Source organism: Oncorhynchus nerka, linkage group LG25 (assembly GCF_034236695.1).
Source record: "Oncorhynchus nerka isolate Pitt River linkage group LG25, Oner_Uvic_2.0, whole genome shotgun sequence".
In the NCBI taxonomy this organism is placed as follows: domain Eukaryota; kingdom Metazoa; phylum Chordata; class Actinopteri; order Salmoniformes; family Salmonidae; genus Oncorhynchus; species Oncorhynchus nerka.
In genome coordinates this window covers 18,971,977-19,044,065 of record NC_088420.1, presented here as the reverse complement: position 1 = coordinate 19,044,065, position 72,089 = coordinate 18,971,977, and the positions used below count along the sequence as shown (strand labels likewise).

Sequence of the window (72,089 nt, the reverse complement as noted above, 5' to 3'; positions counted from 1 at the left end):
AAGTATACCATTTACAGGGCCAGTTCCAGGATCAGTGCCAAAACCATGTTTACAATGTGCAGGATACTGGAGTGGTAGGGGTAGATATGTATAGAGGTAACGTGACTAAGCATCAGGATATATGATAACTTTGACAGCATTTGACAGCATTGGCTTGGCAGCTCCTCTCTTTGTGTTTGGGCCAGCCTCTGTTCCTCTCATTATCTCCTGTCTTTCGCCTGGCCAAAAATAGAGACTGATACACTCCATCGTTATTTTGTTTAGTCAAACCGTTTCAGGGACATGACAGGCTATCCTCCTGATACCTGCTCACAAGCAAAAACTCAAACAGAAAGTACCAGTGACGTGCTTAATACGGAAATGGTTTTTTAGCTAGTGCAGACTGGAATGTTATGGGATTCATCCAATGGCATTGAGGAGTTTACCACATCAGTCACCGGCTTAATTAATAAGTGCATCAATGACGTCGTCCCCACAGCAACCGTACATACATATCCCAACCAGAAGCCATGGATTACAGACAACGTCAGCACTGAGATAAAGGCAAGAACTGCTGCTTTCAATGAGTGGGACACTAATTTGAATGTTTATAAGAAATCCCGCTATGCCCTTCTCCGAACAATCAAACAGGCAAAGTGTCAATACAGGATTACGATCTAATACTACTACGCCGTCTCTGATGCTCGTCTGATGTGGTAGGGCTTGCAAGCATTCACGGAAACCCAGCCACGAGCTGCCCAGTGATACGAGCTTACCAGACGAGCCAAATGCCTTCTATGCTCGCTTCAAGGCAAGCAACATTGAACCATGCATGAGAGCACCAGATGTTCACTGTGTGATCACACTCTCCGAAGCCGATGTGAGTAAGAGATCTAAACGGTTTAAGGTGAACATTCACAAGGCCGCAGGGTAAAACAGATTACCAGGACGCGTACTCTGAGCATGTGCTAACCAGTTGGCAAGTGTCTTCACTGACATTTTCAACCTCTCCCTGACCCAGTCTGTAATACCTACATGTTTCAAGCAGACAAGCATAGTCCCTGTGCCCAAGAACGCTAATGTTACCTGTCTAAATGACTATCGCTCCATAGCACTCACATCTGTAGCCATGAAAGGCTTTGAAAGGCTGATCTTGGCTCATATCAACACCAAAATCCCAGACAACCTCGACCGACTCTAACAAACCGCCCCAACCGATGCACAGATTACGCAATATCTATTGCACAATATCTATTGCACTACACACTGCCCTTTCCCACCTGGACAAGATGAACCCCTACTGTATGTGAGAATGCTGTTAATTTCAACACCACAGTGCCCTCCAAGCTCATCACTAAGCTAAGGACTCTGGGACTGAACAACTCCCTCTGCAACTGGATCCTGAACTTCTTGATCGGTCACCCCCAGGTGGTGAGGTTAGGCAACAACACATCCGTCACACTGAGGGGTGCTTGCTTAGTCCCCTCATGTACTCCCTTTTCGCGGAAGCACACATCTCCAACACCGTCATTAAGTTTGCAGATGACACAACATGGTAGGCCTGATCATCAATAATGATGAGTCAGCATATAGGGAGGAGGTCAGAGACCTGGCAGTGTGATACCAGAACAACAAACTAACCCTCAACGTCAGCAGGACAAAGGAGCTGATCGTGGACTATAGGAAATGGAGAGCTGAGCACGACCCAATTCACATCGACGGGGCCATAGGGGAGTGGATCGAGAGCTTCAAGTTCTTCAGTATCCACATCGCTAAGGATCTATCATGGTCCACAGACACCAACACAGTCGTGAAAAGTGCATGACAACATCTCTTACCCCTCAGGAGTAGACCCGGCTCCAGGATAAATTGACTAAGGGGGCAGTTGAAATCGGAAAGGCGTCAAATTTTGTTATGGTACTTGCATTGGACTTATATTGAATTTGGCTAATATAATCATGCAATAAACAAAGTTCAAACGCTGAGACTCTGAGATCAGTGAGTGCTTTTGAAATCTGAAGCCTAAATTTGCTGCGCTGTATTAGCACAATGGACAGCGCCCTACAGCAAGGCCGTTTTGGTAATGAATATAGGCTACAAGATACTGTATTGCAAACAGCCTACAGTACGTGAATGCAGCCGTACACACAGCTATCTTGCCAAAATAATGCCAACTAAATGCTGAAAGTGGTAGGCTAGTTATTCATGCTTGCATATAAAAATACTGAATAGCAGTTTGGCTTAGAATACCGACACAACTGTGAATGTGAACCGAACAAAACAGTGGTACCGAGTACTAATCAAATTTCAAATAAAATAAAATAAAATGTATTTATATAGCCCTTCGTACATCAGCTGATATCTCAAAGTGCAATACAGAAACCCAGCCTAAAACCCCAAACAGCAAGCAATGCAGGTGTAGAAGCACGGTGGCTAGAAAAAACTCCCTAGAAAGGCCAAAACCTAGGAAGAAACCTAGAGAGGAACAAGGCTATGAGGGGTGGCCAGTCCTCTTCTGGCTGTGCCGGGTGGGGTTTATAAGAGAACATGGCCAAGATGTTCAAATGTTCATAAATGACCAGCATGGTCAAATAATAATAATCACAGTAGTTGTCGAGAGTGCAGCAAGTCAGCACCTCAGGAGTAAATGTCAGTTGGCTTTTCATAGCCGATCATTAAGAGTATCTCTACCACTCCTGCTGTCTCTAGAGAGTTGAAAAAAGCATGTCTGGGACAGGTAGCACGTCCAGTGAACAGGTCAGGGTTCCATAGCCGCAGGCAGAACAGTTGAAACTGGAGCAGCAGCACGGCCAGGTGGACTGGGTACAGCAAGGAGTCGTCATGCCAGGTGGTCCTGAGGCATGGTCCTAGGGCTCAGGTCCTCCGAGAGAGAGAAAGAAAGAGAGAATTAGAGAGAGCATACTTTAATTCACACAGGACACCGGATAAGACAGGAGAAGTACTCCATATATAACAAACTGACCCTAGCCACCCGACACGTAAACTACTGCAGCATAAATACTGGAGGCTGAGACAGGAGGGGTCAGGAGACACTGTGGCCCCATCTGTAAAGAATTGCTATTATGCAGGAGACCAATCTACTGCTAAATACGTGGCTATTGCATTGTTATAACTGAGACAACACATAGCAACGTATTTTCACAGTAAAGCCTGTGGGGTCCCCTACAGGATAGCTCCCACATTACACACATAATCTCCCTTTTAAACGAACACTGTGTGCCCGAAGAAGATTCTACGATGACGGACAGACAACTGAGCCAATGGCGGAAGACTACAGACTACAACCAGCTGAACCAATCCGGAGATCCGATCTTCCTAGAGTCAACCTACTTTCTGTGACGTATATAAGGGCTGTGCTGACTGTTTACTCGCTCTCTGCCTGCTGTTCCAACACGAATTAACGGAAGAGCCGTAATTACGCTGTACTACATATTTTCACTCTGAATAAACTGTTTACTTGTCATAAAATTTACCACTTAGTCTGAATCGATCCTTGACTGGCTCACCCATCTACATATCCAATTGCTAACAGAAATGGTACGCAGAGGATGGTTAACTAACGGTCCAGTCGAAGCGAGCAGATTGGGTGTGAGAGAGGGGGTGAGCGCGTGGAGAGGAAGATTCGAGAAGGACGGGTGATTTGATTTTCGGGGGGTGGACAACAATTCTGCTCAACTCGGGAAACTGATCTAAAGGTGCACCATAAATAAGGTAAGCAAAACCTGTTAAATCAAACTTTGCATATTGTTGTATAGTCTGCCTAAATTTTGATCAGTATTTCCGAGTAAGTATGAATTCTTGTGTAAATTTATAAATTTGCTGACGAGTTGAAAAGAACAGTGTAGTGAAGATATGTAGAAACAAGCCAGCGACGGCTGGTGTGATATAAATCATTGATGAGATATCAGTAGGGGATAGTTAATTACTATTCATTAAACCTGGAACTGAGGGGAGAAATTGTAATTTTGTCCCGTGACCCGGTCAGCACAGTCTGGTAGCTTTCAATTGATGAGAGATCACTTAAAGGCCTACTTAGTTCCAATAGGGGTCGGACATATATAAATTCAGTTCCGATAGGGGTTGGACATGTGTATGAATTCTGATAGGGGTTAGTGTGATATAAATCAGGAATAGAGATCGGTAAGGGGATAGTTAATTACTATTCATTAAATCTGGCACCGAGGGGGGAAATGGTAATTTTCTCCCGCGACCCGGCACGGCTCAGTCCGATAGAAATTCACTGATAGGGATCGGCTTTCAGAGGTCAGAGAGATAACGTGTATTAATTCTGATATTGTTAATTCGATAGGGGTCAGTAGGGGATAGAGTTGAATTCTAGAGTTGAATTCTATCCAGTAATTCCGCTTAGTTCGGTCTGATAGGGGTCGATTAATAAGAGGTCAGAGATATAACCTGTAATTGTGTGTTTTGTCTTGTTTTGTCTATTTGTAACTGTTTATATGAAAATGCAAGGTGGTTGTAATGGTTTCCATTAAGATTGTTGGTGGTTACATAGAGAGAAAGAGGCAGAAAAGAAAAAAAATCACGTATTTAGGAGGGAGGGGTCAGATACGAAGGGAGCGAGATTGTTGTTCAGATGCCGGAGTAACAAATGCAGATAACTGAAAATTGGGTCTATTTGCGGAGAATCTCAGTTCCATAAGCATTGGTGGTTCAGTGGTAGAATTCTCGCCTGCCACGTGGGAGGCCCGGGTTCGGTTCCCAGCTGAGGTGTAAAGAATAGTTATATATGTCTGAGTTTTTGGTTGTAATTGAACTGGTTGTTTTGCAGAGAAAGTTATAGTCACTAGTATTGGTATAAGATATAAACTGAACGTTTTAAATAGTTTGTTTGGTTCAAATTGAAAGACTAATTCATTCAACTTAATATAAGAACGGAGATTTTGATGCAAGGCGATGTCTGTTCACTAAATGATTTGTTGGGAATAATACATTGGGAAAAGAGTCGTAATTAAAATGCTAATTCAAAGACGAGACAGTAACTTAAATCAAATTAATTCTGAATAATAACGGGGGAACAATTACGATAGATTTGTGTCCATCGAAATGTTTTTATAAGATTAGCGAATTGAGAGATGTTGATTGATGTTGTAAACTCTAATTCAGGATTCAACAGATGTGATAAATTAGGTTTGGTTTATCGAACCCGAAATACTGTTGTTGCAGACAGCCAACCATTATTTACAATGAGTTGAAAATCGTTGTCTTGACTGGGGGTGACAGAGAAAATGGTTAGTGTCCTTTAGAGGAGGTGCGGGCGTTAATGTTGAGTCATTTTTCAGAAGATGATAAACATTTCGAAATACATTTTTAAAAAAGGAGTATGTAAATCGTCAGGAAAGATGCTAAAAACTAGCAGCTGATTCGCTGGGTGGGTATCATTGATTTGTGGCGTTTATTTGGACTGTAATTGGGCCGTGAGAGAGAGGGATTGGATGTCTGAGTCATAAAACATCGCGATGGTGGATTCTGATGGTTGTTGATTCTTGGTTTGATCGTTTGAATAGCACCAGTGAATTTGAGCACTGTTTCCATTATGTGGAACGGTGTCAGGGTATTAATGGTGAAAAGCAACCTCTATGGTAAAACATAATTGTACATGTTTCGGTAAACTAGCGAGGTTGAATTTGGTTATTTGAACATTTCCCTTGATACGTAGACATACGTGACAGGGGCAAGTTGTGTTTCCTTGAGGAACACGCAGATGGTGTTTTGTTTTATTGAGATGTAAATGTGAGTTGAAGGAGCCAAGGAAAATACGTTATTTTTATTAAATATCAGGGATTATAATCTTGGAGAATGAGGCCATAAACGACCAAATTGGAAAGGCCTGGAAGTTTTGATTAATCATTAAGGTTTGCAAATATATACACATAAAACATTTGATAGGACTATTTGTTTTGGTGCAAAGGTATTTTAAAGAGACACGCTTAAATATGGAACTTTATGAGTTTTTATTTTATGAGTTTTAAATTACACAAGTGAATTTGGATTTTAAGGATAAAGGGTTCTTTAATATGTCTAATGTGGTGTAGAACTTGACTGTAAAAGGGCGGGTTGACTCATGGACCTTATCATGACTGTCTTCTAGGGTCTGATCAGCCTTCGGGGAGAGTCATTAGTATAATGAATGTGGTCATATTGAGATACTAGTTTTAAGGTAAATTCATTATAAAGGAGTTTAGAATAGGAGGTTAGGATAGGATATATATTAAGCCAATAGGGCAGGGAATTAAATAGAAAAATAAGTTTCAGTTCTTAGGGGTGATAAATTACTGTAGATAAGGTATTCTGCACTCTGCAACATATATTAAATTCATGTTATTGTCAGATAGAATACTGAGGGTCCTTGAAGGAAGGATTTTGATATGATAAGCATTTGTTTTGATTTTCTTTTGACCATTAGGGGTTTAAAAAAAAAAAAAAAAAAAAATAGTATTAAATTTAACAGGTATATAGGACATCTGTGATGATTTACGATTATTGTTAGGTTGATTAAGGAAATGTAAGGACTTTAGAGATTGACACTCATAGACATGATTTTAGATAAAGTCAAACAGTTAGAAGCTTAGTGGTATTTGAGAAATATGAGAGAAAAGGTTTAAATTGGTAAATATATATTTAAGAAAATATATAAGTAGCGCAGATAGTTCTTAAGTAGATAAGAAACTTGACAGGGAATTGGTACTGGATTGACGCCCAAGGGAGAATTGGACATGTGGAAAACTAAAAGGGGCTCCTTCATGATGATGTCAGACATAAAGATAATATACTAATCTTACCTAAGTCATTATTTAGAGTAGGTAAGGTTGATACCTGGGCAGAGTCAGGTATCAAAAGGGGGATGGGTAAATTGTGGTCTAGGATAGGATGGGGCTTATTGGATAGGAAACTAAAAAAAATGTAAGCTAACAATTGGGAATAGAAGTTAAAGATATAATCAGATAAAACATATGAGAAATTGTTTGTTAACCAAGCCTGTATGTCCAGGATTTTATGCATTACAGGTGAACTACAGGTGAAGTCACTCAATCCAGTCCCAGAGGCTTGGGGACCATAGAAGACCCCTGGTGACAGCTAGCTGAAAGAGCTACCCAGATTCATATCGCACGGCGGAAGGGTAAGACATTTTTTCACTGTCGGACAATAAACAGAGTTCGGGAGAAGAACTGGAATTAACAGAATTCCGGGGGCCAACTCTCGAATGAAGTAACCCTACCTGTCCTATCACCCCTGTTTTTGTTCATAGAAGTGAAGATGTGTCTGGCTCTGGCTAAGTGATGTGTATTTTGTTCCAAAATAAGCATAAGAGATCTCTAGATCTGGGTAGACAAGAAGTTAGAGTAGAGATTACATGATAACCGACTTCGGACAGTTTTAGGATTGGAGAAGAGGGTATCCTTATAGCATGGGGGATCCCACAAGGGTGGATAGGTTTTCCATGATATGGGGAAACCTGGGAGCAATGTTGAACTTTGTAAAGGTGATGAAATCCTACTAACCATCAAAACTATTAAGCTCTCTGATGCAGGCACTCACACCCTCGGAGTACAAAGGACGAGGACAGACATGATGGGTGTGTTTTCTATTAAGGTACTGCCAAGACCAGAGGTAACCGGACACACTCCTCTACCACCACTGTGTTAAAAATACCATTCAGGTAATTAATGTTAGAGACTATTCGGCTATGGATCAATTAGAAACTGAGACTGGTTTTGATAGTAGGGACAATTTGTGGCTGTCTTATATGAGGTACACAGCTAAAACCCTGAGAAGAAAGGACTGTATTATTTGTAGTCATGATAGACCTGTTCTGGCTACACACCCATTTGCTGTAGGAGAAGGAGAGGGGTGGTTGTGTATTCTGAGAAGTTTTTACCAGGTTAAGCCCAATTCAACCCTCTGTTCCTCTTTGAGCCTTGTGTTTCCTGCAGTACCTCCTCATCGGGCCTCTTGGGGTGTGGAGGCATATGGGGGCAATTACGAGTGCATCACGGGTACAGGTAATGGCATTGATTATGGGAGATTGCCTGAAGCTGATTGCAGGAGTAACATAACCATTAATTCCACTTGGCCAGTTACAGGCCTAAACCAAACTAGTGGTCTGGCTGATGTATGTTGGATGAGTGGAGCCAAAAGAGTGCTGAGACCCATTCTTAAAGGAGAATGGCAAGGTACGTGTGGTCTGACCAGTTTGATAATTCCACTGACCATTGTTGATGTTGTTGCTGAACAGCTGCTGAGTTCTGTAACCAGGGGACCTGAAAACATTCCATCCCATGGGAGACATAGATGTAGTAGTGCTCCGTGGACAGAGGATGTAGTTGACATACACACTAACCTGTTGGGAGTGCCAGTGGGGATTCCTCATGAGTTTCAGGCCTTGGGTAGGAATGATGGACTCTGGCACTTACTACCTACTATGGGTCCAGCCATGGTGGATGCTAGACAGACTGCATGGATTAATTATATCTACTATAATCAACAGCGTTTTGTGAATTACTCCCGTGATGCACTCACTAGTATGTCTGAACAGCTTGAGGCCACATTTGGGGTTTCCAGACAGAATAGACTTGCCTTGGATATGCTTCTTGCCAGTCAGGGGGACGTCTGCAAGATGGTCGGTAAACAATGTTGCACATATATTCCTAATAATACCAGTCCAGATGATAGTTTTTAAACTTCACAATCTAAGGCGGGCTTGATGCACTGTCTGCTAAGATGAGGTCCACGGGGGGGGGGGGGAGTCTGTTCTCCCCCCCCCTGGTATGATGGTTACTGGATTTCTGACCCTAATTCTTGTATTATTTGTTATTGATGTGATGTGCTGCTTGCATCATACCGTGTTTTGAGAAGTCTGTTACAGATGTGGTGAGGGCTTCAGGCATATGCCTTTGCTTGATGCTCCAGTTGGCGATGCTTATACGGACGCATGCTTTCAGGGCTTTCAGGGGAGGATTTCAGGGGAGGAAACTATGCAGTTTTTTGTTTTTTTACGTGTTATTTCTTACATTAGTACCCCAGGTCATCTTAGGTTTCATTACATACAGTCGAGAAGAACTACTGAATATAAGATCAGCGTCAACTCACCATCAGTACGACCAAGAATATGTTTTCCGCGACGCGGATCCTGTGTTCTGCCTTACAAACAGGACAACGGAATGGATCGCATGCAGCGACCCAAGAAAACGACTCCAAAAAAGAGGGAAACGTAGCGGTCTTCTGGTCAGACTCCGGACAAGGGCACATCGCGCACCACTCCCCAGCATTCTTCTTGCCAATGTCCAGTCTCTTGACAACAAGGTTGATGAAATCCGAGCAAGGGTAGCATTCCAGAGGGACATCAGAGACTGCAATGTTCTCTGCTTCACGGAAACATGGCTTACTGGGAAGGCGCTATCCGATGCGGTGCAGCCAACGGGTTTCTCCACGCATCGCGCCGACAGAAACAAACATCTTTCTGGTAAGAAGAGCGGCGGGGGCGTATGCCTCATGACTAACGAGACATGGTGTGATGAAGGAAACATACAGGAACTCAAATCCTTCTGTTCACCTGATTTAGAATTCCTCACAATCAAATGTAGACCGCATTATCTTCCAAGAGAATTCTCTTCGATTATAATCACAGCCGTATATATCCCCCAAGCAGACACATCGATGGCTCTGAACGAACTTTATCTAACTCTTTGCAAACTGGAAACCATTTATCCGGAGGCTGCATTCATTGTAGCTGGGGATTTTAACAAAGCTAATCTGAAAACAAGACTCCCTAAATTTTATCAGCATATCGATTGCGCAACCAGGGGTGGTAAAACCTTGGATCATTGTTACTCTAACTTCCGCGACGCATATAAGGCCCTGCCCCGCCCCCCTTTCGGAAAAGCTGACCACGACTCCATTTTGTTGATCCCTGCCTACAGGCAGAAACTTAAACAAGAGGCTCCCACGCTGAGGTCTGTCCAACGCTGGTCAGACCAAGCTGACTCCACACTCCAAGACTGCTTCCATCACGTGGACTGGGACATGTTTCGTATTGCGTCAGATGGAAATATTGACGAATACGCTGATTCGGTGTGCGAGTTCATTAGAACGTGCGTTGAAGATGTCGTTCCCATAGCAACGATAAAAACATTCCCAAACCAGAAACCGTGGATTGATGGCATCATTCGCGTGAAACTGAAAGCGCGAACCACTGCTTTTAATCAGGGCAAGGTGTCTGGTAACATGTCCGAATATAAACAATGCAGCTATTCCTCCGCAAGGCTATTAAACAAGCTAAGCGTCAGTACAGAGACAAAGTGGAATCTCAATTCAATGGCTCAGACACAAGAGGCATGTGGCAGGGTCTACAGTCAATCACGGACTACAAGAAGAAACCCAGCCCAGTCACGGACCAGGATGTCTTGCTCCCAGGCAGACTAAATAACTTTTTTGCCCGCTTTGAGGACAATACAGTGCCACTGACACGGCCTGCAACGAAAACATGCGGTCTCTCCTTCACTGCAGCCGAGGTGAGTAAGACATTTAAACGTGTTAACCCTCGCAAGGCTGCAGGCCCAGACGGCATCCCCAGCCGCGCCTCAGAGCATGCGCAGACCAGCTGGCCGGTGTGTTTACGGACATATTCAATCAATCCCTATACCAGTCTGCTGTTCCCACATGCTTCAAGAGGGCCACCATTGTTCCTGTTCCCAAGAAAGCTAAGGTAACTGAGCTAAACGACTACCGCCCCGTAGCACTCACTTCCGTCATCATGAAGTGCTTTGAGAGACTAGTCAAGGACCACATCACCTCCACCCTACCTGACACCCTAGACCCACTCCAATTTGCTTACCGCCCAAATAGGTCCACAGACGATGCAATCTCAACCACACTGCACACTGCCCTAACCCACCTGGACAAGAGGAATACCTATGTGAGAATGCTGTTCATCGACTACAGCTCGGCATTCAACACCATAGTACCCTCCAAGCTCGCCATCAAGCTCGAGACCCTGGGTCTCGACCCCGCCCCTGTGCAACTGGGTACTGGACTTCCTGACGGGCCGCCCCCAGGTGGTGAGGGTAGGCAACAACATCTCCTCCCCGCTGATCCTCAACACGGGGCCCCACAAGGGTGCGTTCTGAGCCCTCTCCTGTACTCCCTGTTCACCCACGACTGCGTGGCCACGCACGCTCCAACTCAATCATCAAGTTTGCGGACGACACAACAGTGGTAGGCTTGATTACCAACAACGACGAGACGGCCTACAGGGAGGAGGTGAGGGCCCTCGGAGTGTGGTGTCAGGAAAATAACCTCACACTCAACGTCAACAAAACTAAGGAGATGATTGTGGACTTCAGGAAACAGCAGAGGGAACACCCCCTATCCACATCGATGGAACAGTAGTGGAGAGGGTAGCAAGTTTTAAGTTCCTCGGCATACACATCACAGACAAACTGAATTGGTCCACTCACACTGACAGCGTCGTGAAGAAGGCGCAGCAGCGCCTCTTCAACCTCAGGAGGCTGAAGAAATTCGGCTTGTCACCAAAAGCACTCACAAACTTCTACAGATGCACAATCGAGAGCATCCTGGCGGGCTGTATCACCGCCTGGTACGGCAACTGCTCCGCCCTCAACCGTAAGGCTCTCCAGAGGGTAGTGAGGTCTGCACAACGCATCACCGGGGCAAACTACCTGCCCTCCAGGACACCTACACCACCCGATGTTACAGGAAGGCCATAAAGATCATCAAGGACATCAACCACCCGAACCACTGCCTGTTCACCCCGCTATCATCCAGAAGGCGAGGTCAGTACAGGTGCATCAAAGCTGGGACTGAGAGACTGAAAAACAGCTTCTATCTCAAGGCTATCAGACTGTTAAACAGCCACCATTGAGTGGCTGCTGCCAACACACTGTCATTGACACTGACCCAACTCCAGCCACTTTAATAATGGGAATTGATGGGAAATGATGTAAATATATCACTAGCCACTTTAAACAATGCTACCTTATATAATGTTACTTACCCTACATTATTCATCTCATATGCATACGTATATACTGTACTCTACATCATCGACTGCATCCTTATGTAATACATGTATCACTAGCCACTTTAACTATGCCACTTTGTTTACTTTGTCTACATACTCATCTCATATGTATATACTGTACTCGATACCATCTACTGTTTGCTGCTCTGTACCATCACTCACTCATATATCCTTATGTACATATTCTTTATCTTCTTACACTGTGTATAAGACAGTAGTTTTAGAATTGTTAGTTAGATTACTTGTTGGTTATCACTGCATTGTCGGAACTAGAAGCACAAGCATTTCGCTACACTCGCATTAACATCTGCTAACCATGTGTATGTGACAAATAAAATTTGATTTGATTTGATTTGAGGATGGGACTGACTGATGATGACACATGGTTTGGAGTCCCTGGGTGGCAAGGAGCCCACCTGGTACAGGATAGGAGTAGCTGAGAGGACCAGATGGTTTCTAATAATTCTTTACTCTGTTTTCCATGACCAAAGTTTTATCCTACATCTTACATGTCAATAACAATAAAGTTTTATCCTGTTTTTGATGAGTGACACCCTTGGGGGGAACAAAGGCATACAACAAAGGCATATATAACTTGTTATTAGTAATAAACTTTTTATTATTTTCATGAAATGCTATGACTGCTGAAATAAAGGATAATTGAGTGACACCCTAGCAGGAGTCAAAAGGGGGACCTAAATTTCACACTATTTTCTTTTGTTCTGTTTTTGAATGAGCTGTTCTCTTTTGACATGAAGGTAGTTTAAACTTTGTAACTGTTATATGATTCATTGCTGAGTTTTTGTTCACACCCTTGGGGTTATTTTACATTATAGCCATTACCATATATATGATTGAATATTATCTGCTGTTGCCTTGTGTGGATGTATGTATGTGTTATGCTACCTAGCTGATTTGAAACATTGTTAAAAGTATCAGGGCCATGGAACTTTCTCATGCTGGAAAAATACAGAAGGGAGGGCACATTCAGAGCGTGGGGTTGCGAGAACAAGCGGTCTTTTTGGTTAGATAACAGGAGCCAGGTGCGAGATAACGGTATGGAGCATGAGACCCATCTTTCAGTTTTTGCAGCAATTTTGGGAGGGGGATCCAGTTGCTTTTATTGATTAAGCTTCTCCATTGTATGTCGTGTCCCATCTGGGATGGGAAGAGGGGGAAATTATTTTTCTTTGTGGGCCATTTCCGGATAGACATACCTAGTTTAGGATATTTTTCCTTTTTGGATTATGTCTTCGTTTTTGCTTGGAGTAATGTATCTGGACTATATCACATCTCTTAGGAGATGTGAAGAGAGGGTATCACAACTTTTCCTGCTGGAAAAAGCTGGCTAATGTGGACAATAATTTTTACTTTTATTTTGAGCTGTTCTCCGCTCTGTTAAATGAGGGTTGTAAGTTCCTAGGTGGCTGGTAGCCAACTTAGTACATAGTGGGATTGAATGGAGAACATGATGGTAATACATAAATATCTATTTCTGTTTAATACCGTGCCTTATTTCATAGTCCTTTTGGAAGAAGTTTCTCTTTGTGTCTGGACCTAGTTAGGTTGTGTCACGTCTCTGGTGAGACGTGAAGAGAGGGTTTTGTAAAGAATTGCTATTATGCAGGAGACCAATCTACTGCTAAATACGTGGCTATTGCATTGTTATAACTGAGACAACACATAGCAACGTATTTTCACAGTAAAGCCTGTGGGGTCCCCTACAGGATAGCTCCCACATTACACACATAATCTCCCTTTTAAACGAACACTGTGTGCCCGAAGAAGATTCTACGATGACGGACAGACAACTGAGCCAATGGCGGAAGACTACAGACTACAACCAGCTGAACCAATCCGGAGATCCGATCTTCCTAGAGTCAACCTACTTTCTGTGACGTATATAAGGGCTGTGCTGACTGTTTACTCGCTCTCTGCCTGCTGTTCCAACACGAATTAACGGAAGAGCCGTAATTACGCTGTACTACATATTTTCACTCTGAATAAACTGTTTACTTGTCATAAAATTTACCACTTAGCCTGAATCGATCCTTGACCGGCTCACCCATCTACATATCCAATTGCTAACACATCCGATGATACCCCCGGACAGGGCCAAACAGGAAGGATATAACCCCACCCACTTTGCCAAATCACAGCCCCTACACCACTAGAGGGATATCTTCAACCACCAACGTACCATCCTGAGACAAGGCCGAATATAGCCCACAAAGATCTCCGCCACAGCACAACCAAAGGGGGGGGGGGCACCAACCCAGACAGGAAGATCAAGTCAGTGACTCAACCCACTCAAGTGACGCAACCCTCCTAGGGACGGCATGAAAGAGCACCAGTAAGCCAGTGACTCAGCCCCTGTAATAGGGTTAGAGGCAGAGAATCCCAGTGGAGAGAGGGGAACCGACCAGGCAGAGACCGCAAGGGCGGTTCGTTGCTCCAGAGCCTTTCCGTTCACCTTCCCACTCCTGGGCCAGACTACACTCAATCATATGACCCACTGAAGAGATGAGTCTTTAGTAAAGACTTAAAGGTTGAGACCGAGTCTGCGTCTCTCACATGGGTAGGCAGAGCTCTATAGGAGAAAGCCCTGCCTCCAGCTGTTTGCTTAGAAATTCTAGGGAAAATTATGAGGCCTTCATCTTGTGACCGTAGCGTACATGTAGGTATGTACGGCATGACCAAATCAGAAAGATAGGTAGGAGCAAGCCCATGTAATGCTTTGTAGGTTAGCAGTAAAACCTTGAAATCAGCCCTTGCCTTAACAGGAAGCCAGGGTAGGAGGCTAGCACTGGAGTAATATGATCACATTTTTTGGTTCTAGTCAGGATTCTAGCAGCTGTATTTAGCACTAACTGAAGTTTATTTAGTGCTTTATCCGGGTAGCCGGAAAGTAAAGCATTGCAGTAGTCTAACCTAGAAGTGACAAAAGCATGGATGAATTTTTCTACCAAATTTTTTCTTGGGACCTAAAACAAGGATCTCTGTTTTGTCCTAGTTTAAAAGTAGAAAGTTTGCAGCCATCCACTTCCTTATGTCTGAAACACAAATCCTATTCTACTTCTCTGTAAACAAATCCCCAACATACTTTCAGCATGCTTATAGATAAGGGCACTCAGCATGTACTGCACTGATGGTTGGTTGAAATAAATAGATAATAATACAATTGTGGGTGCTGTACTGTTAGATTTCAGTGCAAATCAAATCAAATCAAATGTATTTATATAGCCCTTCGTACATCAGCTGATATCTCAAAGTGCTGTACAGAAACCCAGCCTAAAACCCCAAACAGCAAGCAATGCAGGTGTAAAAGCACGGTGGCTAGGAAAAACTCCCTAGAAAGGCCAAAACCTAGGAAGAAACCTAGAGAGGAACCAGGCTATGTGGGGTGGCCAGTCCTCTTCTGGCTGTGCCGGGTAGAGATTATAACAGAACATGGCCAAGATGTTCAAATGTTCATAAATGACCAGCATGGTCGAATAATAATAAGGCAGAACAGTTGAAACTGGAGCAGCAGCACAGTCAGGTGGACTGGGGACAGCAAGGAGTCATTATGTCAGGTAGTCCTGGGGCACGGTCCTAGGGCTCAGGTCCTCCGAGAGAGAGAAAGAAAGAGAGAATTAGAGAGAGCATATGTGGGGTGGCCAGTCCTCTTCTGGCTGTGCCGGGTGGAGATTATAACAGAACGTGGCCAAGATGTTCAAATGTTCATAAATGACCAGCATGGTCGAATAATAGTAAGGCAGAACAGTTGAAACTGGAGAAGCAGCATGGCCAGGTGGACTGGGGACAGCAAGGAGTCATCATGTCAGGTAGTCCCGGGACATGGTCCTAGGGCCCAGGCCAGTTGAAACTGGAGCAGCAGCATGGCCAGGTGGACTGGGGACAGCAAGGAGTCATCATGTCAGGTAGTCCTGGGGCATGGTCCTAGGGCTCAGGTCCTCCGAGAGAGAGAAAGAAAGAGAGAATTAGAGAGAGCATATGTGGGGTGGCCAGTCCTCTTCTGGCTGTGCCGGGTGGAGATTATAACAGAACGTGGCCAAGATGTTCAAATGTTCATAAATGACCAGCATGGTCGAATAATAGTAAGGCAGAACAGTTGAAACTGGAGAAGCAGCATGGCCAGGTGGACTGGGGACAGCAAGGAGTCATCATGTCAGGTAGTCCTGGGACATGGTCCTAGGCCCCAGGCCAGTTGAAACTGGAGCAGCAGCATGGCCAGGTGGACTGGGGACAGCAAGGAGTCATCATGTCAGGTAGTCCTGGGGCATGGTCCTAGGGCTCAGGTCCCCCGAGATAGAGAAAGAAAGAGAGAAGGAGAGAATTAGAGAACGCACACTTAGATACACACAGGACACCGAATAGGACAGGAGAAGTACTCCAGATATAACAAACTGACCCTAGCCCCCCGACACATAAACTACTGCAGCATAAATACTGGAGGCTGAGACAGGTGCAGCCTTTGACATTACTGACCATAACCTGTTGTTGAGAACTTATGTGTTGTAGCTTTTCAACCTTTGCCATATTGTGGATTCAGAGCTTTCTATCTAATAGAAATAGAGTTTTCTTTAATGGAAGATTCTCTAATGTCAAACATATAAAGTGTGGTGTACCTCAGGGCAGTTCTTTAGGCCCTCTACTCTTTTCCATTTTTACCAATGACCTGTCACTGGCATTGAACCATATAATTTGTGTCCATGTATGCTGATGATTCAACCATATACACATCAGGAACTACAGCTTATGAAGTCACTGAAACCCTTAACAAAGAGTTGCAGTCTGCTTTGGAATAGGTGGCCAGTAATTAACTGGTCCTGAACATCTCTAAAACATATTGCTCAAATGAACAACAAACCTGGTTTAAAAAAACAGATAAAGCAACAAGTCAAGGCACAACGCCTCTCCCCTATTTGACCTAGATAGTTTGTGTGTATGTATTGATATGTAGGCTATGTGTGCCATTTTTAAATTGATGTAGTTATGTCCTTGAGCTGTTGTTGTCTCTGTTCTGTATTTTGTCATGTTTCATGTTTGTGTGGACCCCAGGAAGAGTAGCTCTGTGAACTCTGTGAAGCATTTATTTGGGCTGCAATTTCTAAGGTGCAGTTAAACTTATCCTCTGCCACAGCGGTAACTTTAGGTCTTCCTTTCCTGTGGCGGTCCTCATAAGAGCCAGTTTCAGTTTTTGAGACTGCACTTGAAGGAGCTGGAGGCAGCTAAAGCGGAGCGGCGACACTACGAGGAATTGGCTTGAGGTATCGTGCACGAGAGGCAGCCCCAGAATGTTTTTGGGGGGGCACACGGGAAGATGGGCAAAGTCAGGTAGGAGACCTGAGCCAACTCCCTGTGCTTACCGTGGCGAGAGAGTGACCGGGCAGGCACCGTGTTATGCAATGAGGCGCACAGTGTCCCCAGTGCGCAGGCATAACCCGGTGCGCTACATCGCAGTTCCGCGAATCGGCCAGGCTAGATTGGGCATCGAGCCAGGAGGGATGAAGCCGGCTCAGCGCATCTGGTCTCCAGTGCGTTTCCTCGGCCCGGGTTACATGGCACCAGCCCTACGCACGGTGTCCCCGGTTGGCCAGCACAGCCCAATGCGGTCTGTTCCAACCCGCCGCACTTGCCGGGCTACAGGGGGTATCCAGCCAGGACAGGTTGTGCAGGCTCGTTGTTCGAGACCTCCAGTGCGCCTCCACGGCCCAGTGCATCCGGTGCCTCGGCCAAGGAGGAGGCCTCTATAGTTCTCCCCAGCCTGGAGGGCCCTGTGGCAGCCCCACACACCAGGCTGTCTCTGTGTCTTCTCCCTCCAGAGTCTCCCTCCAGTCCGGACCCTCCAGAGTCTCCCTCCAGTCCGGACCCTACAGAGCCGCCCGTCTGTCCGGAGCTGCCAGAGCCGCCCGTCAGTCAGGAGCTGCCAGAGCCGCCCGTCAGTCAGATGCTGCCAGAGCCACTCGTCAGTCAGGAGCTGCCAGAACCGCTCGTCAGTCAGGAGCTGCCAGAGCCAACCGTCAGTCAGGAGCTGCCAGAGCCGCCCGTCAGTCAGGAGCTGCCAGAGCCGCCCTTCACTCCGGAGCTGCCAAAGCCGCCCTTCACTCCGGAGCTCCCAGAGTCGCCCTTCACTCCGGCGCTGCCAGAGTCTCCCGCCTGTCCGGGCACTGCCAGAGTCTCCCGCCTGTCCGGGCACTGCCAGAGTCTCCCGCCTGTCCGGGCACTGCCAGAGTCTCCCGCCTGTCCGGCGCTGCCAGAGTCTCCTGTCTATTCGGGGCCCGCTGTAAGGGTCCGCAGTCTGGGGTCGGCGGCGAGGGTCTCCGCTCCAAAGGGGCCACCTAAGTGGGCCAAGACTAAGGTGGAGTGGGGTCCACGTCCCGCGCCAGAGCCGCCACCGCGGACAGGTGCCCACCCAGACCCTCCCCTATGGGTTTAGGTTTGGGGGGGGTACTGTCACGTCCTGACCTTAGTTCCTTTTTTATGTCTCTATTTTAGTTTGGTCAGGGTGTAACTTGGGGTGGGCATTCTATGTTTTGTTCTGTGTGTTATATTTCTATGTGTTTGGCCTGGTATGGTTCCCAATCAGAGGCAGCTGTCAATCGTTGCCTCTGATTGAGAACCATACTTAGGCAGCCTGTTTTCCCACTATGGGTTGTGGGTAGTTGTTTTCTGTGTCTGTGTTTTCACCATACAGAACTCGATTTTAATTTCTTTCCTTCACTTTGTTATTTTGTATTTTTTCGTGTTCTGGTATAATAAATTATCATGTACACTTACAACGCTGCATTTTGGTCCGATCCTTCCGACTCCTCATCAGACGAAGAAGAAGTTTGTTACACCATTACCTTAAACATATAAATCATATGAATTTCTATTATATCAGTAACGCGCCATAGTGTGTTGGCCCGTTATACTAAGTTCTAATCAATAGCCTGGACTGTGTTTTGTGTATGTGTATCTTTTATCATCATTTTAGCTTTCTAGTAAATAAATAATCAACTAAAATTGGTGTGGTACGAACTCATTGGTGGGACCCGGGTTTGTGCAGATTCCCGGATTATGCGACATTCAGAATGAGACTAGAGGAAATTGATTAATTAGCGACTGTTGTAAAATCGATATTCTGATATTCTTTGAGTTAATTTGGGAAAGAGAAACTCAATAAAACTAATTTTCCCATGGTGCCCCAGGTTAAGGAGTTAATAATTGCTTGATTAATTTAATCACGCAGTTAGAAACCTTTAATAATTAGATGAGCAACAGTCGTCACATTAATTAATACAACGTCACGCCTCAAGGCACACCAGTTAATTGAAATGCATTCTAGGTGACTACCTCATGAAGCTGGTTGAGAGAATGCCAAGAGTGTGTAAAGCTGTCATCAAGACAAAGGGTGACTACTTTGAAGAATCTCAAATATAAAATATATTTTGATTTGTTTAACACTTATTTGGTTACTCCATGATTCAGTTTGTGTTATTTCATAGTTTTGATGTCTTCACTATTATTCTACAATGTATAGTAAAAATGAAGAAAAACCCTTGAATTGAGTAGGTGTGTCCAAACCTTGGACTGGTACTGTACATATATACCTCAATTACCCCGTACCCCTACACAAAGACTCAGTACTGGTACCCCGTGTATGTAGCCAAGTTATCATTACTCATTGTGTATTTTTTATTACTTTCATTATTACGTGTTTTTCTTTTCTATTATTTCTCTATTTTCTTTCTCTCTACATTGTTGGTCCGTAAGCATTGTTGGTAAGTAAGCATTTCCCTGTTAGTCTACACCTGTTGTTTACAAAGCATGTGACGATTAAAAATGTGTTTGATTTGATTTAGACTTTTCATTTTGAACCAATGTGGAATAGACGTTGAATTGACATCTATGCCCAGTGAGGACTCTACATTGCACCATTGAATATCTTTCCAGCTATAGTAAAGTATCTGTATTTTACTCAACTTTCTACTGGAATCATGCTAGCTCATGGAGAGTTGTAATATACACTCAGTGGACCGTTTATTAGGTACACTACCCCGTTCACGAAAATGGTTAGCTCCTACAGACAGTAAGTCAATTGGCCGTGTCTTGCTATATAAAGCAGGCAGACAGGCAGAGGCATTCAGTTACTGTTCGACTGAACGTTAGACTGGGCAAAACGAGTGACCTAAGCGACTATGAGCGTGGTATGATCATCTGTGCAAGGTATGCCGGTTCCAGTATCTTATAAACAACCGGCCTCCTGGGCTTTTCAAGCATTACAGTTTCTAGGGTTTACCAAGAATGGTATGATAAACAAGAAACATCCAATCAGCGGCAGTCCTGTGGGCGAAAACAGCTCGCTGATGATAGGTTGATGGAGAATGGCAAGAATTGTGTCAGCCACAAACTGGAAAATAATGGCGCAGTACGACAGTGGTGTGCAGAACAGCATCTCGGAACACAGTCCTTGTCACGGATGGGCTATTGCAGCAAACGATCAAACAGGGTTCCACTCCTATCAGCTAAAAACAAGAAGAAGCATTTCAAGTGGGCATGCGATCACCAACACTGAACAATTGAGGAAAAACATCCCCTGGTCCGACAAATCCTGGTTCCTGTTGCGTCATGCTGATGGCAGAGTCAGGTTTTGGCGTAAGCAGCATGAGTCCATGTCCCCATCCTGCCTGGTGTCAACGGTACAGGCTGTGGTGTAATGGTGTGGGGAATGTTTTCCTGGCACACGTTAGGTCCTGACCCTTGATACCAATTGAGTAACGTTTGAATGCCCTGAATAATTCAGGCTGTTCTGGAGGCAAAACAGGTTCTGAGCAGGTACTAGATGGGTGTACCTAATAAACTGTCCACTGAGTGTATGGGTTCTGTTTTTGACTGGCGTTAATAAGGAGGTGCTAGTGTCAAACGCACGCAAGCATAGCCTTCCCGCCTCTCAATGAAGGCTGTTTTCTATTTGAGAAGTGTGAATGTGATCTGTAAGATTCCAATATGTACAGTGCATTGGAAATGTATTCAGACCCCTTAACTTTTTACACATTTTGTTACAGTACAGCCTTATTCTAAAATGGATTAAATAAAACAATTTCGTCAGCAATCTACACACTGTTAGGTTCTTATTTTTCAGAGTAAATAACTCATAGACACTGGAGAAGTTTTTGTCATGTATTGTCATATTATGTCTTGTTCCTGTTCTTTCTCTTCACTCTGTCTCCCTCTGCTGGTCGTATTAGGTTACCTTCTCTTTCTCTCCTCCTCCAGCTGTTCCTCATCTCCTCTAACTACCTCGTTCACCCTTTTCCCACCTGTTCCCTTTTTCCCTCTGATTAGGTCTCTATTTCTCTCTCTGTTCCTGCTTCTTTCTTTGTCAGATTCTCGTTTGAGTTTCTCATGCCAGAACCAAACTATAGTCTCGTTTGCTTCACCCTTGTCCCGTCCTGTCGGAATCTGCCTGGCAAGTGCATCCTGTACTCAGCTAACTGTCTTATCGTTGGTACTGTGTCCAGTTCATCTGATGCTACGTTGTGTCCAGTTCATCTGATGCTACGTGAGATCAGGTACCTCTGTTCCTCTACGACCCGCGCCTACCCAGAGAGACCTGCAGCCTGTCGCCGCTAACCCAGCTATTCTCCTCTGCTGCTAAGAAGGGGGCTCTTTGTAATTATCAGAAGGACTTTTTGTTTCATTTGTCGCCCTCTCTGCGGGTTGTCTATTTTGCCATTATCTACATCTGAAGAGGATCTATGTCTTCCCTGTGTTTACATTAAAGGACTCTGTTTTTGTTAAACCGCTTTTGGGTCCTCACTCAAGTGCATAACAGAAGAATCTGACCAAGATGGACCCAGCGACTCCGGATCCTTTCCACTCAGCCGTCGAGATCCAGGGAGCGATGCTAGGCAGACACGAGCAGGAATTGTCTGCTGCTCGACATGCCGTTGAGACCCTGGCCGCCCAAGTCTCCGACCTCACAAGACAGATTCACCATCTCCGCCTCGATCCACCGGCCACTTCCAGGGCTTCCGAATCTCCGGAGCCCAGAATCAATAACCCGCCGTGTTACTCTGGGGAGCCCACTGAATGCCGCTCGTTCCTCACCCAGTGTGATGTTGTGTTTTCTCTCCAGCCCAACACTTACTCCAGGAGCACAGCTCGTATCGCCTACGTCATATCTCTCCTTACTGGACGGGCTCGTGAGTGGGGCACGGCAATCTGGGAGGCGAGGGCTGAGTGTACTAACCAGTATCAGGACTTTAAGGAGGAGATGATACGGGTTTTTGATCGTTCTGTTTTTGGGGAGGAAGCTTCCAGGGCCCTGTCTTCCCTATGTCAAGGTAATCGATCCATAACAGATTACTCTATTGAGTTTCGCACTCTTGCTGCCTCCAGTGACTGGAACGAGCCGGCTTTGCTCGCTCGTTTTCTGGAGGGTCTCCGCGCGGAGGTTAAGGATGAGATTCTCTCCCGGGAGGTTCCTTCCAGCGTGGATTCCTTGATTGAACTCGCTATTCGCATAGAGCGACGGGTTGATCTTCGTCGCCGAGCTCGTGGAAAGGAGCTCGCGTTCTCCGTTGCCCCCCCTCTCCGCATCACTACCATCTTCCTCCGCCGGCTCGGGTTCTGAGCCTATGCAGCTGGGGGGTATCCGCATCTCGGCTAAGGAGAAGGAACGGAGAATCACCAACCGCCTCTGTCTCTATTGCGGTTCCGCTGGTCATTTTGTCACTTCATGCCCAGTAAAAGCCAGAGCTCATCAGTAAGCGGAGGGCTACTGGTGAGCGCTACAACTCTGGTCTCTCCTTCAAGATCCTGCACTACCTTTTTGGTCCATCTCTGCTGGACCGGTTCGTCAGCTTCCTGCAGTGCCTTGATAGACTCTGGGGCGGAGGGCTGTTTTATGGACGAGACCTGGGCTCGGGAACATGACATTCCTCTCAGACAGTTAAGGGAGCCCACGGCCTTGTTCGCTTTGGATGATAGTTCTCTCCCCAGGATTCAGCGTGAAACGCTACCTTTAACCTCTTAGAACTCCTGCTCTATACTGCCCCTGTTGGAGAAAGTGCGTACCCATAGTAAACTGAAAATATTTTTACCCAAAATTGCTAATATATGCATATAAAAATTATTATTGAATAGAAAACACTCTAAAGTTTCTAAAACCGTTTAAATTATGTCTGTATGTAAAGCAGGACTCTCAGGAGAGCCATTCTCCCAAACACTCTGTCAACAATGGAAAAGTTGGGTCTACTTTGACGTCATCGCCAACACCCTTCCCAGGCAGCTACGGATCCAGGAACAGTCTCTATCAGTTCAGCACGATGTCTGCTTTCAAATGGCGCGTTCAATGTGAGAATCGCACGAGCCCTGCACCTTTGGCGCGCGAAATTCCGCGTGTCCCTCTCAAAACCGGGCACTCTATTGCGCGCGGCCGATTTGGAGTACGTCTTTTTCCAACATGCAGCATTTGAAGCCGGTTTGTCTGTTAGCGCTGTCCTTTGTTCTACATGCTAAAAACATCATAAAGCTTGATTTTGCACATCGTTTGACCAGTTTAATCGACATATAATATGTAAATTGGAAGTTTTAATGCGCAGAGTGCTGGACCAGAAGTCATTTTTGATGCATTCCAGCTGAAGCTGTTAGCATATGCTAATACAGGGACACACAACGTGAAACCAAACGATGTATTGGGTAAGTATGACTCCTTCTACGTCTTCTGATGGAAGAACATCAAAGGTAAGGGAATATTTATGTGGTTATTTTGGGTTTCTGTGGACTCCAAACGTACTGCTAATATCTGAGCGCCGACTCCTAGTATAGCCAAGTGAACGATGTCTGTAAACGTTAAAAATAAATGTAATACAGCGGTTGCATTAAGAAGTGTATCTTTGTAAATATATGTAGAACATGTATATTTAGTCATGTTTATTGCTTGTTATCTGACGTTATCTGTCGGAGCTATCATCATTTCTCCTGACATTTGAGTAGCATGTTTTTTTTTTTATGTTGTCAACCGAGATTTATGGATATTATATAGCATATTATTGAAAAAAAATTAAATGTACTGTGTAACATGTAATATTACTGTCATCTGATGAAGATTTTCAAAAGGTTAGTGAATTATTTATTTTTTAATCCTACTTTGAAATTTTATTTTTTCTGGGACAAAATGGCCACCGCTTGCCTTTTATTTCGGTGGTGATCTAATATAAATATGTGCTATGTTTTCGCCGTAAAACATTTTAGAAATCTGACTTGCTGGGTAGATAAACAACTTGTTTATCTTTCATTTGAGCTATTTTACTTAATGTGTGGAGGTTAAATATTTTTAGGAATATTTTTTCGCATTGTGCGTTATGCTAATGAGCTTGAGCCCTAGTCACGAACCCGCATACGGTATTGGTGGACTATGAGGTTAACCCTCACTGTCTCTGGTAATCATAGCGAAAACATTTCTTTTTAAATTTTTCGTTCACCTTTTACACCTGTTGTTTTGGGCCATCCCTGGCTAGTTCGTCATAATCCTTCTATTAATTGGTCTAGTAATTCTATCCTCTCCTGGAACGTCTCTTGTCATGTGAAATGTTTAATGTCTGCTATCCCTCCTGTTTCCTCTGTCTCTTCTTCACAGGAGGAGCCTGGTGATTTGAGGGTGCCGGAGGAGTATCACGATCTGCGCACGGTGTTCAGTCGGTCCAGGGCCACCTCTCTTCCTCCGCACCAGTCGTATGATTGTAGTATTGATCTCCTTCCGGGAACCACTCCCCCCCGGGGTAGACTATACTCTCTGTCGGCTCCCGAACGTAAGGCTCTCGAAGATTATTTGTCTGTAGCTCTCGACGCCGGTACCATAGTCCCCTCCTCCTCTCCCGCCGGAGCGGGGTTTTTTTTTGTTAAGAAGAAGGACGGGTCCCTGCGCCCCTGCATAGATTATCGAGGGCTGAATGACATAACAGTTAAGAATCGTTATCCACTCCCTCTTATGTCTTCAGCCTTCGAGATCCTGCAGGGAGCCAGGTTTTTCACTAAGTTGGACCTTCGTAACGCTTACCATCTCGTGCGCATCAGGGAGGGGGACGAATGGAAAACGGCGTTTAACACTCCGTTAGGGCACTTTGAATACCGGGTTCTTCCTTTCGGCCTCGTAAACGCTCCAGCTGTCTTCCAGGCATTAGTAAATGACGTCCTGAGAGACATGCTGAACATCTTTGTTTTCGTTTACCTTGACGATATCCTGATTTTTTCACCGTCACTCCAGATTCATGTTCAGCACGTTCGACGTGTCCTCCAGCGCCTTTTAGAGAATTGTCTTTATGTGAAGGCTGAGAAGTGCACTTTTCATGCCTCCTCCGTCACATTTCTCGCTTCTGTTATTTCCGCTGAAGGCATTAAGATGGATCCCGCTAAGGTCCAAGCTGTCATTGATTGGCCCGTTCCTAAGTCACGCGTCGAGCTGCAGCGCTTTCTCGGCTTCGCGAATTTCTATCGTCGTTTCATCCGTAATTTCGGTCAGGTGGCAGCTCCCCTCACAGCCCTTACTTCTGTCAAGACGTGCTTTAAGTGGTCCGTTTCCGCCCAGGGAGCTTTTGATCTTCTCAAGAATCGTTTTACATCCGCACCTATCCTTGTTACACCTGACATCTCTAGACAGTTCGTTGTCGAGGTTGACGCATCAGAGGTGGGCGTGGGAGCCATTCTTTCTCAGCGCTCCCTCTCTGACGACAAGGTCCACCCTTGCGCGTATTTTTCTCATCGCCTGTCGCCGTCGGAACGTAACTATGATGTGGGAAACCGCGAACTGCTCGCCATCCGCTTAGCCCTAGGCGAATGGCGACAGTGGTTGGAGGGGGCGACCGTTCCTTTTGTCGTTTGGACTGACCATAGGAATCTTGAGTACATCCGTTCTGCCAAACGACTTAATGCGCGTCAGGCTCGTTGGGCTCTGTTTTTCGCTCGTTTCGAGTTCGTAATTTCTTATCGTCCGGGCTCTAAGAACACCAAGCCTGATGCTTTATCTCGTCTCTTCAGTTCTTCAGTAGTCTCCACCGACCCCGAGGGGATTCTCCCTGAGGGGCGTGTTGTCGGGTTGACTGTCTGGGGAATTGAGAGGCAGGTAAAGCAAGCACTCACTCACACTCCGTCGCGGCGCGCTTGTCCTCGGAACCTTCTTTTCGCTCCCGTTCCTACTCGTCTGGCCGTTTTTCAGTGGGCTCACTCTGCCAAGTTAGCCGGCCACCCCGGCGTTCGGGGTACGCTTGCTTCCATTCGCCAGCGTTTTTGGTGGCCCACTCGGGAACGTGACACGCGTCGTTTCGTGGCTGCTTGTTCGGTCTGCGCGCAGACTAAGTCCGGGAACTCCTCTCCTGCCGGCCGTCTCAGACCGCTTCCCATTCCCTCTCGACCGTGGTCTCACATCGCCTTAGATTTTATCACCGGACTGCCTTCGTCAGCGGGGAAGACAGTTATTCTTACGGTTGTCGATAGGTTCTCTAAGGCGGCTCATTTTATTCCCCTCGCTAAGCTCCCTTCTGCTAAAGAAACGGCACAAATCATCATCGAGAATGTTTTCAGAATTCATGGCCTTCCGTCAGACGTCGTTTCGGACAGGGGTCCGCAGTTCACGTCTCAATTTTGGAGGGAGTTTTGCCGTTTGATTGGGGCTTCCGTCAGTCTCTCGTCCGGCTTCCACCCTCAGTCTAACGGTCAAGCAGAACGGGCCAATCAGACTGTTGGTCGCATCTTACGCAGTCTTTCTTTTCGTAACTGTTACGAATCCCTTTTGGCCCGACAGTCTAGGGGGATGGTAATGAGACCCGTAACATAACTCATGCAAATTATTATTGTGACAAAGTAAAAGTGTGCACGAAATAACCACGACAACAGAAATCTACCGTCAAACTCTAGGTTTATTTATAAACACACGGTAATGGGGTGAGCAGGAAAAGGGGCTGAGCTGGACCCAAGGAAAGAAACAATAAGTATTCAAAAACACCCCTAAGCTAGACTAGCCTACTTTAACAACAGCTAACTAACTAACCAAAAATACAGTGGGTGGTCCGCCCAGTTCTAACTAGTGTATTTAACAAAGTTCACCTACGGGTAGTGTATGCCCATGGGCGACTTGTCTTGGTTTCCCCCTTTTCCCACCAGCAACACACAAACACCATAACCAAAAACAATACTCACAGGTGATGACAAAGTGCTATGGAGGTGCTTTAAACAAAAGAGAGGCTAAGACACAAAGCGAGAGTGAAACACAGAGACCTACAGACATGGCATTTACAGAGAGATTGAGCTAGAGATTGAGCTAGAGATTGCTCCAGAGCAAACAAATGATGGGGTTTTTAAACCATGGGGAAGGAACTGTGATAGGGTAGGAAATAGGAGGAGGTGTGTCTTCTGATTGATGATTGATTGTTGACTGATTGGGGAGTGATGATTTTCACCTGTGAGGGGAGAAGGAGAGAAAAGAAAACACACACACAGGATACACACACACAGGATAACTGTATCCGTAACAGTAACCCTGCGTCTTGGTCAGAACAGCTCCCCTGGGCAGAATACGCCCACAACTCGCTTCCTTCGTCTGCGACCGGTCTATCTCCTTTTCAGAGTAGCCTCGGGTACCAACCTCCGCTGTTCTCGTCTCAGCTCGCCGAGTCCTGCGTCCCCTCCGCTCAGGCTTTTGTCCAACGTTGTGAGCGCACCTGGAAGGGGGTCAGGTCTGCACTTTGCCGTTATAGGGCGCAGACTGTGAGAGCCGCTAATAAGCGTAGAACTAAGAGTCCTAGATATTGTCGCGGTCAGAGAGTATGGCTCTCCACTCAAAACCTTCCCCTTAAGACAGCTTCTCGCAAGTTGACCCCGCGGTTCATTGGTCCGTTCCGTATTTCTCAGATCATTAATCCTGTCGCAGTGCGACTTCTTCTCCCGCGATATCTTCGTCGCGTCCACCCGGTCTTCCATGTCTCCTGTGTTAAGCCCGTTCTTCGCGCCCCCGCTCGTCTTCCCCCCCATCCTTGTCGAGGTCGCACCTATCTACAGGGTCCGTAAGATTTTGGACATGCGTCCTCGGGGCCGTGGTCATCAGTACCTAGTGGATTGGGAGGGGTACGGTCCTGAGGAAAGGAGTTGGGTTCCCTCTCGGGACGTGCTGGACCGTTCGCTGATCGATGATTTCCTCCGTTGCCGCCAGGTTTCCTCCTCGAGTGCGCCAGGGGGCGCTCGGTGAGTGGGGGGGTACTGTCATGTATTGTCATATTATGTCTTGTTCCTGTTCTTTCTCTTCACTCTGTCTCCCTCTGCTGGTCGTATTAGGTTACCTTCTCTTTCTCTCCTCCTCCAGCTGTTCCTCATCTCCTCTAACTACCTCGTTCACCCTTTTCCCACCTGTTCCCTTTTTCCCTCTGATTAGGTCTCTATTTCTCTCTCTGTTCCTGCTTCTTTCTTTGTCAGATTCTCATTTGAGTTTCTCATGCCAGAACCAAACTATCGTCTCGTTTGCTTCACCCTTGTCCCGTCCTGTCGGAATCTGCCTGGCAAGTGCATCCTGTACTCAGCTAACTGTCTTATCGTTGGTACTGTGTCCAGTTCATCTGATGCTACGTTGTGTCCAGTTCATCTGATGCTACGTGAGATCAGGTACCTCTGTTCCTCTACGACCCGCGCCTACCCAGAGAGACCTGCAGCCTGTCGCCGCTAACCCAGCTATTCTCCTCTGCTGCTAAGAAGGGGGCTCTTTGTAATTATCAGAAGGACTTTTTGTTTCATTTGTCGCCCTCTCTGCGGGTTGTCTATTTTGCCATTATCTACATCTGAAGAGGATCTATGTCTTCCCTGTGTTTACATTAAAGGACTCTGTTTTTGTTAAACCGCTTTTGGGTCCTCACTCAAATGCATAACAGTTTTAACCAAGTTAATTCTGCCCAAAGGTTCTGTACATCTGTAATCACTGGTCACCCCCAGGGCCAACTCCTCCTTTGGCCACCTCTCCATCCAGTTCTCTACTGCCAATGACTGGAACGAACTACAAAAATTTCGGAAACTGGAAACACTTATCTCCCTCACCAGCTTTAAGAACCAGCTGTCAGAACAGCTCATAGATCACTGCACCTGTACATAGCCCATCTATAATTTAGCCCAAACAATTACCCTACTGTATTTATTTATTTTGCTCCCTTGCACCCCAGTATTTCTAATTTGCCCATTCTCCTACTGGAAATCTACAATTCCAGTGTTTTTAATTTCTATATTGTATTTACTTCGCCACTGTGGCCTTTTTATTGCCTTTACCTCCCTTATCTCACCTCATTTGCTCACATTGTATATGGACTTGTTTTTGTACTGTATTATTGACTGTATGTTTGTTTTACTGCATGTGTAACTCTGTGTTGTTTTATGTGTCGAACTGCTTTGCTTATCTTGGCCAGGTCACAGTTGTAAATGAGAACTTGTTCTCAACTTGCCTACCTGGTTAAACAAAGGTAAAGTAAAATAAAATAAAAAATAAAATCAGACAAACTGTTACGGCTCTCGTCGGATGGCATGGACCAAAACGCAGCATGGTAAGTGGTCATGATTCTTTATTACTCAAAAACACTTGAACAAAATAACAAGGTGAAACAACGAACAGTTCTGTAAGGCAAATAAACTATACAGAAAACAACTACCCACAAAACACAGGCGGGAAAAAGGCTGCCTAAGTATGACTCCCAATCAGAGACAACGATAGACAGCTGCCTCTGATTGGGAACCACACTCAGCCAAAAACAAAGAAATAGAAAACATAGAAATATAGAAACTAGAATGCCCACCCGAGTCACACCATGGCTTAACCAAAATAAGGCATTAATAAGGCATTAATCAATGCCTCATGGCTTGGCAGCAATCAGGCCTTTAAAGTACAGTGGCCAGGCGGAAGCCATTCCTCAGTAAAAGGCACATGACATCCCGCTTGGAGTTTGCCAAAAGGCACGTAAAGGACTCTCAGACCATGACAAACAAGATTCTCTGGTCTGATGAATTCTAGATTGAACTCTTTGGCCTGAATGCCAAGCGTCCGTCTGGAGGAAACCAGGCACCGCTCTTCACCTGGCCAATACCATCCCTACGGTGAAGCATGGTGGTGGCAGCATCATGCTATGGGGATGTTTTTCAGCTGCCGTGACTGGGAGACCAGTCAGGATTGAGGGAAAGATGAACAGAGCAAAGTACAGAGAGATCCTTGATGAAAACCTGCTCCAGAGTGCTCAGGACTGCGGCGAAAGTTCACCTTCCAATAGGACACCGACCAGCACACAGGCAAGACAATGCAGGAGTGGCTTCGGGACAAGTCTCTATGTCCTTTTGTGGCCCATCCAGAACCTGGACTTGAACCCAAACTCTGGAGAGACCTGAAAATAGCTGTGTAGTGACACTCCCCATCCAACCTGACAGAGCTTGAGAGGATCTGCAGAAAAGAATGGGAGAAACTCCCCAAATACAGGTGTGGCAAGCTTGTAGCGTCGTACCCAAGAAGACTCTAGGCTGTAATCGCTGCCAAAGATGCATCAACAAAGTATTGAGTAAAGGGTCTGAATACTTATGTAAGTGTGTTATTTCTGTTTTTAATTTTTTATACATTTGCAAAAATTGTGTAGATCAATTAGGGAAAAAACAATTGAATCCATTTTAGAATACGGCTGTTAAGTAACAAAATGCGGAAAAGGTGAAGGAATCTGAATTCTTTCAGGAGAAACTGTATATTAAACATTATATTTGGGAGGACTATAATGGTTAGTGGATATTCTCCCTTTCTCTTTATATTTGATCTTTGTCCAGTTACTGTGAAAAGCTTGGACGTGCATAAAATCCTCAATATTCTGTGTTCTTTTAATAATATATGCCCACGGGGAGCAATTATGGCACCTGTATGTGTATTTAGACAGAGCCTATTTAAAACAAGTTGTTGTTTTGTTTAGAAATTGATCCTAATTATTCACTCTCTTTTTTAGGCCTTTTCAATAATGAATTTAATCTTGCTAATTGACAACGTTTGGCATGTCCATGCTCAGCCAAAATGGAATTTACAGTAGGCCTAACCCCTATATGAATGCTTTGTATATATTTCCACATTGAAGCCATGCAATTCATTAGAACAATGTGGACTGCAAACAGGTTCAAGTTAACATATTTAGCAAAAATGGGATAGGTCTACATTGAGTTATTATGGATATAATTTGGAATTTTTGTCTGCTTTGTCGTGACCGCTATTTCCGGTGGATTCTTGGGCATAGCGCACCAAACTAATGGAGGTATTTGGATATAAAAAATATCTTTATGGAACAAAAGGAACATTTGCTGTCTAACTGGGAGACTCGTGAGTGAAAACATTCAAAGATCATCAAAGGTAAACGGTTAATTTGATTGCTTTTCTGATTTTCGTGACCAAGCTTCCTGATGATAAGTGGAAATAATGCTATGCTATCGATAAACTTACACAAACGCTTGTATTGCTTTCGCTGTAAAGCATCATTTCAAAATCTGAGATGACAGGGTGATTAACAAAAGGCTAAGCTGTGTTTTAAAATATTTCATTACATTTACATTACATTTAAGTCATTTAGCAGACGCTCTTATCCAGAGCGACTTACAAATTGGTGCGTTCACCTTATGACATCCAGTGGAACAGCCACTTTACAATAGTGCATCTAAATCTTTTAAGGGGAGGGGGGGTGAGAAGGATTACTTTATCCTATCCTAGGTATTCCTTAAAGAGGTGGGGTTTCAGGTGTCTCCGGGAAGGTGGTGATTGACTCCGCTGTCCTGGCGTCGTGAGGGAGTTTGTTCCACCATTGGGGGGCCAGAGCAGCGAACAGTTTTGACTGGGCTGAGCGGGAACTGTACTTCCTCAGTGGTAGGGAGGCGAGCAGGCCAGAGGTGGATGAACGCAGTGTCCTTGTTTGGGTGTAGGGCCTGATCAGAGCCTGGAGGTACTGAGGTGCCGTTCCCCTCACAGCTCCGTAGGCAAGCACCATGGTCTTGTAGCGGATGCGAGCTTCAACTGGAAGCCAGTGGAGAGAGCGGAGGAGCGGGGTGACATGAGAGAACTTGGGAAGGTTGAACACCAGACGGGCTGCGGCGTTCTGGATGAGTTGTAGGGGTTTAATGGCACAGGCAGGGAGCCCAGCCAACAGCGAGTTGCAGTAATCCAGACGGGAGATGACAAGTGCCTGGATTAGGACCTGCGCCGCTTCCTGTGTGAGGCAGGGTCGTACTCTGCGGATGTTGTAGAGCATGAACCTACAGGAACGGGCCACCGCCTTGATGTTAGTTGAGAACGACAGGGTGTTGTCCAGGATCACGCCAAGGTTCTTAGCGCTCTGGGAGGAGGACACAATGGAGTTGTCAACCGTGATGGCGAGATCATGGAACGGGCAGTCCTTCCCGGGAGGAAGAGCAGCTCCGTCTTGCCGAGGTTCAGCTTGAGGTGGTGATCCGTCATCCACACTGATATGTCTGCCAGACATGCAGAGATGCGATTCGCCACCTGGTCATCAGAAGGGGGAAAGGAGAAGATTAATTGTGTGTCGTCTGCATAGCAATGATAGGAGAGACCATGTGAGGTTATGACAGAGCCAAGTGACTTGGTGTATAGCGAGAATAGGAGAGGGCCTAGAACAGAGCCCTGGGGGACGCCAGTGGTGAGAGCGCGTCGTGAGGAGACAGATTCTCGCCACGCCACCTGGTAGGAGCGACCTGTCAGGTAGGACGCAATCCAAGCGTGGGCCGCGCCGGAGATGCCCAACTCGGAGAGGGTGGAGAGGAGGATCTGATGGTTCACAGTATCGAAGGCAGCCGATAGGTCTAGAAGGATGAGAGCAGAGGAGAGAGAGTTAGCTTTAGCAGTGCGGAGCGCCTCCGTGATACAGAGAAGAGCAGTCTCAGTTGAATGACTAGTCTTGAAACCTGACTGATTTGGATCAAGAAGGTCATTCTGAGAGAGATAGCGGGAGAGCTGGCCAAGGACGGCACGTTCAAGAGTTTTGGAGAGAAAAGAAAGAAGGGATACTGGTCTGTAGTTGTTGACATCGGAGGGATCGAGTGTAGGTTTTTTCAGAAGGGGTGCAACTCTCGCTCTCTTGAAGACGGAAGGGACGTAGCCAGCGGTCAGGGATGAGTTGATGAGCGAGGTGAGGTAAGGGAGAAGGTCTCCGGAAATGGTCTGGAGAAGAGAGGAGGGGATAGGGTCAAGCGGGCAGGTTGTTGGGCGGCCGGCCGTCACAAGACGCGAGATTTCATCTGGAGAGAGAGGGGAGAAAGAGGTCAGAGCACAGGGTAGGGCAGTGTGAGCAGAACCAGCGGTGTCGTTTGACTTAGCAAACGAGGATCGGATGTCGTCGACCTTCTTTTCAAAATGGTTGACGAAGTCATCTGCAGAGAGGGAGGAGGGGTGGGGGGAGGAGGATTCAGGAGGGAGGAGAAGGTGGCAAAGAGCTTCCTAGGGTTAGAGGCAGATGCTTGGAATTTAGAGTGGTAGAAAGTGGCTTTAGCAGCAGAGACAGAAGAGGAAAATGTAGAGAGGAGGGAGTGAAAGGATGCCAGGTCCGCAGGGAGGCGAGTTTTCCTCCATTTCCGCTCGGCTGCCCGGAGCCCTGTTCTGTGAGCTCGCAATGAGTCGTCGAGCCACGGAGCGGGAGGGGAGGACCGAGCCGGCCTGGAGGATAGGGGACATAGAGAGTCAAAGGATGCAGAAAGGGAGGAGAGGAGGGTTGAGGAGGCAGAGTCAGGAGATAGGTTGGAGAAGGTTTGAGCAGAGGGAAGAGATGATAGGATGGAAGAGGAGAGAGTAGCGGGGAGAGAGAGCGAAGGTTGGGACGGCGCGATACCATCCGAGTAGGGGCAGTGTGGGAAGTGTTGGATGAGAGCGAGAGGGAAAAGGATACAAGGTAGTGGTCGGAGACTTGGAGGGGAGTTGCAATGAGGTTAGTGGAAGAACAGCATCTAGTAAAGATGAGGTCGAGCGTATTTCCTGCCTTGTGAGTAGGGGGAAGGTGAGAGGGTGAGGTCAAAAGAGGAGAGGAGTGGAAAGAAGGAGGCAGAGAGGAATGAGTCAAAGGTAGACGTGGGGAGGTTAAAGTCGCCCAGAACTGTGAGAGGTGAGCCGTCCTCAGGAAAGGAGCTTATCAAGGCATCAAGCTCATTGATGAACTCTCCGAGGGAACCTGGAGGGCGATAAATGATAAGGATGTTAAGCTTGAAAGGGCTGGTAACTGTGACAGCATGGAATTCAAAGGAGGCGATAGACAGATGGGTAAGGGGAGAAAGAGAGAATGACCACTTGGGAGAGATGAGGATCCCGGTGCCACCACCCCGCTGACCAGAAGCTCTCGGGGTGTGCGAGAACACGTGGGCGGACGAAGAGAGAGCAGTAGGAGTAGCAGTGTTGTCTGTGGTGATCCATGTTTCCGTCAGTGCCAAGAAGTCGAGGGACTGGAGGGAGGCATAGGCTGAGATGAACTCTGCCTTGTTGGCCGCAGATCGGCAGTTCCAGAGGCTACCGGAGACCTGGAACTCCACGTGGGTCGTGCGCGCTGGGACCACCAGATTAGGGTGGCCGCGGCCACGCGGTGTGGAGCGTTTGTATGGCCTGTGCAGAGAGGAGAGAACAGGGATAGACAGACACATAGTTGACAGGCTACAGAAGAGGCTACGCTAATGCAAAGGAGATTGGAATGACAAGTGGACTACACGTCTCGAATGTTCAGAAAGTTAAGCTTACGTAGCAAGAATCTTATTGACTAAAATGATTAAAATGATACAGTACTGCTGAGGTAGGCTAGCTGGCAGTGGCTGCGTTGTTGACTTTGTAGGCTAGCTGGCAGTGGCTGCGTTGTTGACACTACACTAATCAAGTCGTTCCGTTGAGTGTGATAGTTTCTACAGTGCTGCTATTCGGGGGCTAGCTGGCTAGCTAGCAGTGTTGATTACGTTACGTTGCGTTAAAAGAATGACAATTGCTGGCTAGCTAACCTAGAAAATCGCTCTAGACTACACAATTATCTTTGATACAAAGACGGCTATGTAGCTAGCTATGTAGCTAGCTACGATCAATCAAATCAAACCGTTGTACTGTAATGAAATGAAATGAAAATGTGATACTACCTGTGGGGCGAAGCGGAATGCGACCGGGTTGTTGAGTGCGGAAGTTCTATTCGGTAGACGTTGGCTAGCTGTTGGCTAGCTAGCAGTGTCTCCTACGTTAAGGACGACAAATAGCTGGCTAGATAACCTCGGTAAATTAAGATAATCACTCTAAGACTACACACTCTAAACTACACAATTATCTTGGATACGAAGACAGCAAAAACAACTATGTAGCTAGCTAACACTACACTAATCAAGTCGTTCAGTTGAGTGTAATAGTTATTACAGTGCTGCTATTCGGTAGACGGTGGACGTTTGCTAGCTGGCTAGCTGGCTAGCTGCTGGGCAGATAGCAGTGTAGACTACGTTAGGACGACGAAATACGATAATTACGCAATTATCTTTAATACAAAGACGGCTATGTAGCTAGCTAAGAAGAAATTGCTAAGATTAGACAAGTCAAACCGTTGTACTATAATGAAATGTAATGAATTTCATGAATATGAATATTTTCTAGTAATATTTTTTGACTGTTGCGCTATGCTATTCAGCGGTTGCTTATGACAATTCTCCCGGAGCCGGGAGGGGTAGTTCTAAGAAGTGTATACGGGGCCGGTACGGGGCATGGAACCCCGCCGATCCTTCACGACTGGACTACCGACGTAACCTGCTCAAGGGGGTACTCAACTGGCCCCTACGCCGCGACGTCCCCTGAATGCCCAACTGCTGGCCTGCCTGCAGTGGCCCGCTAGCTGCTAGCCGCGGCCCACCAGCTATCGAGAGCATATTGGACTGTTAGCTGAATAGTTCCATCGGCCACTGTCTTGGGCCACTATACCTATTTGCCAATTGGACTTGGACCCCTCTGCTACTCGGAACCCTACTAATCCATCACGACTGGTCTATCGACGTCACCGCACGCGCAAGCCCCAGCCTGCTAGCTGTCTGAATCGCCATGTCTCCAGCCAGCCAAAAAACTTACTGGACCCCTATGATCACTCGGCTATGCATGCCTCTCCCTAAGATCAACATACCTTGTCCAATACTGTCCTGGATAGTGATTATTGTCTTATTTCACTGTAGAGCCTCTAGCCCTGCTATAACCACCATTTACTTCCACCTCCCACATATGCGGTGACATCACCTGGTTTAAACGTCTCTAGAGACAATATCTCTCTCATCATTACTCAATGTACTCACATCCTACCTACCTTTGTCTGTACATTATGCCTTGAATCTATTCTATCGCGCCCAGAAACCTGCTCCTTTTACTCTCTGTTCCGAACGTACTAGACGACCAGTTCTGATAGCCTTTAGCCATACCCTTATCCTACTCCTCCTCTGTTCCTCTGGTGATGTAGATGTCAATCCAGGCCCTGCAGTGCCTAGCTCCACTCCTACTCCCAGGTGCTCTCATTTGTTGACTTCTGTAACTGTAAAAGCCTTGGTTTCATTCATGTTAACATTAGAAGGCTCCTCCCTAAGTTTGTTTTATTCATTGCTTTAGCACACTCTGCCAACCCGGATGTCCTAGTCGTGTCTGAATCCTAACTTAGGAAGACCACCAAAACCCCTGAAATTGCCATCCTTAACTATAACATCTTCCGACAAGATAGAACTGCCAAAGGGGGCGGTGTTGCAATCTACTGTAGAGATAGCCTGCAGAGATCTGTCATACTATTCAGGTCTGTACCCAAACAATTTGAGCTTCTACTTTTAAAAATCCACCTTTCCATAAACAAGTCTCTCACCGTTGCTGCTTGCTATAGACCACCCTCTGCCACCAGCTGTGCCCTGGACACCATATGTGAATTGATTGCCCCCCATCTATCTTCAGAGCTCATGCTGCTAGGTGACCTAAACTGGGACATGCTTAACACCCCGGCCATCCTATAATCTAAGCTAGATGCCCAAATCCGTAAACACGGGCACCCTTATAGATATCATCCTAACCAACTTGCCCTCCAAATACACCTCTGCTGTTTACAACCACGATCTCAGTGATCACTGCCTCATTGACAAGCATCCGTAATGGGTCTGCGGTCAAATGACCACCTCTCATCACTGTCAAACTCTCCCTAAAACACTTCAGCAAGCAGGCCTTTCTAATCGACCTGGCCCGGGTATCCTGGAAGGACATTGACCTCATCCCGTCAGTAGAGGATGCCTGGTTATTCTTTAAAAGTGCCTTCCTCACCATCTTAAATAAGCATGCCATGCCCCATTCAAAAAAATTTGAACCAGGAACAGATATAGCCCTTGGTTCTCTCCAGACCTGACTGCCCTTGACCAGCACAAAAACATCCTGTGGCGTTCTGCATTAGCATCGAATAGCCCCCGTGATATGCAACTTTTCAGGGAAGTTAGGAACCAATATACACAGGCAGTTAGGAATGCAAAGGCTAGCTTTTTCACGCAGAAATGTTCATCCTGTAGCACAAACTCAAAAAAGTTCTGGGACACTGTAAAGTCCATGGAGAATAAGAGCACCTCATCTCAGCTGCCCACAGCACTGAGGCTAGGAAACACTGTCACCACCGATAAATCCACTATAATTGAGAATTTCAATGAGCATTTTTCTACGGCTGGCCATGTTTTCCACCTGTTTACCCATACCCCGATCAACAGCCCTGCACCCCCCACAGCAACTCGCCCAAGTCTCCCTAGTTTCTCCTTCACCCAAATCCAGATAACTGATGTTCTGAAAGAGAAGAAAAATCTGGACCCCTACAAATCAGCTGGGCTAGACAATTTGGACCCACTCTTTCTAAACTGATCTGACGAAATTGTTGCAACCTCTTTCGAAGAGTCTGAGATTCCCAAAGATTGGAAAGCTGCCGTGGTCATCCCCCTCTTCAAAGGGGGAGACACACTAGACCCAAACTGCTACAGACCTAAATCTATCCTACCCTGCCTTTCTAAGGTCTTCGAAAGCCAAGTTAACAAACAGATTGCCGACCATTTCGAATCCCACAGTACCTTCTCCGCTATGCATTCTGGTTTCAGAGCTGGTCATGGGTGCACCTCAGCCACGCTCAAGGTCCTAAACGATATCATAACTGCCATTGATAAGAGACATTACTGTGCAGCCGTATTCATCGACCTGGCTAAGGCTTCGACTCTGTCAATCACAACATTCTTATTGGCAGACTCAACAACATTCGTTTCTCAAATCATTGCCTCACTTGCTTCACCAACTACTTCTCCGTTAGAGTTCAGTATGTCAAATCGGAGGGCCTGTTGTCCGGACCGCTGGCAGTGGGTGCCACAGGGTTCAATTATTGGGCTGACTCTCTTCTCTGTATACATCAATGATGTCCCTCTCGCTGCTGGTGATTCTTTGATCCACCTCTACGCAGAGAAAACCAGTCGAGCTTCAATGCCATACAACTCTCCTTCCATGGCCTCCAACTGCTCTCAAATGCAAGTAAAATTAAATCCATGCTCTTCCACCGATTGCTGCCCACAACTGCCCTCCTGTCCAGCATCACTACTCTGGACGGTTCTGACTTAGAATATGTGGACAACTACAAATACCTAGGTGTCTGGTTAGACTGTAAACACTCCTTCCAGACTCACATTAAGCATCTCCAATCATCTCCAATCTATTTCGCAACAAAGAATCCTTCACTCATGCTGCCAAACATACCCCCGTAAAACTGACTATCCTACAGATTCTTGACTTCAGCGATGTAATTTAAAAAAATAGCCTCCAACACTCTACTCAACAAATTGTCTATCAACGTGACATCCGTTTTGTCACCAAAGCCCCATATACTACCCACCACTGCGACATGTACGCTCTTGTTGGGTGGCCCTCGCTTCATACTCGCCGCCAAACCCACTGGCTCCAGGTCATCTACAAGTCTCTGCTAGGCAAAGCCCCGCCTTATCTCAGCTCACTGGTCACCATAGCAGCACCCACCCCGTAGCACGCGCTCCAGCAGGTATATCTCATTGGTCACCCCCAAAGCCAATTCTTCCTTTGGCCACCTTTCCTTCCAGTTCTCTGCTGCCAATGACTGGAACGAGCTGCAAAAATCACTGAAGCTGGAGACTCATATCTCCCTCACTAACTTTAAGCACCAGCTTTCAGAGCAGCTTACAGATCACTGCACCTGTACACAGCCCATCTCTAAATAGCCCATCCAACTGTATTTATTTATCTTGCTTTGCACCACAGTATCTACTTGCACATTAATCTTCTGCACATCTACCATTCCAGTGTTTAATTGCTATATTGTAATTACTTCGCCACCATGGCCTATTTAATGCCTTACCTACCTCATTTGCACACACTGTATATATACTTTTTCTACTGTATTATTGACTGTATGTTTGTTTATTCCATGTGTAACTCTGTGTTGTTGTATGTGTCAAACTACTTTGCTTTATCTTGGCCAGGTCGTAGTTGTAAATGAGAAACTGTTCTCAACTAGCCTACCTGGTTAAATAAAGGTGAAATAAAAAATAAAATAAATAATGAAGGGGACAGAGTGACTACCTGTCAACAGGGTTTCCTGGGTGTGTCTGTCATTGTGCCAAGGTTTCTCTAAGGGGCCTAGTGGCATAAGCTCAGGTAACACTGAGTTGCTGCATCGGCCTCAGCTGCTGCACTCTGGCTCTTGTGATAGTGTTTCAAATAAGACATAGCTGAAGAACCAGGCTGTGTGACTGTGAACTCTCCCCGCAAAGCTACGTTCAAGGCCAGCGCTATGTCGAGTTGGGAGTGCTGCCAGGTTGCTCCCCGTGACTGAGAAATGGAAACAGAAACACTAGAGTCTTGACTTTCATTTTCCCCTCACAGTGTGTGTATATGGGAACCCCCCCCCCGGGGCATGATGAAACACTTATCTCCCTCACTAGCTTTAAGCACCATCTGTCAGAGCAGCTCACAGATTACTGCACCTGTACATAGCCCATCTATAATTTAGCCCAAACAACTACCTCTTTCCCTACTGTTTATTTTATTTAATTTATTTATTTTGCTCCTTTGCACCCCATTATTTTTATTTCTACTTTGCACATTCTTCCACTGCAAATCTACCATTCCAGTGTTTTACTTGCTATATTGTATTGCCTTTACCTCCCTTATCTCACCTCATTTGCTCACATCGTATATAGACTTGTTTCTACTGTATTATTGACTGTATGTTTGTTTTACTCCATGTGTAACTCTGTGTTGTATGTGTCGAACTGCTTTGCTTTATCTTGGCCAGGTCGCAATTGTAAATGAGAACCTGTTCTCAAGTTGTCTACCTGGTTAAACAAAGGTGAAATAAATAAAATAAAATACAAATGGTGACGGGTGGGAGGGAGAGGCTGGAGAGTGAAATAGGTTTACGCTTCCTCACTCCACCACACCCATTTCCTGCCAAGCCCGGCTGATGCAGAGTTTTAGGGGAAGTCCGTTACACACTCTGCAAGGAACCTCCTGCCTCTTACACAGACACCACTTGCAGGACAGGACGCACTCCGGATCACCTAATCACCTGCCCTAAAAAAGGATTTTGTTCTTCTTTTTTATTTTACCATCACCACCTCCACCTTTGTGTCCACCATGACCAGGTCCAAAATCATCTGCAATATTATGATTGCCTGCCTGTTCCTGTGGTCGGTCAGCTCCCTCATCATCATCGTGGTGTGGGCCACCTCTCCGGACATGAAGGGCGACAGCCAGTGCAGGACTGATCTGCAGAACCTGACAGAGAAGCACGAGGAGGCCAGGGTGCTGTCCTCCAAGATCAAGCAGGCCCTGGAGGAGATGGTAGAGGAGGGCCGCACCAACCAGACCCGGCAACTCATAAACATGGAGCGGTTCCTGAAGCGTTTGGGCAAGACCAACGTGTCCCTGGCTGACTGTCATCAGGAAAGTGTGAGTGTTTGCTTGGCTCCTCTCCCTCACTCCCCTCCCTGGTTCCCACAGCACTGAGGTTAACTGACTTACTCCCTCAGGCTGCAAAGAGCTATCCTCTGCCTCTCCCCTGCCTCTAACCTTTCCGTTGTACCTGATGCCCTTACTACATTTCGTCATTTTAGATTGATCTGATATCCAAACCTTTTCTAACAGTCATGGCTGTGATTTAGTGTTTTCAGTTGGAGTGTTTATAATAGTTTCAGTGAAAACAAGTTACTGTATTATCAAGACAAATGATTGCTAGTGAAAAGCCACATTAGGCCTTTGCATAACAACCAGAGGCACAATGGACACGCAGTTATGCAAATGCTCTGCAAATGCAGCAATCACATTCTGAAAAACTGCTGGTCCTCCCAGGGAGTGGGTGGGAGGTCAAGTTAAACCCTTCCTGGAAGAAGAGGGAAAGCAGTGATAGGGCACACCATGCCTGTGTCTGAAATGGCATGCTGTTCTCTATATAATGCTCTACGTTTGACCAGAAATATGTAGGCAATAGGGTGCCATTTTGACTGCAGTCCATGTCCTTTAAGCACAAAGGTCTCAATCTTCCACCATTGATTTGGACTTTTCTTAGCAGATATTAGCAGATATCTTAGCAGAGTATTCATCTGTGTCGTTTTACATAAAATGCTGGATGAAAGGAATATTTTCAGAGGCCGTTCTTATAGCCAAATCTGGTGCTGGCACAAGCATACTTCAAATATGTGATAGGAGGGACTCCTTGGGATGACTGTGCCAATGGTCACAGAAGTTGTATAAACCACTTCTGGTAACTTTAAAGTCCAGAGGAGTTACTCAATGACCACCATTGTCTTTTTTCAGGTTATTTTGGGTGTAAACATTACTGTCCTGGAAAAAGAGATTGAGATGCATAAAGAAATCGAGGCAAAGCTCACTTCAGAAATCACGCTACACCAAGGTAGGAAAATTGCTGTCACAGTGGGAGGTATGGGATTTTTGCCTCTGGTATTGGCTACCATGAAAGGAGCTCTTTCTCACCAACAATATTGCTAGCAGCATTTCCCCCTGTAACTATAGAAACCGCCCAAGTTAGGATAAATGAATACACATGATTGGTTGGTTATTGCTCCTTAAAAAAGGCTGTGCTTACAGCTGTTCAAAATGATGACAAATTATGATTTAAGTGAAAGTTCTAGTAAAGTGAATTTCTTTAATAGCCATCCCATCTGTTTACCATTCCTTAAAAGCTGTCACACAGGCTACTTTCAAATGAAATAGTGGACTCCCAAATGACCTTGTCTCTTAATAATGATCACTACTCACACGTTTTTTTTACTTAGCTTAACAAGTTACCAAGTTAATTCAGTTACTCACTTTACTGTAGGCCTCCCAAATGATCTGTTCTCTAATAATTAATCACCACACAACATAGTAGGCTGTAATCAAATAGTTGTTAAGTCTGGTATTAAAATTCAGATATATGTAGGGTATAACTATATAAGCGAGTCAGCGACCTGTCACATACTTCAGAGTAAATAGGTTAATCAGCCTGGTCTCAAAGACTAGACGTAACATAGTAAAAGCAAATCCGGGACACTACAATGAGTATTATATGTAACGTTTGGCATGGTTACATACGACAGATGGTTACTTAAGGCAAACTTAGCACTTTTTTTACTACTTACTACTTTTTAGCTACTTTTCACATACTTAAAATGTTAGTTAACCATTCTCCTAACCATAAACCTAACATTAACCCTTTTAGCTAGCCCTTCCCCTAACCCTAACCTTAACCCTTTAACCTAACTCATAAACGTAACCCTAACCCCTAACCTATCTAACATTAGCCAGCTAGCTAACGTTAGCCACCTAGTTAGAATTCATAACATATCATACATTTTTCAAATTCGGAACATATAGTAATTTTTGCAAATTCGGGACATATTGTACGTTTTGTAAATTGGTAACATATAATCAGTTGTGGAAAAAGTACCCAATTGTCATACTTGAGTAAAAGTAAACATACCTTAATAGAAAATTACTCAAGTAAATGGGAAAGTCACAGTAAAATCCTACTTGAGTAAAAGTCTAAAAGTATTTGGTTTTAAATATACTTAAGTATCAAAAGTAAAATTATACATAATTTCAAATTCCTTAACCTCTTGAAACTAGGGGGCACTATTTTCATTTTTGGAAAAATAACATTCCCAAAATAAACGGGCTATTTTGTCAGGACAAGATGCTAGAATATGCATAGAATTGACAGCTTAGGATAGAAAACACTATAAAGTTTCCAAAACTGTAAAAATATTGTCTGTGAGTATAACTGAACTGATATTGCAGGCGAAAGCCTGAGAAAAATCCAATCAGGAAGGGACTCTTATTTAGAAACCTCTGCGTTCCTATGTAACCCTATTGAGCAGTGAATGGGATATCAACCAGTTTCCTTTTGCTATGGCTTCCCTAATGTGTCTAGTGTCACAAGACATAGTTTCAGGCTTTTATTTTGAAAAGCTATTTCGGCTACAAAAATAATCTTTATGGAAAAAAGGAACATTTGCTATCTGACTGGGAGTCTCGTGAGTGAAAACATCCGAAGCTCATCAAAGGTAAAAGATTTAATTTGATTGCTTTTCTGATTTTCGTGACCAAGTTGCCTGCTGCTAGCTAGACATAATGCTATGCTAGGCTATCGATAAACTTACACAAATGCTTGTCTTGCTTTGGCTGTAAAGCATAATTTCAAAATCTGAGATGACAGGGTAACAAAAGGCTAAGCTGTGTTTCAATATATTTCACTTGTGATTTCATGAGAATGAATATTTTCTAGTAAGATTTTTTGTCCGTTGCGTTATGCTAATTAGTGTCAGTTGATGACAATTCTCCCGGATCTGGGATGGGTAGTTCCAAGAGTTAAGCAAACCATACGGCACCATTTTCTTGTTTTTTAAAATTACGGATAGCTCCAACCCACAGACATAATTTACAAACGAAGCATGTGTTTAGTGAGGCCGCCGGATCAGAGGCAGTAGTGTCATGACGTGACTTTCATTAATGTGATGACTGTAATTTATCGGATCAACTAACTATGTTTAATTGTTACCAGATTAAATTAATCTGGTAACAATGAAACTCATTAGGAATTTGGGGCACCACGGAAGAAGTTATTCATAGAGTTTTCATCTCCCGAACTCTAAAAGATATATATATGTATATATGTGTATGTGTGTTATATATCGATAACAGTCACTTATTAATCATTACCTGAACGTTGCAGACTTGAATCCACAAGAACCCCCACCGTTTTTGATTATTCAGTACTACACAAATGTATTTAATTATAAATTTACTAACTAACTAAATAATAACACAGAATAGAAGATATGACGGCTTGTTACACATATGGAGAGGGAGTGGGGAAAGAGAGAGATGGAGAAAGGGGACATTTATTATGGATACGTTCCAAGACGACTGTTCTCACATTAATCCTATACCTTGCTCACGAACTGCCGCCCGTTTGGGTAAGAAGTGCAATGTACTTACATGTAGATGTCTTTGTTCGTCGCCTCTCTCTGTTGAAACCAACCAATCCTTCTATGGGAAGGGCTCAATGGGTGTAAGGCTCTGGTTGTCCACCAGAGGTCACAATGTACTTCTTCTTAGTTGACTGTGGCTTCAATGATCCACCAGTGATTGTCTGAGTTGAGCTTCTCCTCTCTTCCTCGGGTAGATAGTCAAAGTTCCTAACTCACTTTACATGCACAGCTGCAGACTGACGGAGTCCTGGTCTAGTAAGTTAATCTTTTAAAGCACTCTGGTCAAAAATGGTGGCTCCATCACACTGATATTCATCTTCTGACCTCATTCGGGGCATGGCTTAGTTAATGTGCAAAGGATATAAAGACTATGATCTCATTAGAAAACTAAAATCACATTAATATCTTAACAAAAATAGTTTCGTCATATTGTATTAACATCATATTGGATGGAAACTTAACAGCCAAAGGGGGTTTCCTTCCTAAGTTACTGTATTTGGTTCCTACAGTTTTTAACCTCATAGTCCGCCCAAACCCGTATGCGGTAGCGTAACTACAGCCTCAAGCTCATTACCATAACGCAACGTTAGCGATTTCTAAAAATCGCAAATGAAATGAAATAAATATGCCTGCTCTCAAGCTTATCCTTTTCTTAACAATCCTGTCGTCTCAGATTTTCAAAATATGCTTTAGAACCAGAGAAACTCAATAATTTGTGTAAGAGTGGTGATAGCTAGCTTAGCATTTAGCGTTAGCATTTAGCACGCAACATATTCACAAAAACCAGCCAAGGAATCAAATAAAAATAATTTACCTTTGAAGAACTTCAGATGTTTCAATGAGGAGACTCTCAGTTACATAGCAGATGTCCAGTTTTTCCTGAAAGATTCTTGTGTAGGACACATCGTTCCCTTTTGTTACTATGCATTTGGCTACCGAAACTAACCCGAAAATTCAGTCACCTACATGTCGAACTTTTTTCCGAATTAACTCCATAATATCGACTGAAACATGGAAAACGTTGTTTGAATCAATCCTGAAGGTGGTTTGTCATATATCTCTCCATTGAAAGCACCGTCCTTGTAGCCTGGTTTGTTCTGAGATTCGAATGGAAAAATACTGGGAGCTGAGTTTTGCGCACCAAATGCCACGCAGACACCAAGAGGGACACTTGGCAATTGTAGTCTCTTATGGTCAATCTTCCAATGATATGCCTACAAATACGTCACAATGCTGCAGAGACCTTGGGGAAACAAGATAAAGAGTCCGTTCATTCCTGTCGCATTCACAGCCATATAAGGCGATCATGGAAAACGTAGCCTCAGAAATCCTGTGCATTTCCTGGTCGGTCATACATCTTGGTTTTGCCCGAAGCATTTGTTCTAAGGGACTCACAGTGAAAATCTTTGCAGTTCTGGAAACGTAAGACTGTCTTCTTTCCAAAACTATCAATTCCAAGCATATTCGAGCATCTTTTCGTGACAAAATATTGCGCTTAAAACGGGCACGTCTTTTTATCCAAAAATGAAATACTGCCCCTAGAGTACTAACAGGTTAATAACATCACAAAATGAAAAGCAATATGACATGATTATTCTTCAGATCCCCACTGACAATTCATAATATTCCTATCTTCAAAATATTGTTCCAAAGTTCAAACTTTGGACATTAGAGTTTTTGGGCGGCAAAATGTCTCTGTAACAAAGACATTCCAATCTTGACACTAAAAAGCAAGAGAGTGTTCTCTGCTGCACAAAATGTACGATTGGTGTGAGGTGTCATAAACCGGCCCTGCCCCCCCTCTCCTCTCCTGTGGGAGAGAGGGGGGTCTGATTATCTGTCAGCCATTTGCCAAGCTGATCTGAGGCCTTGGATCCTTGACCAGGAGAGTCATGACAGTAGGGATGACCAGGGATGTTCTCTTGATAAGTGTCAGAATTGGACCATTTTCCTGTCCTACTAAGCATTCCAAATGTAACAAATAATTTGGGGTGTGAAGGAAAATGTATGGAGTAAAAATAACATAATTACGTTCAGGAATGTAGTGAAGTAAAAGTATAAAGTTGTCATAAATATAAATAGTAAAGCACAGATACCAAAACAAACTACTTAAATAAAAATACTTGAAAGTGCTATTTAAGTACTTTACATCACTGCATATAATATGAATTGTAATTTGTTACATATCATACGAAATGGGTGATGGACATCCACAAATTAATACATACCATACGAAACGTAACAGACCATACTAAATGGAGTGTCTCAGATTTACTTACAAAATAATATGAAATGCTCTGAGACCAGGTTGGATTCATGTGAAGCAGAAGGGGGACAGATTACAATTAAAGCTTTTTTCACAGGAGATTTATCAGATGTGATTGGTGAAAAGACAAATATGTAAGTGGAAAGAATATCAGAATTGGCTGTGTAATGAGAACTAGGGATGTCCTATTTTGATCTATCAAAGAAGATGTCAAAAACATCCCTAACTACCAATAGTATGCCTTAGCATCAAATGGCACTGTCATTGCACTTCAAAACTGATTATGGTCAACATGGATTCAACATTTTATTTATGTCACTAAATGTTTTGTTTTCGCGCCTTATGATTTCAGAGCACATCAAATTCCTTCAGGTTAACTTGACATGGACATCTCATAAGTGGGTGTCCTGCGAGGCTTTGTACTCAGCTGCTGAGAGTCAGCGGATAGCAGCTGAGAGCCAGGCCAAGGACTGCGAGTCCAACAAGCAGTATTTACAGAAGCAGCTGTAAGTATCAATAGAGTGACACTGACCTGGTACAGAGTTATACTGAACTGATATACACCTTCAGCTTGACTACTGTTATGAATCAGCTAAACATGCCTGGCTGGTTTAACTTTCATGAGGGTTGATATCGTTTTTGCACCATGGTTATATTTGCAGGCAGATGTGCAAAGTGAACCATCACAGCGAGCCTGTGAATGGCGGAGTTGCCGCACCCCAGAGTAGCAATCTTGCCCTGTCTGTTGTCCTCTTCGTCAGTCTGCATTTGATAACATGTGAGTGTAATATCACAAAGCGCTAACTAAGCATCATTATTCAATGCCATGGACGCTTACTGTATATAAGCAGTGGCTGTGATAGCAGTGTGGAAAATAAACCAAAGATCATAACAACAAACATATCATAAATCTTAGTTTGTTTGATTTGATATTCATAGACACTGTCTGTAACTGTCTATAATCTATATGTCAATGTGATTAAATATTTGCCTTCCACATGGTTTCCAGGAACATGATGCTGAGCCTGTGTGGTCATTGAAGACAATTACGACAAGTTCTCCAGGACAATAAGATGGACCTGGACTTGGTATTATATGGTTATTAGTGCTGAGCGATTAACCATCATAAAAAAAGTAAAAAGTTATTAATAACCTCTCTGGGATAGGCGGGACGCTTGCGTCCCACTTGGCCAATAGCCAGGGAAAATGCAGAGCGCCAAATTCAAATAAAATACTATAAAAATCAAACTTTCATTAAATTACACATGTAAGACCCAAATAAAAACTACACTCGTTGTGAATCCAGCCAACATGTCAGATTTCAAAAGGCTTTTCGGCGAAAGCATAAGATGCTATTATCTGATGATAGCACAATAGAAAACAAAGAGAGAGTAGCATATTTCAACCCTGCAGGCGCGACACAAAACACAGAAATAAAATATAAATCATGCTTTACCTTTGACGAGCTAGTTTTGTAGGCACTCCAACATGTCCCATAAACATCACAAATGGTCCTTTTGTTCGATTAATTCTGTCCATATATATCCAAAATGTCCATTTATTTGGCACGTTTGATCCAGAAAAACACAGCTTCCAATTTGCGCAACGTCGCTACAAAATATCTCAAACGTTACCTGTAAACTTTGCCAAAACATTTCAAACTACTTTTGAAATACAACTTTAGGTATTTCTAAACGTTCATAATCGATCAAATTGAAGACGGGACTATCTGTGTTCAATACAGGAAGACAACAAACTGACGCTACTTTTCGAGTCATGCACCTCTCTCAAAAAGTACACTTCAAATGACACTCGTTCAAGATGGCCGTACTTCTTCCTTACACAAAGGAATAACCTCAACCAATTTCGAAAGACTGGTGACATCCAGTGGAAGCAGGAGGAACTGCAAACAAGTCCCTTAGAAATCTGATTTTCCAATGAAAACTCATTGAATAGACAGTGACCTTAAAAATAAAATCTGAATGGTTTGTCCCCTGGGTTTTGTCTGCTACATAAGTTCTGTTATACTCACAGACATGATTCAAACAGTTGTAGAAACTTCAGTGTTTTCTATCCAAATCTACTAATAATATGCATATCTTATATTCTGGGGATGAGTAGCAGGAAGTTGAATTTGGGCACGCTATTTATCCAAAAGTGAAAATGCTGCCCCCTATCCCGAAGAAGTTTTAAACAAATAATTGACCAACCTCGGTTCAATTACTTGAATTTTATTTCATTTTATTTTTGGGAGCCCAAATCAAATGATTCACAAGATAAATCAACTCAAGAAATTTGTGGGACGCTGGGCTGAAGGGAGTTTCCTTTAAGAAAATATTCAACCTAGTTCATTGTAGAAACATGGTAATTATTTACAGTGACCATAATCTATTGCGCCTGTTTTTCTGTCTCAGTCAGAGATGAGATGATGACTTTAAGGAAAGAAAAATAATAAAGTCATCAAATAATATACACAACTGAAATATTGTATTATTAATGATGAATTTTCTATTTTTCTATTGATGTCTACCCAATGTGGACCTGACAGAGACAATGGGACATTTTCAATGTTTTGGCAATTGAATGTTCACTATTTTGGGCTTTGGAATTTCTATTAAAAAGCACAAAAATAATTCTTATGTCATTATTTCATAATGCATTTAATGTTAAAAAAAAAGCATATTGAAACCGAAACCGAACCGACCTAGAAAAGCACGGATCGCTCAGCACTAACGGATATCACTGCTGTAAAAATGTTGACTGAAACAAATTAAGGAAACAGTCAATGATAGTTTCGTTACTATTTTAGCAGTTTTTGCCTCCAGTTCTTTCACATCACATTATTATACATGGCCTAATTTTATTATTTAATAGTACCATTAGCTATGCTATAATTTAATTGAATACCTAGGTTTTTAATGTCCATGTTTTGGGATATTTCAACAAGGCACAATTTCAGTATGTTTAAATTCTCTTCTTTTTATTTTTCTGTAAGTAAGTGTTGCTCACTATCCTTTATGGCAAATCTATGCAAACCTTATACTTTTATAAGCCTCACAATGCAACATTAGTTGGAATTTATATAATAAAGTGTGTCCAATTATTTTTGGCACTGGCCATTCGTTTGTCGATTTTATTTCAGAAAACTTTAAAAAATTAAAAAATAACATACATATTTGTTGCTGAGAACATTCACGTTTGCAACAACGGCCTAGGGAATGCAATGGATGGGGGAGGGGTTTGTAGTGAACTGGGTATTATAGGGCCATGATCACACGAAGAGCCAAGCCCAGGTTGGGAATTTGGCCATATCACCGGATGAATCTAGTGACTGACCACAGAGAAGACCTTGGATAAACACCTCCTCTGAATAATGGCAGCCTTTGCAGGACACTGTTCCTATCATTGCCCTGGCCTGTGGCCAAAGAATCTGGCCTAGGGTTTTGGAATCTCCTTTATCAGAGCAATGAGTGCCCCCTACTGGCCTTCACACAAAGGGGTCTGGTAGCAGCCAGAAATCTACTGTACTGTCTGGACTCTGGCATGGGTGGACTGGCCATCTGGCATTTTGGGTAAAAGCCAGATGGGCTGGTCCATTTTAGCCATTTTGGCTAATAATGGTGGCCTCAAGAAAAAACAATTGCTGGTGTGTTAGGAATGCCAGGGCTCATTTCTGGTCCCAGTCAGCCCCTGGACAGATGCATTTAAAAGTGTATGCTATTACAAGGTCGACTTGCAGAGCACAATTTGTTGAAGTTTTAGCAAAGCAAAACCCCTCTCGCTACAAGTGGAGTCTGGAAATAGACTAATTGTGGTGGCTTAGTACAACTTTGAATCAACATAGCCACCATTAGCCTGCTTCTTCCCCAATGCAAATCTGTGGTCATATGCAGCCTATGATGAATGTTTCATTCCGAGCTATCCCAGTGGGGTATATGACAAAGCAGGATAAGTGAGTCAGACAGTTATTGTCTGATTGACTCAACAACAAAAAACACATACTGTATCTAAGTTGAGCTTTCTTAAGAAAATGTCAACTTAATTCTGTTTGTTTATCAAAGTTAACTGGTGTCATATATACATATATTCATACACATAGCTCATATATCAAGCACATATATTTAGGTGGCTTTAGTGCCCCCAGGCTGCTTTAAGAGCCTGTTTGTGACCATAGGATTAAAGCTTGCACAACACACACACCCAGCCATAAACTGCCCCTCTCAGTTCCCCTTATCTCACGACTCCGGGACACACAGACATTTCATCGCACGAACACACACACCTCACTCCCCTCGCTACTGGTCGGGTGCCCAGAGCAGGGGACTCTGCTGTGCACCAATGGGGCTCCTGCTCTGGCTAGAGCAGGTCCGCCTCCAACTCTTCAGGACCAGTCAGAAGACCAACACGACAAGACTCTACCTACATTATTCCATGTATAAAATCTGCTGTAATCTCTGTTCAGGACCCTTTTCAGCTGACTCCTTACTGAGTCATATGACTAGGTCCGTGCACGCTAAAACTGCAGGACAAGATATCTTTTGACTCAATAAACTGCCTTTTGTTACAACTGAAATCCACTCTGTCCAGCGTCCGTGATTTGGTCTCACTCTCCAGTATTTGAACATCAACAAAACTTGGTAGCAGGATGGTTTCAACATCTGAATTCGATCTATGACAAGTTGATGTGAGAGGAGACAAATCATTGGGTGCAAACCAGACGGAAGAGTGACCTGTCGCCAGGAGACATCGGCCATTCAACTTGCCTCAGGAAACTGATCAGAGCGCTCGACATAAAAGGTAAGCAGAGCCTGTTAAATCAAAAATCTGCATATTATATTTTAGTCAATTGCCAAATTTTTGATCAGTAGTACTGAGCGTGAGTATGAATTGCTGTTAAATTACTTTTAAGAAATTAAGACATGGTTAAAAGATATCTTGCATGGAAAATATATTGATGTAATGGTTAAACTGATGACTCAAAGGAGAATTGATAACTGAATCTGCATGGAAAATGTCCTATTGCAATACGTTGTGTACTATTGAATAGGTTGTGTATGAGGTGTGGTTAATTGATTGATAACTGAATCTGCATGGAAAATGTCCTATTGCAATATGTTGTGTACTATTGAATAGGTTGTGTATGAGGTGTGGTTAAATGGACTGAATCTGCATGGAAAAATGCCCTATTAAATAAGTTGTGTACTATCTAATAGGTTGTGTAAGAGGTGGGGTCAAGTAGAAGTAGTATATGTAAGTTTGGCGTTCCACAAGACCGTGATCGGGGATGATGTGACCATGGCACATTAAACTATAACATTAGGTTCAGTGCCATATCGTGGTTATTTGGCTGAGGGTAATTGGACACTCAGCGTCAGGGTTGTCCGAGACGCTGTTGGAGAACAATAATAATTAATATAACCAGATTTGACGTTCCGCGATTTTGTGACTGAGGATGCGGTTGTGCCCAATTCAGAGAAAACATTTGTTGGGGAATAATTGCCATACTGTGAATACATAAACGGTGCAATATTGACGGCCGCTGAGCCAAATACTGTTATTACCAGTCGCCGAGCTGTGAATTAACCCAGCCGCCGTGCTATAATACTGACTGTTTGCCTTTTCCCTCTTTCTGCTGTTGGTATTCCCCAGGAGAATTGTTATAGAACCGCTTGAATTTGCTCATATATTGTTCCAGGAGGTGTTTGCTGAATTATTTTTAGAAAGTATTTAAATAATTCACTGAACAACTTTTGGTTTTCCAAATTTCTATCTATATTTCCTAAAGAGATAGAATTATTCTGACAATTGTTATAGAATCGCCTAAATTCACTGATATATCGTTCCAAAAGGAAATCGCCGAATCATTTCTAGAAAATACCTAAATAAATCACTGAACAGATTCAATTAAAAACACACGTAATTGTCATCACATACTGATAAAACCTTTGAATACGAGGGTGGGGTACAAGAGATAAGTCTGTGCCGGCACCGTGAATACATCCCTGGTCTTGACCAAGGACGGGCTAAGTATACAAAGATAGAAAAAACACATATACACAGGACATAGTAGAGGGCGGACTGAAACCTAGAGGACACATTACAGACAGGTGCCAAATAAGACCTTTTTCAGATAATCACTGCTTTAGTTATACCTTGCCTAACCACGTTAATAATTACCTTAGCTGTTCACGTAATTATTTTGTGATAAAATGTCTGCAACAGCCACGCCCAGACTTAAATTCAAAGATTTTTTAGATCAGAGCATGATGGATAGAGCTGGAGGGAAAGAACAGTATGGGAAAGTGAAGAAAGTGTGGAAAGGGATAAGGCTAAAATGGACACAAGCAGGTTACTTTAGCGGGGGACCCCCTACAGGGGGGAAACTCCAAGATATGCAGAAAGAGCTAGAGGACGCAGTAGAGAAAGCAAGAGCGAGTGAGACAGACAGGAACAAGATACACATGTTCAAAAAAGAGGGCACAAGAGAGAGAGAAAGAGCAGAAGTGGAACTAAGGATAGGGACATGGGCGATAGAGCTTCTTAGAGTACCAACCTTGGAAAATGACTGACCTGACCACACTTATGGAACAAATGCCCAGTCTGCATGGAGGGGCCTCAGCCTGGCTACTCCAACTTCAGACTCTGACCTCGGGTCTGAATCTCTGCCTGGGAGATATGAAAGCTCTACTAGCTAGAGCAACCGACCATGGCACAATGACCGCTCTCATGACAGCGGCCAACCTGGACGACGACCAGCCTACCCTGCCACTAGACTACTTTAGGACCACACTATGGGTGGAACTGCGCAGAGCATACCCTACAGAAAGGAACCATGCCACCCTGTCTTCATTTACCATCAATCCAGGTGAGCATCCAGCAGCATACCTGGACAGGGCAAAAACCACCTGGAGGTCGGTCCATGATGAACCCTTTGATCATACGGACACCACTCTCAACATGTGGAAAAACATGGTGGTGAATGGCTGCCCGGGAGATGTAAAAACCAAACTCAGAGGAACAGTGGGGCTGATTGCACTTCCTCTGACCCAATTCAATACGCATGTGCACCACCATGTGACCCAGCACAACAAGGAAAGAGGGGGTGCTGAGAGCCAGGTCCAGTCCCTTCAAGTTCAACTCTTGAAGCTCCAACTAAAAGAGGCACAGAAAGGTGAAAAACCAAAGAAACAGATGATGGCTGAAGAAATCCAGGATTCTGATCATAAACCGGACATCTCTCATATAGTGGCACAGACTGTCTCTCAGATGATCCAACAGCAGGCAGCCCCACTCACTGCCCCTATGGGGGCCCCACCACCCCAATACCCTCTCCCACAGCAGTATATCCTGCAACAGCAACAGCCACAATGGGCTCAACGGGGTCCCTACACTGGACCATACAGAGGGGGAAACTACCAGTGTTTTAACTGCGGAATTCCCGGTCACTTTGCCAGAGATTGCATGAAACCACTCTCCCCGCAGCAACAGCAATGGAGAGGAAGAGGGAGAGGAAGAGGAGGACCATCTCATCTACACTACAACCAACCAGGACCTCAGCAACAGCCAGCATACAACCACCCCGGACCTACTCCCATGCAACAGCAGGTGCAGGGAGGATACAACCAACCGCAGTTCCAGGGAATGGCTGGGGACACCATGCCCTGGCCATGAAGATGCCCACCACCTGCGGCAGGAGGGGGGAGCCGACATTTTCAACTACATACTGAACCAACTATGATGTGTGAAGTTGAGGGTGTTCCCCATCAGTTCCTGGTAGACACAGGATGCACCTATTCTGCTATCAAGTTCCCTCAAATGCTGTTGTGACGACCCTCCCACTCTGTCTGACGTATTCTCTCTGTTATTTCCTTATTAGGATGCTGGTGGGCGGAGTTGGGAGGGTCGTCAGCTACATGGGAAACACCTGGGCCCGGTGTCTTCCAGGATAAATACACCACTTCCCCATTCATGGAGGAGACTCTCTCCATGCAGACACCCTTTGTAGATTGTGTTGTGGTTCTTGGTGGCTGTTTGTTTGCTTTGGCACCTTTCATCACCCTGCATTATCACATTCATGCATGCAAAACACTCACTTACACTACTGATTACTGATTACACACACCATTGTATATTATACTTAGTTGCTTTAGTTAATAAATACATATTTTGCTACTCCTTATCTCCACGTTGTCTCCCTTTGTTACGGGCTTTGAGCCGGTTCGTGACAAGTGGGGGCTCATCCGGGTTATTTGAACTATTGGTTTGGGAGACCGTGGAGGTACGTGTTTGGTTTGCATATTGTGTTTGATAGGCCCAGTATTGGTTGCCTTTTGTTGTTTGGTTTGTGTGCTGTGTTGGAGAGACTATAATGGTTAGTTTCCAGGCCCTGCCTAGCCTGAACTCTTGTTCTACTTTCTGTTGGGACATCAGTCTGAGGTGAGTAATCTGCTGTGTACCTCGGTGGGAGATTTGGGTAGGGTAGTGGAACTTGCTACCCGGAGCTATAGCCTTTTTCTCCTGATAGGTTTAGCGACGTGTTTCATTTTTTGGAATATGTTGGGCATGGTTAATGTTTGTTATTTTTGTGTGGTGTCTGTGGACTGAGCAGTTGTCTCGGGGGCACATCCGTGGCTTGGTGGAATTTGCCAGCATGCTGGGGAGTTCTATTTCCTTGCCAGCGGGCTACAGTGCGTAAATTCCCACCGCAAATCTGCACGAAGACTAGGGTTGAGTTATTGTAGGTTTTGGGGAAGCTCCGTATCTCATCTCTCTTCTGTGGTACTCAGGGTGATTGTCAATTCTCAGGTTGTGGTCTGGTGTGCTCAGCAGAAGGGAATAGCGAGAATTTTTTATTTTTTTGTGCGATTATGGCGTCTTATGTAGATAAGTTCATTCGCTCTCCATCAGAGGAATTGTTAGATTTAGGTACTAAAGAACAGCTGTTGAAGGTCGCGGAACACTACAAGGTTGAGATTAGTGTTAAACGTCTAAAGAATTCTATTAGGTTGATATTGAAGGCCAATCTGATGGAGAGTGGTATTCTTGAAGTTACCACCGGGCCAGCCTCTGCTGAGGATTTGTGGTCTCCCCATAACGTTACAATGGACATTCCATCGGTTAGTCCTAGTAGCCTTCTTTTTGAACAGCAGAAAGAACTGCTTTTGTTACAGCTGGAGCATGATCGTGAGAAGAGAGAGCATGATCGGCAGCATGATCGTGAGAAGCTAGAGCATGATCGTGTAAAATATGAAAAGGAATTGGCATTTAAACAAGATATGGAGCGTGCTAAAATCAAATTGCAACAAGAACGTATAGAGTTGGTTAGGGAAGGAAAGATCTCAGGGGAGAGTTTGTTTTGGGAAGGTGACCCAGATTTACCTAGGGGTAGTTCCGCTTTTGGTCGTGCCCCAGAGACATTTGATATTGTTGGGAACTTACGGTTATTGCCTCGGTTTAATGAAAGGGACCCCGAGACATTCTTTTCGTTGTTTGAGCGGGTTGCTGACGCTAGGAGTTGGACTGATTCTGACCGCACTTTAATGTTGCAGTGTGTGCTGACTGGTAAAGCGCAGGAAGCATATTCAGCTCTTAGTGTACACGACAGTGCCAGTTATGATAAAGTTAAAACAGCTGTGTTACAGATTTATGAATTGGTCCCTGAGGCTTACCGCCAACGATTTAGAACTTTAAAAGGGATGATAACCAGACTCATGTTGAGTTTGCGCGACAGTTATCTTTACAGTTTAATCGCTGGTGTTCCGCCTCTGCAGTTGTGACTTTCCAAGGGCTGTGTGATCTGATTATGTTAGAGCAATTTAAGGACACAATTCCTGATCGTATTGCCACGTATATTAATGAACAGAAAGTAAAGAATGTTGCTGAAGCTGCAGTTTTGGCAGACGAGTATGTGTTGACTCACAAAAGTGTCTTTGCAGAACCCCGTATTCGGAAAGAGTGGGGGCGTTCGGATAGATTTGGGCTTCGCTCACCGAGATACTTTGGTTCTCGGGCAGAGTTCTATTCAACTAGGGTTGAACCTGACTCCCATGGTAAAGCTGACTCTGGGCAGGAGTGTCACTACTGTCAAGGTTCAGGGCATTGGAAAAACGAATGTCCACTTCTCAGTTCAAAGGGTGCTTACGTTAAATCTAAGCCTACTGCATTAGCTGCACCTGTTCCACATCAGTTCATTCATGACTCATTTCCTCAGGCCCAGGAGAATGTGAAAGTCCATATTGATCCAGACTATTTACCTTTCATTACAGAAGGTTTTGTGTCTATGTTAGGAAGTAAAGACCTAGTGCCAGTGAAGATCCTGAGAGACACAGGTGCCTCTGAATCATTTGTGTTGGAGTCTGTGTTACCCTTTTCTGCTGAGACTGATTCGGGGAATAGTGTTCTAATTAGGGGAATAGGTTTGAACACTCTGTCAGTTCCATTGCATAAACTGATGTTGGATTGTGGGCTGGTGAAGGGTGAAGTTGTTGTGGGTGTGCGTCCTTCGTTGCCTATTGAGGGTATCGATGTTATCCTTGGGAATAACTTGGCTGGTGAGCGTGTATGGCCTGTCGTGTTTCCATCTCTAGTGGTTTCCACTAAACCGTCATTTGTTGGGATTCCTGATGAGAGTGTACAGAGTTTCCCAGAGGTGTTCTCTGCGTGTGCAGTGACACGTTCTATGAGCCGTGGCGAACTGGTCACTGCGCCGACTAATGATAATAATACAAAGTATGTCACTGTTTTCCCTGTTATCCCGTTATCTGTAACCCGCTCAGATCTAATCAATGCGCAACGGGATGACCCCACGTTGGAAGAGTTGCGTGATCAAATTGTGCCTATAGAACAGTTGGGAGATGTCGCCCATGGCTATTTTCTCCAAGAGGATGTCCTGATGAGAAAGTGGGTGTCTCATGATAGTGTTTTTCTGGGGGAGGCAATTAGTCAGGTTGTTGTACCAGTTAACCTCTTCAGTCGACCCTCTACTTTTTTGAACATTTTGTTAAAAATCGCACAACATTTCAGCGCCCTGCTACTCATGCCAGGAATATAGTACGTTCATATGGTTAGAATGTGTGGATAGGAAACCCTCGGACGTTTTTAAAACTGGTTAAATCACGACTGTGGCTATTACATAACGTGCGTTACATCGGAAAGCGCAGGAAAACCTGATCACAGAAAATGGAAATAAATATCCTTGCGCCACTTCCAGCAATTGTTAACAGTGAGCCGAATTAGATAAGACCGAGCATTCAACTCCCACAGCATCCCCATGTTGTCTAGAGTCTTGTGAATTGAATCATCTTTGATTCTTGGTTGAACCGAAACAGGGGCACCGCTTACCTCCGGTCTCCGCCCAGATCATTCCGGAAGAGCTCTCTCCTGAATTTTTTTCCAAGACGACAGCTAATGATATTTACATCGCCTACGGATGATTTTTATCGCTTATTAACGTTTACTAATACCTAAAGTAGCATTACAAACGTATTTCGAAGTGTTTTGTGAAAGTTTATCGTCTACTTTTTGAATTTTAAAAAATGACGTTACGTTGTGAAATCGCTGTTTTTTCGTTTATCACACAGTCTACATATAACGATATCTTGGCTTTATATGGCCCGATTTAATCGAAATAAAGACCCAATAGTGTTTATGGGACATCTAGGAGTGCCAACAAAGAAGATGGTGAAAGGTAATGACTGTTTTCTATTTTATTGTGCGGTTTGTGTAACGCCGAAATGCTAATTATTTTGTTTACGTCCCCTGCTGTGCTTTTCTGTTGTAGTGTATTGGTGCATGCTATCAGATAATAGCTTCTCATGCTGTCGCCGAAAAGCATTTTAAAAATCGGACTTGTTGCCTGGATTCACAACGAGTGTAGCTTTAATTTGATACCCTGCATGTGTATTTTAATGAACTTTTGAGTTTTAACTAATACTATTAGCATTTAGCGTAGCGCATTTGCATTTCCAGAGCTCTAGTTGGGACGCAAGCGTCCCAAGTAGAGGCAAGAGGTTAAGCTTCGTGAGTTGGTGTTGGAAACTTCTCACAGCGACGTTGCTGGACATATGGGGGTGAGGAAAACCTACAATCGCATATTAAGACATTTCTTTTGGCCTAGATTAAAGAGGGATGTTTCTGATTTTATCAAAACTTGTCACACCTGTCAATTAACTGGTAAGCCTAATCAAGCTATTAAACCAGTACCATTGTTTCCTATTCCTGTACTCAGCCAACCTTTTGAGTATCTGATTATTGACTGTGTGGGTCCTCTGCCTCGTTCTAAAAAGGGTAGCAGTTACCTGTTCACTGTGATGTGTCAGACCACTAGGTTTCCTGCTGCCTATCCTCTCCGATCTATCACGACTAAATCGGTGTTAAAAGCTTTGACTCAGTTTCTCTCATTGTTTGGAATCCCTAAGGTCATTCAGAGTGATCAAGGATCTAATTTTACCTCTAATCTGTTTGGTCAGGTTCTTCAACAGCTCCATATTAAACACAATTTGTCTAGCGCCTATCACGCGCAAAGTCAAGGAGCACTGGAACTTTTCCATCAAACACTTAAGTCTTTGTTGAGAGCTTATTGTACTGAGATGGATAAGGATTGGGAGGGTTTGCCTTGGTTACTGTTAGCTGCTAGGGAAGTTTCACAGGAGAGCATAGGTTTCAGTCCAAATGACCTTGTGTTTGGACATAGGGTGCGTGGACTTTTATCTGTTCTCCAGGATGACTGGAAGTCTCCCGAGCCTCCTCAGTCCCTGTTATCGTATGTGTGTGATTTCCGGCGACGGCTGTATGCCGCTGGTGAAATGGCTAAAGAGAAGTTATCATCTTCACAGGAGAGGATGAAGGGCATATTTGATCGCCGAACTGAGCCTCGTCACTTTAGTCCAGGTGACCAGGTTCTTGCTCTGCTGCCAATTGTTGGTTCTCCTTTTCAAGCCAAGTTTCAAGGTCCATATACAGTGGTGCGCCAGTACACTGAGCAAAATTATCTAGTTGCCACTCCAGAACGGAGGAAAGCACACCAGCTGTGCCATGTAAATCTGTTAAAACCCTATTATGCACGTTCCTCTGAGACTGAACAGTGGGATTCTACAGAGGACGGTAAACCTGTTCTTTTGGCTGATACCGTTGTTTCCTTGGGTTCTTGTCGTGCTAGATCTGTGCATGAGGAGGAAGATGTTCCTGGTCCTGACGATTGTATATTGCAGGGTAGATTGAAAAATTCAGAAACACTGGATATTTTAGACAGTCTTCTCACTCACCTACCTGTTGATGGGCGGAAAGAGATGGTTGGTCTGATTCAGAGATTTCCAGGTTTGTTTTCTGATACACCTACACGTACAAACTTAATAGAACATGATATTGACATTGGAGGTGCTGACCCCATTCATCAGCGCTTCTATAGAGTTTCTTCAGAGAAACTACGTTGTCTGGATGCTGAGGTCAAGTACATGCTGGAGAGTAAGATAGCAGAGCCTTCTTCTCCCAGTTGGGCTTCTCCCTGTATCTTGGTCAGTAAACCGGATGGAACAAACCGTTTTTGTACGGACTACCGTAAGGTAAACAGTGTCACAAAGCCAGATTCATTTCCTCTTCCTCGGATGGAGGACTGTGTTGATCAAGTCGGTGCAGCTAAGTTTGTGAGCAAATTTGACCTGTTAAAAGGCTATTGGCAGGTGCCACTGACGAGTAGGGCACGTGAAATCTCTGCCTTTATTACACCCTTTGGTCTGTACTCGTATTCAGTTATGAGTTTCGGTCTGCGCAATGCACCTGCCACTTTTCAGCGACTTATGAACAGGGTTGTCGCCGGTCTGACCGGGTGCGCTGTTTATTTGGACGATGTAGTGATCTATGCAGATACTTGGGAAGAACATCTGTCCCGTATTCAAGCCTTGTTCGAACGTCTGGCTGCGGGTCGCCTCACAATCAATCTGGCAAAATGTGAGTTTGCTCAGGCGACCGTTACATACCTTGGAAAAATGGTTGGGCAGGGTGAAGTGCGTCCTGTTCGGGCTAAAGTGGTGGCTATTGATGCTTTTCCACCACCAACTACTAAAAAGGAACTGATGCGTTTCTTGGGCATGATTGGTTATTACCGTAGTTTTGTAATAACTTCTCTACTGTGGTCGCTCCCTTGACAGATATGCTGAAAGCTAAGGCTGTTTATGTTTGGTCTACTCGTTGTCAACACGCTTTTGAAGATGCAAAGAGGTTGCTTACCTCAACTCCAGTGCTGGCTGCTCCTCGCATGGATTTGTCATTTACCTTGCAGGTGGATGCTAGTCATGTGGGGGCAGGTGCAGTTTTGCTGCAAGCAGATGTGTCTGGGATTGAGAGGCCTGTTAGTTTCTTTTCCAAAAAGTTTATTATTGAAAAGGAAGCGCTAGCACTAATTTGGGCGCTACAACACTTCGAAGTGTATGTCGGGTCGGGGGTAGTACCTATTGTGGTCTACACCGACCATAACCCCCTCACTTTTTTGAGGTCCATGATGTGTCCAAACCAGAGGATAATGCGATGGTGTTTATTTTTACAATCATTCCATCTCGATGTGAGGCACATCCGGGGGACTGAAAACGTGATTGCTGATGCGCTCTCTCGTGCGCCCTGTTCCTAATGTTTACGTGACTGACCATTGTTTCGTATTGTCATGTTCTCTCTGTCCTGTCTGCTCCCCCCTGGTCTTGTTTTCTTCTTTCCTCTTAAATGTTGCTTCCTGTGCGAAGGTCGCTGAGGTCTGGGGAGGAGGTTGGCTGGGGCAAATTGTAAGTGTGAACACGTAAACCCTCATCAATTTGTGGTGCAGAAGCTGTGTCAATTTGGAACTTAGAGGCTGGTATTTTGTTCCGGGGTCCTTGTTGGTCCCCGGTTTTATGGGGGGGGGGATGTGACGACCCTCCCACTCTGTCTGCCGTATTCTCTCTGTTATTTCCTTATTAGGATGCTGGTGGGCGGAGTTGGGAGGGTCGTCAGCTACATGGGAAACACCTGGGCCCGGTGTCTCCCAGGATAAATACACCACTTCCCCATTCATGGAGGAGACTCTCTCCATGCAGACACCCTTTGTAGATTGTGTTGTGGTTCTTGGTGGCCGTTTGTTTGTTTGTTTGCTTTGGCACCTTTCATCACCCTGCATTATCACATTCATGCATGCAAAACACTCACTTACACTACTGATTACTGATTACACACACCATTGTATATTATACTTAGTTGCTTTAGTTAATAAATACATATTTTGCTACTCCTTATCTCCACGTTGTCTCCCTTTGTTACGGGCTTTGAGCCGGTTCGTGACACTGTCATCTGATTCCATATCGGTGGCACACACATCCAGAACTGAACCCCTGAGGGAAATAGTGCGTGATGCTGGACCCAGGAACCTCCATTCTCCCCTGGCCTGGACGCCTGAAGCCTCAACAGCTTTTGCACTCCTGAAAACGGATCTATCAGCGGCAGCAGCTCTGACTGCACCTGACTACAAGAACAAGTTCCATTTGGATGTTTCTGAAAAGGAAGGATTCACCTCGTCCGTCCTATTCCAGAAACAAGAGGGGGAGAGAAGGGTATTGATGTACCACTCCTCCAAACTCGACCACATTGAGGTAGGACAGACAACATGCTCCAGATACGTTGCTGCAGTAGCAAAAGCTATTGAAAAAACAGCCCCCCTCGTGATGTGTCATCCATTAGAGATCCACACCCATCATGGCGTTGCTGCGTATCTGATGAGTAAAGAATTCACTTTCAGTGCTGAAAGAAAAACCAAGATCCAGAACAATTGCACTCGTCACATATCACGTTTGTTAACACCGACAAAAATATGGCAGATGCACTCAACGCAGAAGGACTGCCCCACTCTTGTGCTGAAAGAGCGGCACAAGAACTAAAACTGAGACCAGACCTGAAGAATGAACCACTGACCAATCCCGACCAATGGCTGTACACTGATGGCTGCTGCTACAAAGGAGAAGAAGGAAACATAGCAGCCTATGCGGTGGTGCAGCAACTCCCAGACGGCTCACACGTCACCCTTGAATCAGCCATCATCCCTCAACCAGCATCTGCCCAATTAGCTGAAATCATCGGATTGACGCAGGCCCTCATCAGAGGAAAAGGAAAGACTGTGAATATCTATACAGACTCAGCCTGTGCCCATGGAGCAGTCCACACTGATGGACCCAGAACTTTTACGAGAAGCACATGGCCCCACACACGAAGGCAAACGAAAGACCCTTCAAAAGGTCTCGCACATCTGGTGGCACCCTCACATGAAAGAAATGACTGACTTATTTTGTGACGAATGCAACATATGTGGCAGCCACAACCCAAAGAAACCATATCAAACACCAATGGGCTCATACCCAGTACCTAATGCATGTTTTCAGGACATTAGTATAGACTACACCGACATGGGCCCCGACAATGTATCTAAAGGCAAACGCTATCTCCTAGTTATGGTAGATAGGTTCTCCAAATGGGTAGAGGCAATACCAACAGCAAAGGAGGATGCTAGGTCAGTCGTTAAGTGACTACAAACCAAACTAATACCCAGGTATGGCATCTAAAGACAAATCAGATCTGAAAATGGCTCACATTTTAGTAACAAACACCTAAGACAGGTGGAAGAAAGATTTGGCATAACACACAGATTCGGTTCTGTGTACCACCCCCCGGTCCCAAGGTCTGGTGGAACGCCAAACCAAACGCTGGAAGCTAAGATAGCTAAAGCATGTGCAGGTTCGAAGTTGACATGGGTTGAAGCCCTGCCTCTGGCGTTGATGGCCATGAGAGCCTCACCAGGAGCAGGCACCCATCTCTCTCCTCATGAGATAATGACTGGAAGAGTCATGCCTGGTCCACCAAGGGAGGGAGGTCATATGCCCGCTCTTGATGTACAACAAATTGTAATGTCTGATTATGTGAAAAAACTGACGGTTCTCTCTGCAGCACTCTCTACCCAGGTTCACAAGATCCAGGAGGGGGAGCTGCCGGGGGACACGCCACCACTGAAGGTAACGGTTGGTGACTGGGTGAGGGTTAAAGTCCACAAGAGAAAGTGGCTGGAACCCAGGTGGACTGGACCGTACGAAGTGAAGGAGGTTACTTCACACTCAGTCCAGGTCAAAGGTAAATCAGGCGCCTTGGCACCACCTTACACATTGCACTCCAGCCCCAATTCCTTCTAGAACACTGACTGAAGTCAGAGCTGATTTGAACAGCCTAAATTTGATTCCAAATCAAGAAATTCCTGACTCAGGTAATGGGGCATCAAACCCCTCTAACCCTGATAAAGGAACCTGGCCCAGTTAAAGGGATATTTCTCTCTCCCTGGGCAAGGCTAGGAATATCTGAACCACTGTTTGTGATATTCCTACTGATATTTGGAGTAACCCTAGGCACTCTCACATGGTTAATAGAACAACAAACACATACTAAAGCATCAACCCCTCTCACCCCAACCCCTATACCTGATACCATTCCTAGCACCACTCCCTTCAATCTCACACGCACCAAACGTAGCACTACACCTACAGACCCACCATGCACACCAGACAAGGTTAGAAGCACCACCTTATGTATACCCACGAATGCAACCACCACCATTGCACTACCTTGGGGGACATGGGGAGACAAGAGGAATGGGAGGGGACTGACGGCTCTTTCATACACCAGGTATGACTGGTACATGACAAAAGGGAAAACCTATGACGAATGGACCTGGCAAAATCTGGTGGCTGAGACTGGTTATGACTGGTCAAGCTGTTCCTCTGGTCAGACAGTTCTTGAATGGAGGAGCAGATTGTCTCTGACCAGGACCAGTAACGGTCTTCAATTAATTATCCGGGCCCAACCCAGTAAGGGCTGTCAGGATTTTTGGGTCGCTCCATATGTAGGCTCTACTGAGACAAAGGTATTTTGGCAAGTACAAATCTGCTCTGTGGAAAAGGGTCAGCCCACAGCAATTACTGTAGGAGATGACAAAAACAAGACTGTCTCTGTAGCTCAGGGGACAGGAGTCTGGGGTCCTGTAACTGTGGTTTCCACTCCCACCTCCCCTGATGACACCATACTCACTACCACTGGAATTTCTGGGTTTTCCAATAATTGGCTCTTATTGGCTGAACAAGCAGCCAACACAACCTTGCAAAGCTGTGTTGTGTGCATGGGAGCCAGGCCTCTGCTTCGCATAGTGCCGGCAGTACTGACTGATGACTGCCTACTGCCCCTTATGAATAAAGACAACCCACCCGCCAATTGCTCACAATGGGACACGGTTTATCCAGTAGTCTCCGCTATTGCTAAGAAACCCACAATTTCCTCTAAGGTGGCTAAGGCTAATTTCACATGCATCAACATGACAGGTGGAGGACGGTCTCTGGGACAACTCCCTGCCAGTTGGTGCTCTCACACTCATGACATTACAAGTTATTTTAAACCGGTGTCCAGAGCTGACGTATGGTGGTGGTGTGGGGGGACTGGGCTGTTTGACGGACTTCCCCGGAACACCACTGGAGTTTGTACGCTTGTTAACCTTCTGCTGCCAATCTCTGTTTACCCAATAGGCGTCCAGGACCTGCTTTCTCGTATTAAATCTCCAGGCCCTGTCAGGATGTCATCCAGGCCCAAGAGAGCAGTGGGATCAATGACAGGGGATCTCACCTATATTGATGCCATTGGGGTTCCCAGAGGGGTACCAGATGAGTATAAACTTGTTGACCAAGTGGCTGCAGGCTTTGAATAATCTATTTGTTGGTGGTGTACAGTTAACAAAAATGTAGATCGTATTAACTACATTCATTTCAATGTCCAAAAACTAGGCAATTGGACTCAGCAAGGATTCGAGGCCGTACATGGACAACTGGCAGCAACATCATTGATGGCTTTTCAAAATAGAATTGCTGTTGACATGTTATTGGCGGAACGCGGTGGCGTTTGTGCCATGTTTGGGGAACAATGTTGTACTTTCATTCCCAATAACACAGCAACTGATGGTAGTCTTACCGTTGCCCTAGAGGGTCTTCGCACACTTAATGGTAAGATGAAGCACCACTCCGGAGTTGACACCTCTATGTGGGACTCCTGGATGGATGCGTTTGGTAACTATAAGACCCTGATCTCCTCTGTCCTAGTGTCCGTAGCTGTTTTTGTGGCTATCCTAACCCTGTGCGGTTGTTGCTGTATTTCTTGCGCTCACACATTAGCCACTATAGTGATCACCACTGCCATTACCCCATTGCCCAGCGACCAGACCCACATGTACCCGCTTTTGGCGGTTGATGACCCTGATGAGGCGTTTCCACCTTTTCAGGAACCCCCTCTTCCTGACTACTCCTCTTGGCCACTCCAGGTGTAGCACTTGGAGTGGCCTCCTTTTTGTCCTTGCTTATTTATCTCGCTTCGCTGCATACTTGAGGGGGCTTCTTGTTTTCGTTATATCCTCCTCGTTTCTGCTATAGTTTTCACGTCTTAAAAGACGTGAAGAGGGGGACTCAAAAAATTTGGTTCCTACCAAATTGTTTGGTTGCTTCATATTTTAGTTCTATTGTTCACGTCTAATAGATGTGAAGAGGGGGATTTGTAATATATGCATATTCATACACATAGCTCATATATCAAGCACATATATTTAGGTGGCTTTAGTGCCCTCAGGCTGCTTTAAGAGCCTGTTTGTGACCATAGGATTAAAGCTTGCACAACACACACACCCAGCCATAAACTGCCCCTCTCAGTTCCCCTTATCTCACGACTCCGGGACACACAGACATTTCGTCGCACGAACACACACACCTCACTCCCCTCGCTACTGGTCGGGTGCCCAGAGCAGGGGACTCTGCTGTGCACCAATGGGGCTCCTGCTCTGGCTAGAGCAGGTCCGCCTCCAACTCTTCAGGACCAGTCAGAAGACCAACACGACAAGACTCTACCTACATTATTCCATGTATAAAATCTGCTGTAATCTCTGTTCAGGACCCTTTTCAGCTGACTCCTTACTGAGTCATATGACTAGGTCCGTGCACGCTAAAACTGCAGGACAAGATATCTTTTGACTCAATAAACTGCCTTTTGTTACAACTGAAATCCACTCTGTCCAGCGTCCGTGATTTGTTCTCACTCTCCAGTATTTGAACATCAACACTGGCTAACTCATTGATCCAGTTTTGTAAAATACCAATCTGATAGGTAGCTAGTTAACTAGCTATCTAGTGCTGTAGCAACTAGCTACTTTAGCAACTCTTCTCATTTTAACCAAATTGTTGTCTAGCTGGTGTGGTAACTGGATCCACAAATTGATGTTACACCTTCAATCAAGTGACTAAGTATACTGAGTTTTCGTGGCGTGTCGGGTGACATTCATTGTTGGCATTGTTGGTAGGATGGGCTAACTAACTTAGGCTGCATTTAGACAGGCAACCCAGTTCTGATCTTTATTTTATGTGATGTGATTGGTTAAAAGACCAATTAGTGGAAAATGTATCAGAATTGGGCTACCAGTGTGAACAGATTTTTCAAACAAAAGGCACATTCAGAAGGAAGTAACATTTTGGAACATTCAGATAGAAATGTGCTTGTTATGTAGAACAAACATCCCTCTCTGGCATGTAGAATAAGGAATCACGCCTGCTCTATTCATGGTATTTCTATCTGCAACGTTTAAGAACATATTTTGGCAAATGAACATGGCCAAAGTAGTGACTGCTAGCTAGAACCAATGACGACATACGTTAGCTGTTCCTCTGTGCAAATGCGAAAGTGGTTATGTTTTGATACAAAGTAACAGTAAACCAATAAAGTAATGTTAACATGACGTACTCTTTTTGGCAATCCAGAATCTGATATATTGGCTGCAGATACTGAGACAGAGGGGCGCTGTTTCTCTCGCTTGGATGCTTTTTCCTATGAGATAGATTCAGCTACTTACGAATTGGAGCAAAATGTAAAATTATTTCTTTATTTGTTTTCTTTTTTCTTGTTCACATTTTTGGGGAAGCATGGCTTCCCTTGGCACCCATGAATACACCCACTGCAGTAGGTCTAATGACAATGGCCAAATGTCCTTACACTGATGGTGTTTGTAACAGATGTTTCTTTCCATTAATCAGGTGGTTTGGATGCTGAAATTATTTTGGAATGGATGAAAGTGCTGCAGGTAGCCTACTTTTTGAAGTGATTTGTTCAACAATCAGATGAAAACATCATGACTGGTTGTGTTCATGCCACATTAAAATGTAATACATTGTTACCGTTAAATGACATCTTAACTATTAGGCACAATAGGGGCTCCCCAAATGTCAAGGTACAATTTGCACTCTGCTAACATACTTTGAATAAGGGCACATATACACTAATGTACACACATCCCTTTCGATATCGGACGGATTTGTAAACACGTGGAATCTGTGCATGTTTTTAGAAAAGCTAACCATCTCTTCCTACTGTGTTTTGGAGGGAAGGGGTGCAGTAATTTCTATCCTTTTCACATACTTCACCTTGTTTCAATTGTGCAAGGTTTTGAGACAGGTGTGCAATTCCTAGTGCTAAGCGATTAACCAAAACGTTGGTTATTTTTTGTTGAATTGACCAACATCAGTTCAATTATTTGAATTCCATTTTGTTCAGTTTTTTTCTGTGAACACAATGCCACATTGAGCTCCAGTTTCATGAGAGATAAATTAGATCATAACCAAACTGTGCAATGTAGTAGGGAGTTGTTGTTTCTAACAGGCCACTGTTCTACATAGTTTAGAGCTGAGTTTTTTAAAATAATAACTACAATAACCATAATCCATTATGCGGCTACTTGTCCGGTCTGTGTTACTTTTATGCCTGCTACATAAGAGACCGACGAATGCTGTGATCAAGAGGGGATACATAGAGAGCAGTTGCTTTTCAAGGTATTGGTACTCAGCAGTCATAAAAGTATACCTTGTATACTTTGAAGAACTACTAAAATTGTGATTTTGTCAGACAGCATAGGCAGCAGCTCTATAGAAATGAGATGATAACTTGGAGTAAAATAATAAAATCATCAAATAAACCAAATGTAACTGACACAACAACTGAAATATTTTATTAAAGTAATGTGAATAAACTGATGGTTAATTAGTGATTAAGGAGTCATGGGCTGTCACTACCATCATGGGACTTTTAATAATTGTTTTATTCTGTGTTGTTACAGTGTTCAACCCACATAATGCATTTAATGTTTAAAAAAATAATTAAAACAGAAAATCGTGAGAATTGTTTTATAATCGAACTGAAACCGGACTGACCTCAAAATCTACTATTTGCTCAACACTAGCAATTCCAAAGGAGGAAGGATATGGAAGTGGAAATGTTGGGAGAATATCACAGGCAGGCCCTCTTGTTATTGCCAAACTCAGTACTCTTTTCTTGCTCTGACCAGGATACATTCATCAATAGCCATTGGAGGAGGACTCCCAGCTAGCACATTTGGTTCCTTGGAAGTTGTGGGAACATATGTTTTTGGTTTCCCATTGGTTTAACGTTCTGAGAACTGAAGTGAAAATGTTGCCTGTTCTGGGAAAGTACACTTTTAGGTTGCAGGGCGGTTCTGAGAATGTTTTACTATGTATGGTTCCCTGACGGTGTTCCTGGGAGGTTTTATTAACATTCTGAGAATGGAAATTATAGGTTATTTTAAGGTAATTAAATACCGTTCTGCGAACATGTTTCAATTAGACTTTTAATAACATTTTGTCTTAACTCATTTGAACTCAAAGCACAGAAAACACAATTAATTTGCTTAAGCCGGAAGTGCTATTTCTTATGCAAATGACCAGCTTACTGCTATTACATTGCTATAACTGAGACAACGTATTTTCACAGTGAAACATGTTAGGTCCCATACAGGATAGCTTCCACACCCACACACACAGCACACACACACACTAACTGCCGAGGACACACAGATAAGACATACACCCACACATTGGGAGGAAGAGACACAGCCTTTACTTGCAGACACAAGCACACACACACAATCTCCTTCCTAGCCGAACATTGTGTGACAGAACGGCTCGACGAGACCCGGAGGAACGACGGACGGCTCAACAGGACCAATCCAAGAAGACAACACCTCAACTGTGGCCAACCAAAAGACCGGGACTTCCAGACTCAACCCACTTTCTGTACTGTACATAACATGCTTGCAATCTGTTATCGGGGCTTCTTTCTGCTGGTTCCTTGTGAGCCAAATGAATGAGCCCGTATACGTTGTACCAGATATCTTTACTCTGAATAAACTGTCGCTTGTCATACAATTTACCACCTTGTCCGAATCGATCCTTGACCGACTCGCCCTATCTACATATCCCATTATCAACACTCAACACTAGCAATTCCAAAGGAGGAAGGATATGGAAGTGGAAATGTTGGGAGAATATCACAGGCAGGCCCTCTTGTTATTGCCAAACTCAGTACTCTTTTCTTGCTCTGACCAGGATACATTCATCAATAGCCATTGGAGGAGGACTCCCAGCTAGCACATTTGGTTCCTTGGAAGTTGTGGGAACATATGTTTTTGGTTTCCCATTGGTTTAACGTTCTGAGAACTGAAGTGAAAATGTTGCCTGTTCTGGGAACGTACACTTTTAGGTTGCAGGGCGGTTCTGAGAATGTTTTACTATGTATGGTTCCCTGACGGTGTTCCTGGGAGGTTTTATTAACATTCTGAGAATGGAAATTATAGGTTATTTTAAGGTAATTAAATACCGTTCTGCGAACATGTTTTAATTAGACTTTTAATAACATTTTGTCTTAACTCATTTGAACTCAAAGCACAGAAAACACAATTAATTTGCTTAAGCCGGAATTTCCCAACTCCTCATGTACCCACAACAGTGCACATTTTTGTCGTTGCCCCTGACAATCTCACCTGATTCAACTCATTGATGGCTTCATAATTAGTTGACAAGTTAAATCAGGTGTGCTTGTCCAAAAGCTACAACAAAAATGTTTAGTGTTGGGGTACTCGAGGAAATACTGGCTTGGGCATTAATCATGCAAACATTTCAAATGTTTTATTGTCAAACGGCATCAGTGAGATTTGAAACTATGATCTTCTGTTCTCTTGCCATGTAATTAGTCCAAAGTACCACCAAGATGGAGCCAGTGTATCTTGCTTCCGGCCTTCTTCAACCTGGGATTGAACCAGGGACCCTCTAAACCAGGGGTGGGCAACTCCAGTCCTCAGGAGCCGGACTGGTGTCACACTTTTTCCCCATCCACAGCAAGCACAAGGGGATTAAACTAATTGTGTTCTAAAATGAAGATCATGATTAGTTGATTATTGGAGTCAGGTGTATTACCTGGGGCTAAGGCAAAAGTGTAACACCAATCAGGCCCCTGAGGACTGGAGTTGCCCATCCCTGCTCTAAATACATCAATAACAGTCACCCACGAAGCATCGCTACCTATCGCACAACAAAAGCTGTGGCCCTTTGCAGAGCAAGGGATACAACTAGTTCAAGCTTTAGAGCAAGGGATACAACTAGTTCAAGCTTTAGAGCAAGGGATACAACTAGTTCAAGCTTTAGAGCAAGGGATACAACTACTTCAAGCTTTAGAGCAAGGGATACAACTAGTTCAAGCTTTAGAGCAAGGGATACAACTACTTCAAGCTTTAGAGCAAGGGATACAACGACTTCAAGCTTTAGAGCAAGGGATACAACTACTTCAAGCTTTAGAGCATTGGATATAACTACTTCAAGCTTTAGAGCAAGTGTAGAAAAAGGCCCATGGAGTTAGTGGAATAATCCTTTAATTCATTGCCATTTACTCAGCTGGGCCAGGGGCGCTTTAATTAGGTCAGGTGGAAATGTCCGACAGATCTCAACTCCATAAAAGGAGGAAATTGCCATCGCCTGATCTCGCTGCTTTCTCTTCCTTAACTCCATCTGATCCAGAAGTTCTGTGCGTCCATGAATCCACGTAAGTCCACCGACTCTTACCTTTCATCTGAACTATCTGTTGCGATCCGGAGATGGGCCATCAGTTATTGTTAATAGTTATTACCACGGAGCGCGGCTTGGAGCGCACGCTTCAAAAACATTGTGTAATGTGAATTGTTAATGATCACGTCCCTACGGATCCCCATAGGCCAATTATGCAATCGATATGGTTCATGTGTATTGAAGTTAATTATATGTACACATGAAGACAATTGAAAGAGTGAAATGAGAAATGTCATTGTTTGCT

General features: G+C 44.4%; 1 protein-coding gene and 1 long non-coding RNA gene across 2 annotated transcripts; both read left to right on the top strand.

Annotated features, from left to right (window-relative positions):
• The first annotated feature begins 40,579 nt into the window (after nt 1–40,579).
• Nucleotides 40,580–49,986, top strand: LOC115109128 (uncharacterized). Its single transcript, XM_029633736.2, has 5 exons — nt 40,580–41,060; nt 41,925–42,021; nt 47,218–47,371; nt 47,528–47,643; nt 47,875–49,986. Coding segments are annotated over exons 1-5 (684 nt in total). The 5' UTR covers nt 40,580–40,745; the 3' UTR covers nt 47,877–49,986.
• Nucleotides 49,987–60,345: 10,359 nt separating this feature from the next.
• On the top strand, nt 60,346–70,157 carry LOC135564503 (uncharacterized). Its single transcript, XR_010461080.1, has 2 exons — nt 60,346–63,998; nt 65,435–70,157. It is a non-coding gene; the product is annotated as an uncharacterized LOC135564503 (long non-coding RNA).
• The last annotated feature ends 1,932 nt before the right edge of the window (nt 70,158–72,089 follow it).

Excerpts from the sequence above, each read along its gene's own strand:
- LOC115109128 (XM_029633736.2), top strand. The coding sequence starts at position 40,746 with ATGACCAGGTCCAAAATCATCTGCAATATTATGATTGCCTGCCTGTTC. Across the intron at positions 41,061-41,924 it reads CTGACTGTCATCAGGAAAGT|GTTATTTTGGGTGTAAACAT; the intron begins GTGAGTGTTTGC and ends GTCTTTTTTCAG. Across the intron at positions 47,372-47,527 it reads CAGTATTTACAGAAGCAGCT|GCAGATGTGCAAAGTGAACC; the intron begins GTAAGTATCAAT and ends TTATATTTGCAG.